Source organism: Urocitellus parryii, chromosome 4 (genome assembly GCF_045843805.1).
Source record: "Urocitellus parryii isolate mUroPar1 chromosome 4, mUroPar1.hap1, whole genome shotgun sequence".
Lineage (NCBI taxonomy): Eukaryota > Metazoa > Chordata > Mammalia > Rodentia > Sciuridae > Urocitellus > Urocitellus parryii.
This window is the reverse complement of record NC_135534.1, coordinates 199,242,504-199,314,592: the sequence shown is the minus strand read 5'-3', so window position 1 is coordinate 199,314,592 and position 72,089 is coordinate 199,242,504. Positions and strand designations below refer to the sequence as shown.

At 39.9% G+C, this 72,089-nt stretch overlaps 2 protein-coding genes and 3 pseudogenes across 2 annotated transcripts; 1 reads left to right on the top strand and 4 right to left on the bottom strand.

Moving 5' to 3' along the window:
* Window positions 1-13,921: 13,921 nt before the first annotated feature.
* Window positions 13,922-14,855, bottom strand: LOC144254347 (olfactory receptor 1J21-like; annotated as a pseudogene).
* A 9,440-nt stretch (window positions 14,856-24,295) lies between these two features.
* LOC113197839 (olfactory receptor 1J4-like) lies at window positions 24,296-25,234 on the bottom strand. The gene has a single exon (XM_026410338.2). The coding sequence runs from the start codon at window positions 25,232-25,234 to the stop codon at window positions 24,296-24,298; it is 939 nt and encodes a 312-aa protein (XP_026266123.2).
* Window positions 25,235-44,575: 19,341 nt separating this feature from the next.
* Window positions 44,576-46,109, bottom strand: LOC144254612 (olfactory receptor 1J21-like). Its single transcript, XM_077797983.1, has 2 exons — window positions 45,400-46,109; window positions 44,576-44,831 (listed from the first exon to the last, which is right to left on the bottom strand). The coding sequence occupies exons 1-2, from the start codon at window positions 46,104-46,106 to the stop codon at window positions 44,576-44,578; spliced, it is 963 nt and encodes a 320-aa protein (XP_077654109.1). The 5' UTR covers window positions 46,107-46,109.
* Window positions 46,110-49,351: 3,242 nt separating this feature from the next.
* Window positions 49,352-51,355, top strand: LOC144254611 (afadin- and alpha-actinin-binding protein pseudogene; annotated as a pseudogene).
* Window positions 51,356-53,785: 2,430 nt separating this feature from the next.
* Window positions 53,786-55,215, bottom strand: LOC113197837 (olfactory receptor 1J4-like; annotated as a pseudogene).
* Between the last annotated feature and the right edge of the window lie 16,874 nt (window positions 55,216-72,089).

The window sequence follows — 72,089 nt, the reverse complement described above, 5'->3', positions numbered from 1 at the left end:
GTTAAATGTCAACAAAATCACCTTGATATTTAAAAAGATAACCTTGATTCGAGTCACACTGTGTGAAAGGCAGCTGGACACAGCCTCATGGTTGAAGAGGGGAGCAGGGACGTGGAGTGTGAGAGTTCTGTTTTTGAACCAGCCCTAGGCAAGTGCTCTTCCACTCTGTCACATCCCCAGCCCTGACAAAAAGCCTTTGAATAAGCATGTTTCCTCTATCCTTGTGTAAAATACTCCTCCTTGATAGCCAGGAAATAACTAATGGGTTGAGAATCTCCAGCATTTGAGCAATGATTGTGTTCCCATTTATTTCATGTTTATAATATGCCATACGCTGAGTTAAATCTTTAGTCCCATCACTTTGTGCAGTTCAGGCTGCTGAGCTTCACAGAGGTTCAAGTACAACTATAAAGAGTCAAAAAGCTTCATAAAGCTACAAAGAGTCTAAAGTGGAGGTTTGAACCAAGATGTGTGTGACACCAGGGCCTAAGCACCTAATCACTATCTCATTTCCCAGAGGGGAAATATGGCATTGTTGAAAGCCAAAGTGCCCAGACAGGCCTCATTATGACATATTCATACAAGCCTGGAACATAATTTGCTCCATTTTAGTTCACAGTCCTTCCTATTCCCCTCCCCTGCCCCATTCCCCTTCCCCTACTCTACTGATCCTCCTTCTATTTAGCTATAGTTTTTTTTTCCATTAGTGTCTTATAGATATACATAAAGGTGAAATTCACTGTGGTATATTCATACATATGCCAAACATAAATTGGTCAATGTTGCCTGTAATGTGAGAGTATAATGTGCTGTTTTCCCAATATAAAATACATGCATTCACACACACACACACACACACACACACACACACACACACCCATTTCATAATTTTAGTTCCATCTTCCTCTATTCTACATTAAAATAGAATGTAAGTATGTTATATGTAAAGTGTGTTATATGTAGACACATGTAAGTAGTGACATACACACATACTCACAATCACAGATCTCTCTGACCTATTTTCATTCTAGGAAAAACAGTCAAGAGTTGTACAATTTTCACACAAATTTACACACAATAGATAAATAAAACATTGTTACATACAACACAGCCCATTAACATCATACCTAATCATCTACATAGAAAGCACATACTACATACACACATGCAGCCATGTAATCAAATATGTCAGAGATGACATGTGTGCACATGTGTGTGTGGAAGAGGAGATTTACAGCTCTCCATAGTCTATATATACTTTCAATATATAAAAAAAGAGTAGGTGTGTAAGTCACTTACTTACTAAATACATTGTATTATATAAAACAAAATAAAAAATACATGTGCATGCATATGCTCACATAAACACACATACCCAGTGCCAGGAGATGATTCTCCTTCTTCCTCTGACCTGCAACAGTCTTTGGTGAGCTCAGAAACCTTCTGTTCAAGGTGATTTCCTGAGCCCTCACTTACTGTTCAGAAGGACCAATATTCAATGAAGAAATTCTCCTGACCTAAGAATCTTTCAAATGTTGCACAGCTGTTTTCAACTTGCAGGAAAATGGCAAGAAGATCCTCATTTACCAACAAGATTGATACTCCAGGGAAAATAGCCACATGCTCTGCTTAGGGAGGGAGCCAGCATGGGCTAATTGCCCAATTTCCTGCCTTGCCCATGGGAGGGAACCTGTGAAGGGACCAGAGGGGGAGCCACAGAAGTCCCTGGAAAAGGGGTACTTGGGAAGCCTCAGGGCCCTAGTTATCTTGGCTTCTGAGGTAGCACAGCATGGAGCTGGCCTCTCCCAATCACATGCTGGTGGAGGGAAAGGCCACAGATTCCGACCCTTTAGAGAACACACTCACTGCCGTCTGGGATTGTGCAGGTCTCCCCTCTCCTCTGAGGTACTCCATGGGCAGGCACTGGGCTTATTTAGTAGAAGGTGGACTGGACCCAAGGTCATCAAGCACAGACTGACCTGACTTTGCTACCAGCTCTCCCCTGGCACACGGGGTGCTCTAGCAAGGGCTGAAGTTCCCTGAGGACCTGTTTCCTTGGACCCATAATGGAGAGGGGTAGCACCTTGCTTAGGAGGTTATCATGGGAGTTAAATGGGACACTATACATTAAAGCCCTGAACCCAGCCTAAGGGACTAACACCCTAATCAATGTGCCAAATGTGACAGTCCCCTTAATGACTGTTGCAGTTACTATAGCTGTGTAACACACTGACCCAAGACTTCATATCACTGAACAACCATTTTATAATGCTCACACGTTCTGTGGGTCAGGAACTCAGAAAAGACACAGTCTCTGATCCTCGGCTGGGAAGAACTGAAGAGGGGCTGGAGTCATCTGGAGGCACAACCAAGCAAGTGTCTGACAGTTGATTTGGGTTATTGGCTGGGACCTGAGCTGGGCTGTCAGTAAAAACACCTGGGTGTGGCCTTTCCACACTGTCTGGGCACCCACGTCATGTAGGCCTCCACAGAGGGAGCCCTTAAATGCTGGTTCATACATTCACAGCTGAATGACCCAAGAGAACTAGGCAGAAACAGAGTGGCCTTTTCTTTTGTATATAAGTAGCACTCTTGGAAATACATTTTTAATTGATTTTATTTTTTAAATACATGACAGAGGAATGCGTTACAATTCTTATTACATATAAAGAGCACAATTTTTCATATCTCTGCTTGTATATAAAGTATGTTCACACCAATTCATGTCTTCATACATGTACTTTGGATGATAATGATGTCCATCATATTCCACCATCCTTGCTAATCCCCTGCCTCCTCCCTTTCCCTCCCCCCCACCTCTTCCCTATCTAGAATTCATCTATTCCTCTTTTCCCCCTCCCTACCCCTCTATGAGTCAGACTCCTTATATCAGAGAAAACATTCAGCATTTGTTTTTTGGGGATTGGCTAGCTTCACTTAGCATTATCTTCTTCAGTGTCATCCATTTACCTGCAAATGCCATGATTTTATTCTGTTATTGCTGAGTAATATTCCATTGTGTATATATGCCACATTTTTAATCCATTCATCTACTGAGGGACATCTAGGTGGTTCCACAGTTTTTCTATTTTGAATTGTGCTGCTATAAACATTGATGTGGCTGTGTCCCTGTAGTATGCTGTTTTCAAGTCCTTTGGATATAGTCTGAGGAGAGGGATAGCTGGGTCAAATGGTGGTTCCATTCCCAGATTTCCAAGGAATCTTCATACTGCTTTCCATATTGGCTGCATCAATTTGCAGTCCCACCAGCAATGTATGAGTGTGCCTTTTTCCCCACATCCTTGACAACACTTATTGTTGTTTGTCTTCATAATAGCTGCCATTCTGGCTGGAGTGAGGTGATATCTTAGAGTAGTTTTGATTTGCATTTCTCTAATTGCTAGAGATGTTGAACATTTTTTCATATATTTGTTCATCGTTTATTGTTCATCCTCTTCTGAGAAGTGTCTGTTCAGTCGTTGGCCCATTTATTGATTGTTTTTTTTTTTATATTTAGCTTTTTGAGTTCTTTATATACCCTAGAGATTAGTGCTCTATCTGATGTGTGAGGGGTAAAAATTTGCTCCCAAGATGTAGGCTCTCTGTTCACCTCACAGATTGTTTCTTTTGTTGAGAAGATGAGTCCATCCCATTTATTGATTCTTGGTTTTAATTCTTCCTCTATAGGAGTCTTATTAAGAAAGTTGGGGCCTAATCCCACATGATGAAGATTAGGGCCTACTTTTTCTTCTAATAGACAGAGAGTCTATGGTTTAATTCCTAGGCCCTTGGTCCACTTTGAGTTGAGTTTTGTGCATGGTGAGAGACAGGGGTTTAATTTCATTTTGTTGCATATGGATTTCCAGTTTCCCCAGCATCGTTTCTTGAAGAGGCTATCTTTTCTCCAGTGCATGTTTTTGCTACCTTTGTCTAATATAAGATAATTGTAATTTTGTGGGTTAGTCTCTGTGTCCTCTATTCTGAACCTTTGGTATACGTGTGTCTCTAAATTCTTCACTAAATGCAGTACAAGGTGTCACCACACCCACTGTCTGAAATGACACATCCCTCAAAGGGATGTGAGAAGAGCGGTCTTAGAAACACCTCATGTTTTATTGTGTATAAATTTAAGGTGCACAATAGGACATCTTGATATGTATGTACATAATGAAATGAGTGCCATAGTAAACCCAATCAACACATTCATCATCTCCCATACTTATCTCTTTAGTTTATTTTTAATGAAGATATAAAAATAGTATATATATGAATATATATACATATATGTGTGTATATATATGGTATACACTATGATAAATATATAAATAAAGAATAAAAAGCTATAGAACTAAAAAATACAACTACTAGTTTATCATTAACAAACATGTAGAATATTTCATCCATCATTGACTAAATACACTTTCATCACAGCAGCACATGGATCCTTCTCTAAAATAGACCACATCTTAGGCCACAAAGCAACTCTTAGCAAGTACTAAAAAAAATAGAGATAACACCTTGTATTCTATCAGATCATAATGGAATGAAATTAGAAATCAGTGATAAAATAGAAAATAGAAGTTTCTATAACATCTGGATACTGAAAAATACCTTTTTTTGAGAGAGAGAGAGAATTTTTTTAATATTTATTTTTAGTTTTCGGCTGACACAACATCTTTGTTTGAGTGTGGTGCTGAGGATCGAACCCAGGCCACACGCATGCCAGGCAAGGGCTCTACCGCTTGAGCCACATCCCCAGCCCTGAAAAATACCTTATTGAATGACAAGTGGATAGCTGAAGGAATCAGGGATGAAATTGAAAACTCAGCCCAGGTTCCCGTCAACAGATGAATGGAAAAAGGAAATGTGGTAGATACACACAATGGAGTCTCTTCAGCCATAAAGGAGAATGCAATTATGCTATTTGCTGGTAAATGGTAAAACTGGAGGACACCTTGCTGAGTGAAAGAAGCTAGCCTTCTAACATCGGGGGCCATAGGTTTTCTCTCATATATAGAAGCTAAAGCAAAATAATGGGAAAGGGTGGGTTGCATGAAAATAGAAGGGAGTTCAGTGGAGTCAAGTGAAGAGGTTGAGGGGGACAAAGGAGGGATGGGGAAAAGGAGGAACTGGGAAATTAACTTGACCACAGTATGTTATGCTCATGTATGAACACACCACAGTGAATTCAGCTTGATATCTATAAAACACCAATTACAAAACCAAGAAGGAGAACAGGGGAGGAAGGAGAGGAGAGAAAGAGGACGTACTGGGTTCTGAAATGGAGCAAATATATTCCATGCATTTGTGATTGTCAAAGATGAACCCCACAATTATGTGTGACTATAATGTACTAATGAAAACATTTTAAAACTATCTTCATCTGAGCAGATACACGCGCCTGCAGGGAACACGGACTGGACCCACTAGGACAGGTCCGGTGGACGGCTGAGGGCAAGGCCCGTCCCCTCCCCCAGTGTCTGCAGGTAGGCGGGGGACTGGGAACAACAGCAGAGCGGCCCCAAAGCCTGCTGAGGGGCGGAACCGGCCCCTCCCCCAGTGCCTGCAAGCGAGGCGAACCTGCAAGCCACGGGCGGGCGGGTCAGGTCCAGCAACCAGCCAAGTGACAGCAGATACACGCGCCTGCAGGGAACGCGGACCGGACCCACTAGGACAGGTCCGGTGGACGGCTGAGGGCAAGGCCCGTCCCCTCCCCCAGTGTCTGCAGATAGGCGGGGGACTGGGAACAACAGCAGAGCGGGCCCAAAGCCTGCTGAGGGGTGGAACCGGCCCCTCCCCCAGTGCCTGCAAGTTAGGCGAACCTGCAAGCCACGGGCGGGCGGGTCAGGCCCAGCAACCAGCCAAGTGACAGCAGATACACGCGCCTGCAGGGAACGCGGACCGGACCCACTAGGACAGGTCCGGCGGACGGCTGAGGGCTAGGCCCGTCCCCTCCCCCAGGGTCTGCAGGTAGGCGGGGGACTGTGAACAACAGCAGAGCGGGCCCAAAGCCTGCTGAGGGGTGGAACCGGCCCCTCCCCCAGAGCCTGCAAACGAGGCAAACCTGCAACCCATCGGGAGGTTAGGCCCAGCAACCTACGGAGTGACACAGGTGCCCCTGGTGCCTGCTGAGTAGGTGGACCTTTGACCGACCAGCAAAGCAGACCTAGGGCCTGCCAGCATGGTAGATGGTTCACACTAATTGGAGGAGGATCACAACCACTACCTGCCCTGCAAGAGTGATTTTCCAACTATACAAGAGCAATATAAATAAATAGAGGGAAAATATCAAAGACACAACAATTTCACCAAGCAGAAAGAAACGCCAGCGGTATGAAACGACAAGGAAAGAAAGGACCACAGGCAATGCAGGTCAACTCAACTTTAGAAGAGGTAATAGCTGCAACAGATGGAATGTCAGATAGAGAGCTCAGGACATACATGCTTCAGATGATCTAGAGTCTCAAGGAAGACATGAGACAGCAAAATCAGACAATGAAAGATCACATCGACAAACAAATCCAGGAGGTAAAAGATCAATTTCACAGGGAGATAGAGGTAATAAAAAACAAACAAATAGAAATATTAGAAATGCAGGAAACAATAAACCAACTTAAAAACTCAATTGAGAATACTACCAGCAGAGTGGATCACTTAGAAGATAGAACATCAGACAATGAAGACAGAGTATTTCAACTTGAAAAGAACATAGATAGCTCAGCAAGTCTACTAAGAAACCATGAGCAGCACATTCAAGAGCTATGGGATAATATCAAAAGACCAAACTTAAGAGTCATTGGGATACAGGAAGGCACAGAGTTCCAAACCAAAGGATTAAGCAATCTATTCAGTGAAATAATACAAGAAAACTTCCCAGACTTGAAGAATGAGACAGAATCCCAAATCCTAGAAGCCTACAGGACGCCGAATGTGCAAAATCATAAGAGATCCACACCTAGACACATTATAATGAAGATGTCCAACATACAGAATAAGGAGAGAATTTTAAAAGCTACAAGGGAAAGGAAGCAGATTACATTTAGGGGTAAACCAATCAGGATAACAGCTGATCTCTCAACACAGACTCTAAAAGCTAGAAGATCCTGGAATAACATATTTCAAACGCTTAAAGAAAATGGATTCCAACCAAGAATCGTGTATCCGGCGAAATTAAGCTTCAGGTTAGAAGATGAAATTAAAACCTTCCATGATAAACAAAAGTTAAAAGAATTCGCAGCTAGAAAACCATCTCTTCAAAAAATCCTTGGCAAAACATTACAGGAAGAGGAAATGGAAAATAACATTGATAACCAACAATGGGAGGTAGGACAGTAAAGGGGGGAAAGTAGTCAAAGAGGATAACAAATCAGGTTTAGTAACATAAATAAACAAATATGGCTAGAAGAACAAACCATATCTCAATAATAACCCTAAATGTTAATGGCTTAAACTCACCAATTAAGAGACACAGGCTAGTAGAATGGATCACAAAACAAGACCCAACAATATGCTGTCTACAGGAGACGCATTTGATAGGAAAAGATGTACATAGACTGAAGGTGAAAGGTTGGGAAAAATCATATCACTCATATGGACCACGGAAACAAGCAGGAGTGTCCATACTCATATCTAATAAAATAGATTTCAAGCCAAAGCTAATCAAAAGGGATAAAGAAGGAAACTTCATACTGCTCAAGGGAACCATACACCAACAAGACATAACAATCATAAATATATATGCCCCAAATAATGGTGCAGCCGTGTTCATCAAGCAAACTCTTCTCAAGTTCAAGAGTCTAATAGACCACCATACAGTAATCATGGGAGACTTCAACACACCTCTTTCACCACTGGACAGATCTTCCAAACAAAAGTTAAATAAGGAAACTATAGAACTCAATAACACAATTAACAACCTAGACTTAATTGACATATATAGACTATATCACCCAACATCAAGTTGCTACACTTTTTTCTCAGCAGCACATGGAACCTTCTCAAAAATAGACCATATACTATGTCACAGGGCAACTCTTAGACAATACAAAGAGGTAGAGATAATACCATGCATCTTATCTGATCATAATGGAATGAAACTGAAAATCAATGATAAAAGAAGAAAGGAAAAATCAAGCATCACCTGGAGAATGAACAATAGGTTGCTGAGTGATCAATGGGTTTTAGAAGACATCAAGGAGGAAATTAAAAAATTCCTAGAGTTAAATGAAAACACAGACACAACATATCGGAATCTTTGGGACACATTGAAAGCAGTTCTAAGAGGAAAATTCATTGCTTGGAGTTCATTCCTCAAAAAAAGAAAAAACCAACAAATAAATGATCTCATACTTCATCTCAAAATCCTAGAAAAAGAAGAGCAAAACAATAGCAAAAGAAGTAGAAGGCAAGAAATAATTAAAATCAGAGCTGAAATTAATGAAATTGAAACAAAAGAAACAATTGAAAAAATTGACAAAACTAAAAGCTGGTTCTTTGAAAAAATAAATAAAATTTACAGACCCTTAGCCATGCTAACAAAGAGAAGAAGAGAGAGAACCCAAATTACTAGCATACGGGATGAAAAAGGCAATATCACAACAGACACTTCAGAAATACAGAAGATAATCAGAAATTACTTTGAATCCTTATACTCCAATAAAATAGAAGATAGTGAAGGCATAGATAAATTCCTTGAGTCCTATGATCTGCCCAGATTGAGCCAGGAGGATATAGACAACCTAAACAGACCAATAACAATAGAGGAAATAGAAGAAACCATCAAAAGACTACCAACTAAGAAAAGCCCAGGACCGGATGGGTATACAGCAGAGTTTTACAAAACCTTTAAAGAGGAACTAACACCAATACTTTTCAAGCTATTTCAGGAAATAGAAAAAGAGGGAGAACTTCCAAATTCATTCTACGAGGCCAACATCACCCTGATTCCGAAACCAGACAAAGACACTTCAAAGAAAGAAAACTACAGACCAATATCTCTAATGAACCTTGATGCAAAAATCCTCAATAAAATTCTGGCGAATCGGATTCAAATACATATCAAAAAAATTATACACCATGATCAAGTAGGATTCATCCCTGGTATGCAAGGTTGGTTCAATATACGGAAATCAATAAATGTTATCCACCACATCAATAGACTTAAAAATAAGAACCATATGATCATCTCGATAGATGCAGAAAAAGCATTCAACAAAGTACAGCATCCCTTTATGTTCAAAACTCTAGAAAAATTAGGGATAACTGGATCATACCTCAACATTGTGAAAGCAATCTATGATAAGCCACAGGCCAGCATCATTCTGAATGGAGAAAAATTGAAGGCATTCCCTCTAAGATCTGGTACAAGACAGGGATGCCCTCTCTCACCACTTCTGTTCAACATAGTCCTCGAAACACTGGCCAGAGCAATAAGGCAGACAAAAGAAATTAAAGGCATAAAAATAGGAAAAGAAGAACTTAAATTATCACTATTTGCAGATGATATGATTCTATACCTAGCAGACCCAAAAGGGTCTACAAAGAAGCTATTAGAGCTAATAAATGAATTCAGCAAAGTGGCAGGATATAAGATCAACACGCATAAATCAAAGGCATTCCTGTATATCAGCGACAAATCCTCCGAAACGGAAATGAGGACAACTACTCCATTCACAATATCCCCCAAAAAAATAAAATACTTGGGAATCAACCTAACAAAAGAGGTGAAAGATTTATACAATGAAAATTACAGAACCCTAAAGAAAGACATAGAAGAAGACCTTAGAAGATGGAAAGATATACCCTGCTCATGGATAGGCAGAACTAACATCATCAAAATGGCGATATTACCAAAAGTCCTATATAAGTTCAATGCAATGCCAATCAAAATCCCAACAGCATATCTTGTAGAAATCGATAAAAGAATCATGAAATTCATATGGAATAATAAAAGACCCAGAATAGCAAAAACAATACTAAGCAGGAAGTGTGAATCAGGCGGTATAGCGATACCAGACTTCAAACTATACTACAGAGCAATAGTAACAAAAACAGCATGGTACTGGTACCAAAACAGGCGGGTGGACCAATGGTACAGAATTGAGGACACAGTAACCAATCCACAAAACTACAACTATCTTATTTTTGATAAAGGGGCTAAAAGCATGCAATGGAGGAAAGATAGCATCTTCAACAAATGGTGCTGGGAAAACTGGAAATCCATTTGCACCAAAATGAATCTGAATCCCTATCTCTCCCCGTGCACAAAAGTTAACTCAAAATGGATCAAGGAGCTTGATATTAAATCAGAGACATGGCATCTGATAGAAGAAAAAGTTGGCTACGACCTACATGCTGTGGGGTCAGGCTCCAAATTCCTCAATAGGACACCCATAGCGCTAGAGTTAACAAATAGAATCAACAAATGGGACTTACTCAAACTAAAAAGTTTTTTCTCAGCAAAAGAAACAATAAGAGAGATAAACAGGGAGCCTACATCCTGGGAACAAATCTTTACTCCACACACTTCAGATAGAGCCCTAATAACCAGAATATACAAAGAACTCAAAAAATTAGACAATAAGATAACAAATAACCCAATCAATAAATGGGCCAAGGACCTGAATAGACACTTCTCAGAGGAGGACATACAATCAATCAACAAGTACATGAAAAAATGCTCACCATCGCTAGCAGTCAGAGAAATGCAAATCAAAACTACCCTAAGATACCATCTCACTCCAGTAAGATTGGCAGCCATTAGGAAGTCAAACAACAATAAGTGCTGGAGAGGATGTGGGGAAAAGGGCACTCTTGTTCATTGCTGGTGGGACTGCAAATTGGTGCAGCCAATTTGGAAAGCAGTATGGAGATTTCTTGGAAAGCTGGGAATGGAACCACCATTTGACCCAGCTATTCCCCTTCTCGGTCTATTCCCTAAAGCCCTAACAAGAGCATGCTACAGGGACACTGCTACATCGATGTTCATAGCAGCTCAATTCACGATAGCAAGACTGTGGAACCAGCCTAGATGCCCTTCAATAGATGAATGGATTAAAAAAATGTGGCATTTATATACTATGGAGTATTATTCTGCATTAAAAAATGACAAAATCATAGAATTTGGAGGAAAATGGATGGCATTAGAGCAGATTATGCTAAGTGAAGCTAGTCAATCTTTAAAAAACAAATACCAAATGACTCCTTTGATATAAGGGGAGTAAACAAGGACAGGGTAGGGACGAAGAGCTTGAGAAGAAGATTTACATTAAACAGGGATGAGAGGTGGGAGGGAAAGGGAGTGAGAAGGGAAATTGCATGGAAATGGAAGGCGATCCTCAGGGTTATACAAAATGTCATATAAGAGGAAAGGAGGGGCAAGACAAGATAATACAAATGGAAGAAATGATTTACAGTAGAAGGGGTAGAGAAAGAAAAGGGGAGGGGAGGGGAGGGGAGGGGAGGGGGGATAGTAGAGAATAGGACAGACAGCAGAATACATCAGACACTAGAAAGGCAATATGTCAAGCAATGGAAGGGAAACTGATATGATACAGCAATTTGTATATGGGGTAAAAGGGGGAGTTCATAATCCACGTGAATCAAACTGTGTAATATGATGTATTATGAACTATGTAATGTTATGAACGACCAATAAAAAAAAATAAAAAAAAATAAAACTATCTTCATCTCAAAAATTTGTTTTATGAATCCAGTTAACTTGCATTCAGATAACACTTGTGTGTCCTCACAGAAGGAGAAATTGCTGCTCAAAATTCCATTTAAATTCCTCTAAATTTGCAGTGTGGGTTCTTAACAGAATGGTAGACTGGAGAGTCGCTTTCCCTCAGGAGGTTAGATTTTAACCATCACAGGTGACACTTTGCTCCCATACAGAAAGCCACCTCATGACCTTTGCCGTTCTCAACCTATGCCTTCTTTCTGGAAAACAGGAAAGGAAATTCTAGAAAGCCTAATCCTGCTGCATGCCTGTCGACAGAGGTGGAGGTGAACCAATGATACCTATGCAGAGAAGCCCAGTCGGATTAAAAGGTAATGAATGGAAAAGAGATGGGCGGGGGCGGGGGAGAGGTATGGCAGATGAAAAGAGATGTGATAATGACAAGTGATGCCCAGGAAAGGAGGTGTCACTCTTTTCTTAAGAAAATATTATCCTTATTTTCTTTAATAATACTATTCTTAGCTGTTCTGTCGTATGTGGTGTGCAATGGAATGGAAGAAGGTGCCCAAGATTCATCTTGCCCTGATAAGGAGAACTGGACTGAAGCCACACTGCAGCAGTTACCTGAGGCTGGCAGTATGAGGTTTGGGGAGAAGACAGCAGAGCTCCCTGATGGGCTGCCCATGTCACAGGAGGCTAGGGTTACTGCTCTCGTCACATTGTGCTGCACAGTATCACATTGTGTATCCACAGATATATTTCAACTGTATATCTTTATGTTATTTTGCTTATATGTTTCAATGCTTTTATGAAGATGAAATACAGTTTTCTGTAGATTGGGGAAAACATTACAAATATTTGAAAAATAGTCCTAGGACTTAAAGGGCTCCTGCTATTTTTCTGTTGGCCTTTTGAGGCCTGATCCATTCTGTCTGGGTCTTTGTCTTGATCCTGTATGGAAAACCTTCTCATTCAGGAGAAAATAGTTGTATCCCTAGCTGCCACCACGACAAACAATGAATAAAAAAAAAGAGGACAATGAATAAGAAATTATAAAAAAACTGGGGAGACTATGAGGAAAATTGGGGAGACAGACAGAAAAAGGTTGGCCAGTGGGCATTGAAGAAAAAAAAAGTCTGGTGTTATTTGGTTGTAGGTGATTAAAGGTAAAGATAATATACTGTACATTTGAAAACAGTTACCAGAGGAGTTTTAAATGTTTTACCACAAAAAAAGAAGACAATCGAGAAAAATAAATATACTTATCTTAATTTGTACATTACACAATGTACACATTTATCAAAACATCACATGGAACTCTGTAAATACATCAATATTCTGGGCCAATAAAAACATATACTGACATAATTTTCCCAAGCTCATATATGAAAACAACATAGTGAATCCCACCACCATGTCTCTTCATAAGAATGGAACTCTAACTAGAATAAGATATATTCAGTATATTCCATGCTTGTGTAATTATATCAAAACGAATTTTGCCATCATATATAACCAAGAACCAATAAATTAAAAAAGAAAAAGAAAAAAAGAAGTGACAAGTGAAGGAAAACAATTTTTCTGATTAAGCTTACCAACAAGTAAATTCAAATTTAAATACAAAATTTAAACCATCATGAATCTATCAAAAGAAAAAGTCTTGTCATCTTGGGGGAAAAAGCTTTGCTTTGAAAACTTTGCACTATCAAAAAAATGGGGACTAAAATCTGCAATTACATTAAACTTGAAATTGTTTGATCCAGACACAGTGGTGCACACCTATAATACCAATACCTCAGGAGGCTGAGGTAAGAGATTCCAGCCTGGATAAAATGGGAAGGCATAGTTTCAAAATAAAAATAATAAAATGATCTTCAGGTATAGCTCACTGGTAGACTTGTCTCACACGTGCAAACTCCTGGGTTCAATCAGAGTACAGCAAAAGAAAATGTTGACTGGTTGATCAAATCATGTTGATCCCTTATTTTTATAAGGGATACCTTATAAAATAAGTAAATAATTTAAAGAATAAGGAATAAGAAGAAGACAGGAATACAAGCATGTTGCAAAAGCCTTTTCAAAGTCTCTCAAGATCAAGACAAAGAAAACCTATATCCAAGGTGAAACATAATCTGAAAAATGGTGCCATATTGAGATTGACCAAAAACATCAAGTCAAAGAGGAAAAGATGTATGTGCAGGACTGAGGTCTCATTTCCAGTTATAGGAAATGCAAAGCACATCATGCTGAAAATGTTTCTCTCCTCAGGACATTTCTCAGAGCTCCTTTCATATCCCAATTCCTCAAACTGTAGATAAAGGGATTCAGCATGAGGGTGTCCATAGTGTACAACAGAGACACAATGACATCCTTGTCATTAGAGTTATTGGATGAGGGGACAAAGTAGAGTGCAATAATTGCTCCATAGTACAGAGAAACCACAGAGAGGTGGGAGCCACACGTGGACAAGGCTTTGCAGATGCCCTTGATGGAGGGTCTTCTCAGGACACTGGCCCCAATGTGGCCATAAGAGACCAGAATACATATGAATGGCAGGGTAACAACTGCTAATCCTACAGTGAGGATGACCAGCTGATTGATGGTGGTGTCAGAGCTGGACAGCTTCACTAAGGCAGAGAGGTCACAGAAGAAGTGGTGAAGGGTGTTGCCTCTAAGGAAAGAGAGACGGGCTAGGAGGAGGGTGTGCAAAAGGGCAATGGCAAAGGACAAGACCAAGGACACAACCACTAAGGGGAAATAGAGGCTCTTTCTCATCATTCTGGTGTAGTGAAGCTGACAGGCCACATACCTGTCATAGGCCATTGAGGTCAGGAAGGAAGCTGTCAAGATCCACAAAAATTAAGAAAAAATATGCCTGGGGAATGCACCCAGCATAGGAGATGGATTGAGTCTGCATCAGCATGTTCATGAGCATCTTTGGAGCCGTGACCGAGGAGAAAGAGATGTCAGTGAGGGCCAAGTGGCTGAGGAAGAAGTACATGGGGGTGTGGAGGAGAGAGTCCAGCCTGATGAGCAGGATGATGAGCAGGTTCCCCAGCACCGTGGTCAGGTACATGCCCAGGAACAGGGCGTAGTTCATGCCTTGCTGCTCTGGCTGGATGGGGAGCCCCAGGAGGAGGAACTCGGACACACTGCTCTGATTATCCCTCCTCATGTTCTTCAATTTCTCTTTTGCTGGAGACGAAAAAAAGACACAGAAATGTTAAAGAAGGAGACGTCCTTGAGACTATTACAAAATAAAAATCATGGTTTTGTACTAGTCAGTAGGTGTTTTTTAACTGGAACATCTCAAGCTTTTTGCCACACTAATATGCTAGGGAAAGTCTGGACAAAGCTAGCTATTTGTCTACCTAGGAACCAACACAGTATATTTTGGAGAAACCATGAAACATGAATGATCATCAGATGAGACAAGGTGCCAATTTGAGAAACCCAGAAGTTATAATGCAAATCTAGATTACGGAATTAGGGCTTGTATATTCACAATTTTGGTAAAATGTCATATTACATGAGACTAGGATTCTGAGGAAGCGATTTCTTATGTATTCTTCAAAAGGAGTCCTGGATATAAAAATCTGTGAAATGAAGATTGAAATGTGTGAAGTCTAGTTAGATGTTAGGAGAGGACAGGAAATTGAATAGCATAATGAGGGACAGAGAAATTGAATAGCATGATCATCCTGGGAAGGACATGGAGTTGGAGAATTATTGAGGAGCCTGAGTATGTAAGACCTTTTCTGACACAATAGAATTGAAAGTTTCAATTCTATTCTCAAAATAAAAGTATAACCAAGAGAAGACTGAGCCAACATATGACTGAAAGTTTTAAGTAACTTCCTGTCTAACTACAGGAGCAGATTTCAGCAAGGCAAGAGAGTCAGCAGGATACAAATAGGAGGTTATGGCAGCAGATTAGATACAAATAGTACTTGTCACACTTGGATTGTGGCAGAGGAGATGAATAAAATTACAGATATTTGGTATAAAATTTGGAATAAATCCCAAAAATACATAATGGAGTTTAAACAAAAGGAGGCATTTTGTCTCATATCTTCTCAAAATTAGACATAGAATCCATTTGAGAAAATAATTCAACATGGAAATGAGGTTTTTCCCTATCCTCTCAAAATTCAGAGAGATACTCAGTTCAATATGAGTTTCTGTACATGGAGCTATTTATCACAGTATGGGGTGAGTGTGGTAGGATCTAGGGATCAATAGCACATGAGAGAAACAAACATACACACACAAACACACATAATCAAAATTTTAATATAAATTCTACTTCAGCTCTGACAAAGTTCCTTAGATGGTGAGCAGAGGTACCTTCAGCTATGAGCCATTAGAAGGTTCTTCCATTTTTCTCTAGCAGGCACAAAATGCAGTGAAACAGGTTGTTAAACTCTATAAATCTCAAAGAGTTCCACTGTGACAGGAAGGAGAAGGAGACTTATAAGTTTAGAAATATTCAAGATGCATATCTGGAAACATTTTTTTCACAGATCCAGAGAAATCAGAGTGAATTCTAAGTTGTCAAACTTGGAGATGCCCTGGGAGTCAATCACATTATCCCCAGGTCAACTAAACACAAAGAGGATATAATTGCTTCTTTGCCTTTGGCCCCCTTGGGAGAAGAACTACTTGTTGAAGCAGCAAAAGAAACTCACTCTTGGAGGAATAATGATAATGTGACTCACAAAGCTTCTTACCTTCTGTTTAATTGGGAAAATGTGACTCAGAATCCATAATAAACCAAGCTTGAACTTGAATTTGATAACAAAGTTCTTTGCTTCTGACCCTATGCTAAATCAAGAACACTAGAAACACTCTAATCCCATCACTCACTGAATAAGAGTCAGGAACTTATAATTCATCATCATTCCTGGACCCAAGGAATGCAATACAGTTCCTACAAATCTTGGTCTCTTACCCAAAAGCTGAGTTGTCAACATTCTGCTGATGCAAGTTACTTGCAAAATCATAAAATAGCCACTCAATGTATGATTTCACTCAACCCCCCACAAAAATGACTCCAAATCCATGGAATGCATCTGCAACTCCATTTCTTAATTGCTTCGCAAACAATGAACATCTTGTGCTCATTATCCAAGGTGAAGATGTATGAGTATTTGTTATTAATTAGTTTAGCTTTAAAAGGGCTAGAGTTGTGGCTCAGAGGTAGAGCACTTGCCATGAGGCTCTGGATTCAATCCTCAGCACCACATAAAAATAAAATAAAGATATTATTATAACTAAAAAATAAATATTAAAACAAAGAACAAATTAAAAATAAGTTAGTTCAGCTTATGTTAGAAATAAACCCTTACATGGAAGTGCTATTTGAATAAAGAAATCCTATAAGAAATTTAGACCTCTGCAATAGTTCTGGGTCCTATGGGTCAAGGTTGACCATCTGTTGCCTGAATGATAATGATCCATTGGACCTACCTGTTTCCTAAAAGTCAAAGGTTGACAATACTTCCTTCCTTCTCACTCCAGAACTTCATTGTCCCCTACCTTCCCCTGCATTCATAAAGATATACAACAGAAAAGCAATGACTCTGCATAATTTTTCATCTGATTAAACAATGTGAGGAAAAAGAGCTCTTTCAACTAACAACTGACATTACTGCTTCCCCTGATTCTGGATACCTAGAGGATCTTCATCTGTATCATCTTTCACACTAACTTTATCCCATCTTTCTCATTCCCATTACTATGCCCCATTTAACAGCTTATTATTTAATAATAAACTACACTACCATATGTGTGCAGAAAAAATTGAAAAGCAGCCACATAAGATTGAAAAGGATTTCTGGCAAAAGATCAAGTGGGATGATAAGCACTTAAGTAGATGGTCAGCCTTGCTGGGTGCAGTGGCTCACAACCATAATCCCAGAAACTTTGGAGGCTGTGGAAGGATATTTAAATGTACAAGGCCAGCCTGGGCAACTCAGCCAGATACTGTCTCAAAATAGAAATATAAAAAGTCCAGGGACTTAGCTCAGTGGTAAAGCACCCCTGTGTTCAATTCCCAGTATGATCAAAAAAAATTGTCGACCTCAATAATAATCAGAAAGTTAAATTAAATCCTCAATAAATCCAATTTATATCAAGAGTTTGAAAAAGTTAAGTTGGAGGATACTCTGATGAAATGGTGTATAACTGGAAATATTAGTCACATGTAATAGAGAATTTTTGTAACATGATTTACAGTTTAAAATGTGCATTGCCATAGACCATCCAATTTTACTGGCAGTTTTATAATCAAAATATGATCTGCGTATGTCCTACTGGAGTTGTAAATAAACAGGTTCATAGCAATATTGTTCATGATGATAGCAGGAAAAATAATTACAAAAAGAGTTGAGGTATTTTTACATAAGGAATATTGTGGAAATTTTACCCCACATAATATATGAATTAAAGAAAGTAATAGGAGGAAAAATGATACCAACTCTATAATAGAACAGAGAAATAAAGAAGTATATGTATGTGCATATTTAATTTGGGTGGGTAAGAAAATGCCAAATCACTGGGGTCCATTAGTTTGGATGTTGGGAAAGATATTTTCATTTGGTTTATTTTCATTTGGTTTATTTTGGGGCCCTGAAATCTGCATCATTGGTCTATGTGTCCTCAGGTTCAATTTTTGGTAGGTTGTACATAGCCAGAATTTTCTCCATTTCTTCTAAATTTCACAATTGTTCCATAATAGCCCCTAGTGATCCTTTGTGTTTCTGTGGTATCTGTTGTAGTATTTCCTTTATCATCTCTGATTTTATTTATTTGGGGTCCTCTATTTGTTTCTTGATTAGTCTAGCTGAGGTTTTGTCAATTTTGTCTATCTTTTCAAAATATGAACTCTTCATTTATGGTAATATTTTGTATTTTTTTATTCTCTATTTTCTTTATTTCAGCACTGATCTTTATTAGATATTTCCTTCTTCCAACTTGGAATTTGGTTCGTTCTTGCTTTTCTTGTTCTTTGAGTTCTATTACCAGGTTGTTTCTTTAAGTTTTTCTTTTTTAGTTTTTAGTCAGCTGTTTGACCACCGTGACCAAAAGCCCTGACAAGAACAATTTGGAGGAGGAAAAGTTAATTTGGCACTCATGATTTCAGGGGCCTCCGTCATAGACAGCCATGCCCATCGCTCTGGGCCCAAGGTAAGGTAGAACATCATGCCAGAAGAATGTGGTGGATGAGAGCAGCTCAGGACAAGGCACCCAGGAAGCAGAGAGAGAGAGTAAGCTCAGCTCACCAGGGACAAAATATACCCCAAAGGCATGCTCCAGCCTGCCTAAGGTGATTACCCAGTTAATTCATTCAAATGGACTAATGCACTGATTATATATAAGACTCTCAGAACCCAATACTTTCACCTCTAAACTTTATTTCATTGTCTCTCACATGAGCCTTTGGTGGAAATCTCATATTTAAACCACAACTCTGCCACTGGTTCCCAAAAGTTCATGCACATCTCACAGTGCAAAATACATTTAGTCTATTTCCAAGAGTCCCAATAGTCTTAACAGTTTTATCATTTCCCAAAACTCTAACTCCAAAGTCTCCTCTGAGACTCAAGGCAAACTCTCAATGTGAGCCCCTGTAATAATCAAAAACAATCCAATATATAAAGGAAAGGTGTGAATATTTCCATTCCAAAAGGATTACTTAGGGGCATAGCAAGAAGGAATGGGACCAAAGAAAGATCAAAAAACAACTGAAAAAATAAGTTCTGTAGCTCCATGTTCAACATCTGACATTGTTCTCTCCAAAGAGCCTGGGCAGCTCTGCCCCTATGACTTTACTGATGCAGCTCACATGCCTCTCTCTTGGCTTTCTGTGCTCAATTTCCTTCAGCTTTTCTCAGCAGATGTCCCACATTACTGGCATTTCTTAATCTCAGAGGTCTCTAGTGCTGCTTTGGCTCCCTTCTCACATTGCCATGTATCACCCTATCAAGGAAAACCCACAGGAAATCACAAACCATGTGATTGTCTCCAAGGTCTGCCACAATCTCCATCAGTAGCCAAGCCTCCAGGGACCACAGCTAAAGCAGCCCTCTGAATGCCCGGGTGACTGAGCACGGTGAAACAACATCTTGGGCTCCATCGTACAACCCTGTACCCCAATGGTCTCTCCTCAAAAGAATTTTTACTTTTACACTCTTGAGCCTAAGATGGGGTTGTGAAGAGCAGTGACAAAGAATGGGAGAGCAGTGACTGAGTTTGGGGATCTCTGATGACTTCATGGCTGTGGCACACCTGCTGCCTGGGAATGTTTCTGTACAAGGGCACAGGATGCCTAGCTGCTATGTTAATGCCCCAGCTGAGGAGGCTCAGTGCAAGCGTCTTATCAGCTTCCAACTTGACCCCAGGCACATAGCTCCCAGGGATAGAGAAGTAACTGTGACTGAGGCAGCATCCAGCCAGTGCCCAAACACTCACCAGCTGTGGCCACAGGTCAGGCTGGATGCTGTTGCTCTCTATGCTGCCTTTGACCCAGGCAACTTTCCATCTTGACCAACCTCTCAATGGTCACAATGGAGGACCTTCCCTTTAAGCTTCCTGGGAATCAGGCAACTTCTTATCCTGGCCTTCCACCAACTACTGCCACAATTGGGGAACCATCCCCATGTGCTGCTGGAGTCCCAGGCAGCTTCCCCCTGGGACATACCCAACAAAAATTGATCCCCATCAAGACCTCACTGGCAGCAGAGGTCTCGATGGGGGTCAAAGCTACCCTCCCACTTGGATCTGAGCTCTCGCTTCCTGCCACAGTGAATTGCAGGCATCTGCTCCTTCTCTGCCTGGCTCCCATGGAGGCTGTGTGGAGCTGGGTTAGGCTCACACTTCCTGGGGCAGGTCTGCTTCTCCCACTCCCCTTTTTAAACTAGTAGTGATTCCTCTACAAGATCTTTCTAGAGGGATGCTTAAGAAGTCTCACTGCAGGAGTGCTCCGTCTGGTTTAGTTTGTTGCTATCTGGAGGTGGGAAGATGCAGTGTGGATTCAAAGGGTGACTGGTCACCCCAAAATGGTTGTGGACCTCAGCCCGGCTTTCCAGTCACACTTTGGTTTTAAACTGTTTGACTTACTTTGAGGACACCACTGGTCCTGTCATGTTTTAATTTGGTCTTGTTTTCCCCAAATGTTGTTACGGGAGTGAGCTTATGTGGTTTTCTGATCCCTCCCATCTTTACTCTCCCTGGTCCAGGTTCAGGGTTAGCCAACTCTGTGCTTGTTTTCTGCTGCAGTAACTGACCTTCTAGTCTCTCCAGATCTCAGACTTTATAATACTGGGTCTTAGAGCATTTATTCTGTCACCCACCTCTCAGATCAGCTGTTCCTTCACTGCCTCCTTTCTGTGTTGTGAGGAGATCAAGAACCACTTCCTAGTTGTGTTCCACCATCTTCTAATCCTGACAAGTGACTTTTACAAACTATTAAGACTGTATTCTCGTGTGTGTCTGGTCACTAAACGTTCTGTGAGCTTAGTCATCAACTAGTGATTTAATAAAAATTTCCTAGTTTCCTGGATCCAAAAAGAAGAAAAGAGCTCTCCTGTTCCTTGCAGATTCTCTGTCTTGGGGTACTCTTTCCATGCTTATCTAGGTAGCTATGACTCTACCTTATTCTTGCTGCTTGCATGCATAATAGAGATTGGCCAGAGCTGAAACACAGGGTCTCCTCCGATCATTCTAAGCATGTGTTTATCCCTGAGCATACACATGAACTTCCAGACCCCTGAAATGTGCAGAGATTTTCACAGCCCTTACCCCCCATATACTTCCATCCTCAGACTCTTCCCCTGTGGCAAAACAATCTTGAAAAATAAGAACAAATTTGAAGGCCTCACACTTCCTGATTTCTAAACATGCTACAAAACTGTGGTCATAAAAATGATGGCACAAGGACAGATATGTAGATTGAGCTGCTGGACTTAAGAGTCCAGAAATAAACCATACATGTGTGTACAACTGATTTTCAATAGGGTGCCAAGACCATTCAATGGAGAAAGAATAGTTTCTTCAACACATGGTGCTGGTATAACATATCCACAGAGGAAAAAAAATAAAATTGAATCTTATTTCACACCACATGCCAATTTAACTCAAAATAATCCAAATATGTAAATATAAGAAATGAAACCATAAAACTTTTAGAAAACATGGAATAAATCTTCTTTCCTTGGATTTGTTCATGGTTTAGAACATGACATGACACACAAAGTATAAACCACAAAAATTAAAAATTGGACTTTATAAAAATTTTAAACTTTTTTTAAAAAATTGTAGTTGTAGACAGAATGCCTTTATTTTGTTGTGGTGCTGAGGATCGAACTCTGTGCCTCACACATGCTAGGCAAGCGCTCTGCCATTGAGCTAAAGCTGCAGCCCCATAAACATTTTAATATAAAAGGACAGTATCATGAAAGTGGAAACAAATCACAGATGGAAGAAAATAATGTGTCTTATGAATATCTAGTATCCAGAATATATAAAGAACACTTATAGTTCAACAACAAAAGACAAAGAAAAATTATTTTAATGGTTAAAGAAAATGAATAGGCATTATTCCAACAAAAATATAAAAATGTTCAACAAGGACATAGAAGATTCTCAGCATCATTAGTCATTAGGAAAAAGCAAGTCAAAATTACAGTGAAATACCACTTCATATCTCCTAAAATGGAAATAAAAATAAACCAAAAAAAGTTTTAAAAAACACAAGATTGGCAAAGATACAGAAACACTGGAGCATTTAAACATTGTGGGTTGGAATACAAATTGCTCCATTCGCTGTTGAATAGCTTATTCCTCAATAATTAAATAAAAGCAATTCTGCCCCTAGATATATATCCAACAGAATTTAAAAAGTTTTTAAATGAAAACTTGCACCCTGATGTTTATAGAAGCTTTATTAACAATAGCCAAGGGGTAGAAATAATGAAATGTCCATGAATGGATGTATGGATAAATAAACTGTGGTATATCCATACAATGGAATAGTATTCACCCCAAAATAGGAATGAAGTACTGACACATGCTGCAGCATGGATGGACCTTGCAAACATTATGTGAAAAGAAGTCAGACACAAAGGTCACATATTTTAAAATTCAATTTATGTGAAATATCCTGAATAAGCAAATCCATGAAGCCACTGGAGTTTAGAATTTCCTAAGGACTGAGATGATTGCCTAATGGACATGCAGTTTTCTTTGGGAATGTGAGAACGAGAGACTGGTGATGACTGAACATTATGAACATACTAACTGCCACCAAATTATACATTTCAAATGGTGAAAATGGCAAATTTTATGTCATGTTTAGTATTCCTCAATGGAAATGTTTTAAATAGAAAGCAAGTAGCAATTTTTAGATATGCCACAGATTAGTGAAATAATAATAAGTGTGATTAATAGTTCATAAGAGGGAAATAGAGAAAATATGAAACAAATGCCCCAAATAGAACAGCATACTATAGAAAAGCAAATCCAACTGTATCATGGTTACATTAAATATAAATACTATCAATTGAATTCCCCAAAAAGTAATTGTCAATGTACATAAAAAGAGCAAAGCTCAGCTTTACACTGTTTACGATGGACACATCACAAAGAAAAAGATGTAGAAAAGTTTCAAGTAAAAAGATGGAAAAGAAACCCCAGGCAATCATTAACCTTGAAAGAGCTGGTACATGTAAACTAAAATGAGAAGCAGATGAGATGTTAGGTAGGGGTCATCTATAAAGACGAAGTGAAACATCTTCTAATTACAAATGCTATGGTTGCTGCTGAATGAATAATGAATGTCTACAGCATCTGCCAACATCCATGGGGTAATTATTCCCATGATGGCCGCTTTTAAGCTACCAAAATAATGTGAAGTGTGGAGCTGGGAAGAAACATGCACAATCAGCTTTAACCAGGTCCAAATCTGCTTGAGCCCAACACTGCTGGAAACAGCCAGTGCACCAGGAGTAGATCATAATGCTAAAACTATGTGTCCTCAGTGACATAGTATTAAATCTAAAGAAGCCAAACGAGACAAACCCAAAAGTCAAAACGGACAAATTCACAATCAAAATGGTGCCAGATGTTTTGTGTAAGATTTTGCGTACATCTTATGAGATGATGAATAAGCAAAGAGTAATTAAGGGTAGAGGGGTCCTAGCAACCCAAGTACCAAACTGGATCTGGCTGATATATTAAGAACACTGCAGGCTGGGGCTAGAGCTTCACGGTAGAGGGCTTTCCTCGCATCAGTCAAACCCTAGGTGTGATCACCAGCACTGAATAATAATAAAATAATATGAACTATTTTAAGTCGACATGGAGTTGAAAGCTGGGCACTGCAGCACCTGCATGTAATCCCTGCTACTTGGGAGACTGAGGCAGGAAGATAGCAAGAAAAGGCCTGGCTGAGTAACTTAGTGAGACCTTGTCTCAAAATTAAAAAATAAAAAGAACTACGAATGTATCCCCAGTACACCACCCTCCCCCTAAAAATATATGGAATTGTCAATGATAGCAGAATTCTAAGACATATCTCTCTGTGCTTCTGACTGAAGTGAGTGGATTTCGTGACTGTCACTTAAAGAAGTTAGCCCTATTGACAAATATTTCCAGGGCCTGTTTTATGTCCCTGTTCCTCAGGCTGTAGATGAAGGGGTTCAACATGGGTGTCACTACTGTATAGATGATAGAAGAGATAATGTCCTTGTCACTGGAGTTCTGTGACGAAGAGAAAAAATAAACACCTGCAAGTGTCCCATAGTATAAAGACACTACAAAGAGATGGGAGCCACAGGTGGAAAAAGTCTTCAAGAATCTCTTGGTGGAGGGGACCCTCAGGACAGTCATCCCTATTCGGACGTAAGAGCCCAGGATGCTACTCAAAGGCAGGATGAAAAGCATTCCTCCCTCCGTGAAGATGACCAGCTCATTGAGGGAGATGTCTGAGCAGCTCAGCTTCAGGAGGGCGGTAAGGTCACAGAAGAAGTGGGGGATGGTCTGGTTAGCACAGAAGGACAGCTGGACCAAGAGGAGGGTGTGCAACAGGGCATGGACGCAAGAGAAGAACCAGGACCCGGCCACCAACGACATGCACAGCTCCTCCCTCATGACAGCAGCGTAGTGCAGTGGGTGACAGATGGCCACATACCTGTCATAGGCCATCACTGCAAGAAGGAGATTGTCCAGACAGCCAAAAAGAACAAAAAAGTACATCTGAGAAATGCACCCCTCATAGGGGATAGATTGTTGCTGGGTCTGCACATTCTCCAGCATTTGGGGAACCGTGATAGAGGAAAGGGAAATGTCAGAGAGGGCCAGGTGGCTGAGGAAGAAGTACATGGGGGTGTGCAGGCGAGAGTCCAGCCTGATGAGCAGGATGATGAGCAGGTTCCCCAGCACCGTGGTCAGGTACATGCCCAGGAACAGGGTGAAGACCATGCCCTGCTGCTCTGGTCGAATAGGGAGCCCCAGGAGGAGGAACTCGGCCATGCTGCTCTGGTTCTCGGTCCTCATGCTCTTCTTGACTCTCTTGGGAAGTGGACAATGTGGGGAATGCCTGTGAACATGACCATCACATTACAGTAATGCCTAGTTAGTAGGAGAATTCTTAAATCTAGCTGTACTTCTGTTTGTTTCTCGTACTTACTGATTCATGGATCAAAAGTCTGTCCATTCTAGCTCCAATGGTACATCAAGCCCTCACTGTTTTAGTCAAGTTTTTCATCACTGTGACCAAAAAAAAAAAAAACAACAAGAACTTAGAGAAGGAAAAGTGTATTTGGGCTCATGGTTTCAGAAGTTTGGTCCATGGTTGGTGGACCCCATAGCTCTGGGCCCAGGTGAGGCAGAACATCGTGGAAGAAGGGTGCAGAAAGTAGCTCAGGATGTGACAGGCAAGAAGCGGAGAGAGCTCCACTCACAACAGACAAAAGTGTAAAGCCCCAAGTCACTCCTCAGGGACCCACTCCCTCCATTCACACCCCACCTGCCTACAATTACCACCCAGTTTATCCGTATCAGTAGATGAGTCCACTGATGAGGTCACCGCTCTTGTAAGTAATGAGCCACCTCTGAACATTCTTGCATTGCCTCAGATAGGAGCTTTGGAGTGGGGGATACTTCATATCTAAACCTTAACACTCATACTAGTGAGGAATCTGAATTACAGACACCTGAAGTTACTTCCCAAGATCACAAAAATGTACAGGAACCAGCTGAGGAGAGGGCCAAGTATGGCTTCCTTCATTTCACAGGCTTATAATGCAATTGCTGCTCTTACTCGTTACATAAGAGTTGCCCAGTGGTGGAAACGCACAGGAACCTCCTGCCCAATGCAGAGACATGACTGTCGAAAGACAATTAAGGAAATATTTGAGTCCATAGGAATCAAACAGAAGCCCCTAAAATACAAATGTGAAACACACACACACACACACACACACCCCTACACATCACGCAAACATGCACACACTTTAATTGCTGACTTGTGATTTCTTACTATCTGTAACCTACAGTGATCCTAAAGAAAGGGCAGTAGCTGTGTGTAACTGAAACATAAAAACAAACTCACAAATAACACATAAGTTTTGATTCACATCACACAAATAAACTATCAAAACTGCACACAAACACTTGCATAGTCTTAATACAAACATAATACAATGAGCAAGACAAAAAAAAATCACAAATTGGGGGTATAAACCCACACTCTGAGTACAGGCTCACACAGTTGGACACATGCTAGACAAAAAAAAAAAAACACTAGATCAAACACATCACATAAAAATCAAACAAGAGCATACAATGACATATATCTGCCTTTTCCCTGTTAGGCAGTAAACATACACAGTCACACACCTACACCCACCCCTTGCAGAATGAAGTTCCCAGCCCCACCACTATGACCAAATAGAAGGAGGTGGTCAGTCAGTGAGGCACTTGAGCCCTTTCACTCACAGGCACCAGCATGTAAACACTAGCTACAAATAAAACAAACAGTAAACACACACACACACACATATACACACACACACACACACGCGCAAATACATGTAATCTCAAACACATATAATCATACACATATAACTCATAGACAAAAATGCAAGATCACACACACCTGCATCACTGAGTAGAGATTGCTGGTTATGAGCAAATAGAGAAGACTTCTGCTCTCAATGGCAGAATACATCTAACTTTTTCAGACTCTCCAATCTCATCTGCTTATCTATGATTCTTGTCCATATATGAAAATGTGGGACTTACAGGAAGAGAGTGTGGCAAATATTTGAGATCAAAGAGCCTGCTTGAGAGATCCCAAAACACATACACAGATGACTTACCTTGCTTAATGTGAGCCTGCTTAAAATTGTTATGTCCTGGGTCTTAGAAGAAAAGGCTGGAAATCAATTCTATATCACACCAACACACACACAAACACAACAGACACATACACACAAAGTTTGCCAAGACAAGGTAGATATGCCTGTACTGGATAAGCAAAGAGAGACCATACAAAAATACATCTGGAATGACGTGGAACACATATGCAGACCCCTAGACTCAGAGGCACACTTTGCCCAATTAGAATTCCCAGTTCCCTCTGACCTCTGCCAGCTCTTGGTGAACTCTGGCACCTGCTAATCCAGTTTTCCAGGTCCTCAGCTTCTGTTGAGGACATCAAGAAAAAAAAAGTTAGGAGAAGACCTTCTGTGAGCCCAGGGCTTCAGGCCTTTCTATGGCTGTCCTTGGCTTCAGGACAATAGGCAGGACACACCATTTATCAACCTCATAGAGGACTCAGAAAAATCCCTAAACTCCTGGTTAAGGAGAGAATCAAAGTAGATTAATTGCCTCCAATTGCTACAAGGCCTTGGGGAGGTGCCTGTGCAGGAGAGATTGAGCTGCTCACCTGAGAGTCACCTAAGTGTGTGTCTAGATATCAGAGACACTGTGTTAGTCAGCTTTCCACTCCTTTATCAAAAGAGTTTATTTTCTCTCCCAGTTTGGTCCATGATCCCTTGTCCACATTGTTTTGGACCTGTATCAAGGCAGTACATCATGTACCTCATTGCAGGCATGCATAGCAGAGCAAAACCTGCTCACCCCTTTGCCAGGAAGAGAGAGGACTTGGAGTCTCACTATCCCCTTTAAGAGCACATCCCCAGTGACCTAGCAATCTCCCCAAAAGCCCTACATCTTAAGGGTTCCATTGCCTCCCAATGCCACCACCCTGGGACCAAGCATTTAACACATGGGCCTTTGGGGGTCACCTGAGCTCCTCTTTGTCTGTTCATAGTTCTAGCCAGAAAGAAAGAGTGTCTAGGGGCTGGGGTTGTGACTCAGCAGTAGAGCGCTTGCCTCAAACATGCAAGGCCCTGGGCTCGATCCTCAGCACCACATAAATAAATAAAATAAAATAAAGTTATTGTGTCTATCTACAATTACAAAAGATAAATATTTTAAAAAGAAAGAAAGAAAGAGTGTCTAAGTTATCCCCCAACACTGATATAACCAATGCCTGGAGTCAGCTTCTCTAAGCAGCACATTATGTTCCAGGTATAGAAATTCTGATTTCTGCAAACTCCTTGCTACTATGAGAGCACAAATCCAGCTTTAACGTACACCCTACAGGTCTCTTCTTTTTTTTAGGAGAGACTATGGGATATAGAGATGTGTCTTTTCCAAGAGATTATAGAGGGAAAACACTGAGCCTTTGGACTCAATCCTCAAAGAGAACTGGATCTGAGCTGTGTTACTCACTGATTTTCTTTTTTTAACCCTGACTATGCAAGGTAACCTTTCCTTCTTACTTCATAAATTGTAAAATGCAGATAATAATCACATTGTCATCAAAAAGTTATTAAGATTAAATGAAATAGTTCATGCTTCAGCACATGAGAAATTTACAATAAATACCATTTATCCCTCCCATTATTTCTTTTTTAATTTTTTAATTTGTTTTAATTAGTTATAATGACAGTAGAATGCATTTATACACTTTGTTACATCATACACAGATGGTATATAATTTCTCATTTTCTGAGTGTATGTGTGTTGAGAGCCACAGCCGAAGGGGCCCCAGCAAACTTTCAAACTGCCAGCTGATGATTGGCTCACAGCGGCCCCAGCAACATCTAGCTGATTGGCTCCCCTGCGGTGATGCTCATTGGGCTGTTTCCCTGCCCTTTCAGACCACGGAGCTTCTCATTGGGGGACTTTTTTGGCTCCGCCCACACGACCCAGCCAATCGGCCTCAAGAGCAGGAGGATTGTGGGAGGTGGAGAGGCTTGTGGTTGTGGGAGAGGCTTGTGGGAAGTCGGTGGTGGCAGTTGGGCTCTGAAGGTTTTCCTGAGGAGCTATTTTGTTTGGCCTGTGTGGTTCTAAAAATAAAGTTCGTTTCTTTTGACAAGTGGCTCCTGAATTGTGCCCAGCCAGACTGCGGCATACATGTTGTAGAATCATATTGGTCATGCAGTCACATATATACATACAGTAATAATGTCTGTTTCATTCTACTATCTTTCCTATCCCACATCCCCTCTCCTCCCCTCCCTTCACTTCCCTCTACCTAATCTAAGGTAATGCTATTCTTCTCTAGTGCCCCCCACCTTATTGAGAATTGGCATCTGTATATTAGAGAAAACATCTGGCCTTTGGCATTTGGGGATTGGCTTATTTCACTTAGCATGATATTTTCCAAGTCTATCCATTTCCTGGCAAATGCCATAATATCACTCTTCCTTAAAGCTGAATAATATTCCATTGAGTAGTCCATATTCTACATTTTCTTTATCCATTCATCTGTTGAAGGACACCTAGGTGGGTTCCATAGTTTAGCTATTGTGAATTGAGCTGCTATGAACATTGACGTGGATGCATTACTGTAGTATGCTGATTTTAAGTCCTTTGGGTATAAACAAAGGAGTGGGAACATATTTCTAAAATCATTTATGTTAATACAGGTTTGATATGAATGAGTTACTGAATTGATCATAAATTCTTCAGAGCTAATAAGAATCTCTCTTTTTTAAGAAAGACCTAACCTATCCCTACAGAACAAAATTTTGTCATTCAAATTTCAGCAGATCAGTCAACTCCCCTTTACTCCTCCTTTCTTTCATAAACGCTAATCAACACCTCCATCGGCTGAGTGACTACCTGGACTTCTCTCAGAATTTTCAGGAAATGGCCATTTTCATAGAATCTTTTTCAACGTTCTCCTCCACATTTTGCCCAGTCCCCGGCCCTCAGTTCCAGATTTTGCCACATACAACATTGCCTACAATCCAAGGCATATTTACTTCCCCCAAAACCTATAAGCACCTCTCAGACAGAGGTTCTGTAGCTTGCTTGTCCTTCTGCCCTCCCCTGGCAGCCTGACATGGGTCCAGACACAGGCAGAAAGCCCCCAGCAGACTCTCCCAAGGCCAGTGCTTAGCTCTCAGGGGTTTTATTTTACTATCTTTAACTTCTGATTCAGAAAAAAAAAATGAACTAATATGAGTTAAAGATTCTCCTAGAGGAGATTCTGTACTGCTTTATTTACATAGAACCAGACTAATTCATTAAGGATAAACTAATCAAATAACCAGTCCTACAACTGGTCAACTAAAAATGCCATGAGGTAAATAAAGTGAGAAATTAACTAGGAATTAATAATGATATGATTTTCTATTCATTGCTAAATTTAAATATTGAGTGAATATCTTACTTGAGAAGTTGACAAAAGCATCTTAATATATCATTAAAATATTTTTTAAAAGACTTGAGTAAGAATGCAGATGAAATCCATTGTAAAGCGGAAAAGCTGCCATTCCAACCACCAAAACACTTCTAATTGATTATGAAATATAATTTTCATAAAAATAAATGCAAATACAAGAAATCTAAAGCATTCCATGACTCCTGGCTTTCAAACCTTCAAGCATTCTTTACAAGACTGCCATATAGACTCAACAGATGTATTTTTAAAAAGTGTTTTTAAGATCTTCAAAAAGACTAAAACTAGAATATTCAACACTTCTATAAGCTAATTCACTTTTTAAAGGAAGTAATTTTGTAAATCAGAACTTTCTTCACAGTTCAAGAGAATGACATCAGCAAGGCAGTAGAATACAAGGTTCTAGCCCTCAAAGCCCCACAGAAACACTGATTTGGGGCTGGGGATATAGTCAGTTGGTAGAGTGCTTGCCTCACATGCATAAGGCCCTGGGTTCACTCCCCAGCACCAAAAAGAAGAAAGAAAAAAGAAAGAAACCCTGATTTTATCAACCACCCACGGACAAGAATACTTTTATGGAAACCCTGGAGTCCAACTGAAGGATTCCAGATCTCCACTAGAGAAAAAAATCAAAATCAAAATATAGAGGCACTGAAGAGGGTAAGAAGACGTTTCCACTTACCCAGGGCATCCCTCCCCCACAGTGGCACAGTTCAGAGCCCAGAGAAATCTTTTGGCTCGGGGTTTCTCTCAAGTGAGAGCAGAGTGCGTGCCTGGCTTTGCCAAAGCCATGTGGGATGCTGTCCAGAGGCCGCTCCTGTCTTGCTCCACCCAGAACACCAAGGGGATCAGCAGGATGAGTAGATTGGGATGGCTAGAATCAGGGAAAATCGGAAAGGCCCACGGCAACCAGAACAACTGAAGAACAACTGCCCACAGATCCCGATTACTGGCTCCTGAACTTCACCAAGAGCCCCACCCACAAGCCCTGCAGGATACCCCCACCTGCAGACCCCCAAGCAACCCCAGCACCAAGCACTGCTCCCCCAACCTAAGTGGTGCCTCAGGGTCCTCTACAGATGGCAAACACTCAACTGCACAGACAGCAGACAGGTTGACTCTGATAAATAGAGAAAAGACACAACTTGCACACTTCAGGGCACTGCCCTAGGGAAAATAAGGGGGACTCGCCACACCTGATCTGTTTTCCTGAGATTCACAGAAAGCATCCAATCCTAAAACAGTCCACAAGGGAACGAAGCAGTGGAGCGGACATAGGAATAGACAAGTTTTTATAGATACCCAGATCTCTTGCCAGGTTGTAGTACAATTTTATCTATCAATGTAAAATATAAATTTTTTTTTTAAAAAATGTCATTCCGCTGCCTTCATACCTGTAATGATTCTGACTGGGAGTTAGCAAGCAAGATCAACATTCTTTTCTGTGTATATAATGAGTTTTTTGTTTCTGGGCACTTGAGATTTTATCTTTAGATCTCAGCATCTTTGGTATTATGTGTACTTGAGCTTCTTGAACCTGTGAGTTCATCTTTACTGATAAATATGTAAATTTTCAGCCTTACTTATTCAGATATCTTGTTCTGATCCCAAATTCTCTATTCTAATCCTTGAACTCCAGTTAGACATAAGTTAGATGATTGGTATTTACCACGGGTCATTAAGGGCCATGTTCATTCTTGCACGATTATTTCCGTTAATTTTCCTCTGAGTCACGTTTCATGTGTTCTATTATTGACTTCTAGAATTTCTTTCTCTTTTGCAGATTCCATTCTCTTTTTAGTTCCTCCATTTGGGCACTTATAATGCTCATTTTTTTCCTTTAAATCATTAAATATATTGGTGATGGCTGTTTTCCAATTTTCAGGTACTAATTGTAACACCTGTGTAATCTCTGCATCTTTTTCTGAATAATTTGATTCTTCATTAAAGTCACATTTTCCCATGGCTTTTTGTGTCTGTTTCTTTTCATTGATATCATAGATGATACAATGACAAAATACTGGACTTTATTGTTTTCCTTAAGAATGTTGAATTTTATTATGGAATGTAGTTAACTTACTAGAGGTTCAGCTTGATCTTCAAGCTTAGTTTTAGGTTTTGCTAGATAAGATCCAGAGTAGCCCAATTCTACAGAACTATTTTTAATTAGTGTATTATAGTTATATATAATTTGTGGTTTGTTTTGATATAATTACACATGCATGAAAGTTAATTTGCTCCACTTCACTGCCAAATTCTTCCTCTTTCTCTCCCTTCCTCTGTCCACTATTCCCCTTCCCCTACTCACCTGGTCTTTCTTCTATTTAATCATAGTTTTATTTTTAATTAGAAAATTATAGAAGCTGCGGAAGATGGCGACGAAGGGAGTGCATCACCCCAGTGTGCCGCGTCACTGTGCGGGAGAAAGACCAGGTGAAACAGCTGAAGGCTATCTTGTTGGGAATTTCCAGTGAAATTGGGGTGCTCCAGAATCTAGTGGACGGATTTCCATCGTGTGAGGTTCGGCTGCGGGGGCTCGGTTGCGGGCGATTTCTCAGCACGGAGGGTTGCATTGCCTGATCGGTGGACCGCCCCGCAGCTGGAGTCTGAAGCAGCGAGGTGCCGGAGCGGGGGTGCAGCGATGCGGATTCTGGGGGCTCCTGTCAGTGGTGCAATGGCCGTGCTGAGTGCTGAGTTCTGGCTTTGAGACAGAGGAGAGAAGCGGTCCAGTTCAATTCTCGACACCGGTCTGACCACAGAGGAGGACAGCAGCCACCATCTTGGAGACCTGATGTAATCATCCCTGTTTTCTACTGATCTCAGCTCATTCAGCTATGGAACAGGTGATTTCAGGCTGGTATTTGCTTGTAGACAGATCGCTCAGGCTCGGGGCTGGAGAACCTGTGGAGAATACTCCTGGGGGCGCGCTCCTGCCAAGGCGTACACTGGGCTCTGAGCGGCCGGATTCTGGTTCCCGGGGCTGCTTTGGCCCAGGGCTGGGGAACCTGTGGAGACTGCGTGTTGAGGCCAGCTCCAAGTGGAGTGTGCGCTGAGTTCGGGGTGGCTGGGTTCTGACTCCCGGAACAGTTTTGGCCTGGGGCTGGGGAGCCCGAGGGGACTGTGTCTTTGAGCCTGCTCCCAGCGGAGCGTGCACCGAGCTCAGAGAGCTTGGAGCGGCTGGGCTCTGGCTCCCTCCCGGAGCTGCTTTGGCCCAGGGCTGGGGAACCTGCGGTGACTGCTTCTCGGTCAGGGTCCTGCTGGGTGCTGTGGGGGCCAGGGGGTCAGAGTGGAGCTGCTGCCTGCGCCCAGAGCTGGCCAAGTGACCCGCCAGCGTGGTATCACGACACCCCAACTGCAGCTGGGGCCGAAGAGAGTAGCCGCCCACACCTGGATCAGGACCAGCGACCTGATGGTGCGGCAGCCAAGTCACTCCATTTGGAGTAGGGGCTGTGCAGAGCCGCTGTCTGAGCCTACAAGGTAGGCAGACCTGCGACCCACAGGCAGGACAGGCCCGGTAGCCTGCCAGCGTGGTGGACACGTAGCACTGAGGCAGTCACATCACACTGGTTGGAGTGGGGGTGGAGCAGAGCCGCCGCCCATGTCCGGAAAAGGCTCAGCGACCCATTGGAGAGGCAGTCAGTTACCCCCATTGGGAGTGGGGGCTGAGCAGAACTGCCGCCAGAGCCCGCAAGGTAGGCAGACCTGCGACCCACCGGCGGACCAGGCCTAGAGGCCTGCCAGCTTGGTAGACACGTCACACCAATTGGAGTAGGGGCCGAGCAGAGCCACCGCCCACATCTGGATCAGAACCAAGGACCCAAGGGCATGGTAGTTACGTCACCACAATTGGAGTGGGGGCAGAGCAGAGCCGCCACCCGCGCGCGCAGGGTGGGCAGACCTGCGACCGACCAGCGTGGTAGACAGATCACCCTAATAAGAGGAGGAGCACAGCCACTACCCGCCCTGCAAGGGAGACTTCCCAACTATACAAGAGCAATATAAATAAATAGGGGGAAAATTTCAAAAACACAACAGTTTCACCAAGCAGAAAGAAATGCGAGCAGTATGAAAAGACAAGGAAAGAAAGGACCACAAGCAATGCAGGTCAACTCAACTTTAGAAGAGGTAATAGCTGCAACAGATGAATGTCAGATAAAGAGTTCAGGATATACATGCTTCAGATGATCTGGAGTCTCAAGGAAGACATGAGACAGCAAAATCAGACAATGAAAGATCACTTTGACAAGGAACTACATAAACAAATCCAGGAAGTAAAAGATCAATTTCACAGGGAGTTAGAGGTAATAAAAAACAAACAAATAGAAATCCTAGAAATGCAGGAAACAATAAACCAACTTAAAAACTCAATTGAGAATACTACCAGCAGAGTAGATCACTTAGAAGATAGAACATCAGACAAGGAAGACAACGTATTTCAACTTGAAAAGAACATAGACAGCTCAGCAAGTCTGCTAAGAATCCATGAGCAGAACATCCAAGAATTATGGGATAATATTAAAAGACCAAACTTAAGAGTCATTGGGATACAGGAAGGCACAGAGCTCCAAACCAAAGGAATAAACAATCTATTCAATGAAATAATACGAGAAAACTTTCCAGACTTGAAGAATGAGACAGAATCCCAAATCCTAGAAGCCTACAGGATGCCGAATGTGCAAAATCATAAGAGATCCACACCTAGACACATTATAATAAAGATGTCGAACATACAGAATAAGGAGATAATTTTAAAAGCTACAAGAGAAAGGAAGCAGATTACATTTAGGGGTAAACCAATCAGGATAACAGCTGATCTCTCAACACAGACTCTGAAAGCTAGAAGATCCTGGAGTAACACTGAAAGAAAATGGGTTCCAACCAAGAATCGTGTATCCGGCAAAATTAAGCTTCAGGATGGAAGATGAAATTAAAACCTTCCATGATAAACAAAAGTTAAAAGAATTCGCAGCTAGAAAACCATCTCTTCAAAAAATCCTTGGCAAAACATTACAGGAAGAGGAAGTGGAAAATAACATTGAAAACCAACAATGGGAGGTAGGACAGTAAAGGGGGAAAGTAATCAAAGAGGAAAACAAATCAGGTTTAGTAAAATTAATAAACAAATATGGCTGGAAGAACAAACCATATCTCAATAATAACCCTAAATGTTAATGGCTTAAACTCACCAATTAAGAGACACAGGCTAGTTGAATGGATCACAAAACAAGACCCAACAATATGCTGCCTACAGGAGACGCATTTGATAGGAAAAGATATACATAGACTGAAGGTGAAAGGTTGGGAAAAATCATATCACTCATATGGACCGCGGAAACAAGCAGGAGTGTCCATACTCATATCTAATAAAATAGATTTCAAGCCAAAGTTAATCAAAAGGGTTAAAGAAGGACACTTCATACTGCTCAAGGGAACCATACACCAACAAGACATAACAATCATAAATATATATGCCCCAAACAATGGTACTGCTATGTTCATCAAGCAAACTCTTCTCAAGTTCAAGAGTCTAATAGACCACCATACAATAATTATGGGAGACTTCAACACACCTCTCTCACCACTGGACAGTAACCAAGGACAGGGTAGGGACGAAGAGCTTGAGAAGAAGATTAACATTAAACAGGGATGAGAGGTGGGAGGGAAAGGGAGTGAGTAGGGAAATCACATGGAAATGGAAGGTGATCCTCAGGGTTATACAAAATTACATATAAGAGGAAAGGAGGGGTAAGAGAAGAATAATACAAGTGGAAGAAATGATTTACAGTACAGGGGGTAGAGAGAGAAAAGGGGAGGGGAGGGGAGGGGAGGGGAGGGGAGATAGTAGAGAATAGAATAGAAAGCAGAATACATCAGACACTAGAATGGCAATATGTAAATCAATGGAAGTGTAACTGATGTGATACAATAATCTGTATACTGGGTAAAATTGGGAGTTCATAACCCACTTGAATCAAACTGTGAAATATGATGTATTAAGAACTATGTAATGTTTTGAACGACCAACAATAAAAAATAAATAAATAAATAATTATAGATATACATAAAGGTGAAAATCACTGTGGTATATATCCACACACACACACACACACACACACACACACACACACACACACATATTGTAATATTTGGTCAGAATCATTTCACTATTCCATCCTTTTCCAATCCCTCTACCCTCCCCCTAAATTCTTTCATATATTCCACTGATCTCACTAATGTTTTCTTGGGATTTCTCCCTCCCTTTTTCCCCTTATTTTGGTCTACTCTTCACATATGAAAAAAAATTCAAAACATTTGAAATTCTGGATCTGGCTTATTTCACCTAGTGTGATAGTCTTCAGTTCCATCATTGACCAGCAAATGCAATAATTTCATTCTTCTTTATGGCTGAGTAAAGCACCCTTGTGTATATGTACTACATTTTTTTAATCATTCATCTGTTGATAGGCACCTGTTCTGGTTCCATAACTTGGCTATTGTGAATTGTGCTCCTGTAAACACTGATGAGAATGTATCATTATAGTTTGCCAATTTTAGATATTTGGGATATATACCAAGGCTTGGAATAGCTGAGTCATATGGTGGTTCCATCCCTAGTTTTTTGAGGAATCTCATACTGCTTTCCAGAATGGCTGTACTAGTTTGCAGTGCTACCAGCAACGTCTGAGTGTACATTTTTCCCCTCATCCTTACCAATATTTATTATTGTTTGTGTTCTTGATTATTGCCATTCATTGTAATGAGCTGAAATCTTAGTGTAGTTTTGGTTTACATTTCCCGGGTTTCTAGAGATGTTGAACATCTTTTCATCTATTTTTTGGCCATTTGTAATCCTTCTTTCTATCCAGTTCCTTTGTCCATTTTTTAATTTTAATGTGGTATTTTGGATGCTTTTTGTGTTCTTTATATATTCTGCATATTAATTAATCTCCTGAGGAACAGGTGGCAAAGATCTTCCTCCCTTTCTGTAGGCTCTCTCTTCATGTTCTTAATTGTTTCCCTTGTTATGCAGAATCTTTGTGTGTGTGTGTGTGTGTGTATGTGTGTGTGGTAATTTTTTTTTTGAGATGGTGTCTTGCTATGTTGCCCAAGCTGTTCTTGAACTTGTGAGTTCAAGCAGTCTTATCTCCATTTCCCAAATATCTGGAACTACATGTGTGAGCCACTGTACCTGGTTAATAGTGTAATTTTTTTTGCATTTTTAATTTTAATTTGTTATATATGACAGAAGAATTCATTACGATTCATATTACACATATAGAGCACAATTTTTCATATCTCTGGTTGTAGACACAGTAGAGTCACACCATTCATGTCTTCATACATGTACTTAGGGTAATGATGTCCATCTCATTCCACCATCTTTCCTACCCCCATCCCCCCTCCCTTCCCCTCCCTCCCCTTTGTCCTAACTAGAGTTCTTCTAATCCTCCCATGCCCCCCAACCATATTATGAATCAGCATCCTTAAATCAGAGAAAACATTCAGCATCTTTTATTTGAAGATGGCCCACTTATTGATTGTTTGTCTTATATTTTAGAAGTCTTGTTAAGGAAGCTAATGCCTATGCCAATATTTTAGAGTGTTGAACACATATTTTCTTCCAGCAGTTTCAGTTTGGGGTCTAATTCCTAAGTCTTTGATTCACTTTGGGTTGACTTTTGTGCAAGGTGAGACATGGGGGTGAAGTTTTATTCTTCTACATATGCATATATAGTTCTCTTTGTTTAAAAGGCTACCTTTTAACAATGTATGATTTGTATGTATGTATGATTTGGCACCTTTATTTAATATCTGATGACTGTATCTATTTGGATTTGCCTCTGTGCCTTCTATTCTATTCCATTGGTCTTCATGTCTGTTTTGATGCCACTACCATGCTGGTTTTGTTACTATAGCTCTGTAGTACTATTTGAGGTCTGGTGTTATGATGCCTCCCACATTGCTCTTCTTGCTCAGGAGTAATTTGGCTATTCTGGGCCTATTGTTTTTCCAACTGAATTTTAAAACTGTTTTTTCTGGTTCTGTGAATGATGTCATTGATTTTGATGGGGATTTCATTGAATCTTTTGGTAACACTTTTAATAGTTTGGCAACTTTGATAACATTGATTCCGCCTATCCAAGAACATGGAAATCCTTTCCATTTTCTAAGGTCTTATTCAATTTCTTTGTTCAGTGTTCAGTTTTCATGGTAGAGGTCTTTTACCTCCTTGGCTAGATTTTTTCCCAAGTATTTTTTGGAGATTATTGTAAATTGGATAGTGTTCTTAGTTTCTTTTTCAGCTGAATCACTATGGAAATATAGCAAAGTGATTGACTTATATATGTTGATCTTGTATCCTGCTATTTCACCAAATTAATTTATCAGCTCTGGAAGTCTTCCGGTAAGATAATTATAAGATCACATCAGCAAAGAGAAAATTTGGCTTCTTCTTTTCCTATTTATGCCCCTTTAATTTCCTTCTCTTCCCTCATTGCTTTGACTAGAGTTACAAGGACCATACTAAGTTGGAGTAGTGAGAATGGGCATTCTTGCCTTGTGCCTGATTTTTAGATGAAATGCTTTCCATTTTTCTCTGCTCAGCATGATGTTGCTTGAGTTTGTAATATATAGCTTTTACAATTTTGAGATAAGTTTCTTCTATTCCTACTTTCTCTAATGTTTAAAACATTAATATACTTTGTCAATGTTTTTTCTGCTTCTATTGAGATGAACATGTGATTCTTGCTCTGTTTATGTGGTGAATTACATTTATTGATATAGGCATGTTGAACCAACCTTGCATGCCTGGAATGAGACCGATTTTATCAATTTTGTCATTGGTCTATATACTATCTTCTTTATGTGCTTTTGTATATTGTTTGCCAATATTTTAGCTAAAGATTTTTTGTATCTATGTTCATCAGGGATATCAGTCTGAAGTTTATTTTCCTTGATGTGTCTTTGTCTGATTTTGGTATTGGGAGAATATTGGATTCATAGAATGTTCTTGGAAATTTTTTTCCTTTTTTCTATTTCATGAAATAATTTGAGGAGGATTGGCACTAGTTCTTCTTTATACGTCTGATATAATTCAACTGAGAATCCATCGGGTCCTGGGTTTTTCCTTGTTGGAAGACTTTTAATAGCTGCTTCAATTTCATTATTTGATATTGATATGTTTATATTTTATATATCCTCATGGTTCAATTTGGGTAGGTCATATGTCTCTTGGAACGGGTCAATATCTTCAAGATTTTCTAGCTTGTTGAAGTATAAATTTTCAAAATGGTTTGCAATGATTCTCTGTATTTCAGAAGAACCTGTAGCAATAGTTCCATTTTCATTGTATTTTTATATGCTAAGATTTGCCCTGCACCCTAAAATATGATCTATTTTAAAGAAGGTTTCATGTGCCACTGAGAAGAAAGTGAATTCCATTGTCAAAGGATGAAATACTCTATAAATATCTGTCAGGTCCACTAGCTTAATAGTATTTTTCAGTTCTTAAGATTCTTGCATTGTTATAGTATAGTTTTCACAAGTTAACTAATATTGATATATTATAATTAATGAAAGTCCATAGTTTACATTAGGGTTAATGTTTCTTGTATAGTTGTGGTTTCTTTGGTTTTTATTTTTGGTTTAAACAAAATATGGAGACATATTTAAAAAATTACAGCATTATACAAATAATTTTTCTGTCCCAAAAATCCCCTTTACTATACCTACTCATCACTCTAGCTTACCACAAACCCTTAGCAACCACTGATTATTTTCCTATCTCTGTACTTTTGCATTTTTGAGGATGTCGTATAGTTGGAATCAAATAGTATATAGTAGCCTTTTCAGATTGGCTTCTTAGTGTAACTATTTTTTAGAAGAGTTTGGCAGTGATAGTTATATTGGATATACACATGCCCAATAATCCAGTGATTCTTATGTTTTAGTCAGCTTTTGACCAAAAGACCTGACAAGAAGAACTGTGTGGAGGAAAAGTTTAATTTGACTCATGGTTTCAGAGGTTCAGTCAATGGTCAATGATGCATAGCTTTGGACCCAAAGTAAGGCAGAACATCATGGTGGAAAGACATGACAGATCCACTCCAGACATGGCAAACGAACAGCAGAGAGAGAGCTCTGCTCACCAGGAAAAAATATATACCCCCAAGAAATGTTCTTCCAGCCACATCCTACCTGCCTCCAGTTACCACCCAACTATCCACTCAAGTGTGTTAATCAACGGTTATAGTTCTCATAATCTAATCATTTCACCTCTGAACATCTTGTATTGTCTCACATGAACTTTTGAGGGATTCCACATATCTAAACCATACTATGTCAACATACAGCTTATAAAATGTATTTCATATGCACATTCACAAGAATGCTATATAGCTCTGTTGTTCATAGTAGTAAAATGCTGGGGGTGGAGGAGTGGTCACTGAATATCAAGCAGATAAGTGTGTTATATTGTCAGATTGGAAGTTGAAAATACATAGATGAATTTTATATGGACAATAGAAGACAATAAAAGCAAAATATAGTAGAATAAATACAGTCCAATTTCTTTTATGTGTAGTTCTGCAATGGACACAATTGAGAGATTACTACCAAAGTGTTAAAATTCCAATAAGTGTAAAGGAATAATTTAAAATAGTCAAGGTACTGGGTACCTTCAAAGGGAATGCAGATACAATTGAGGAGGGTTTATAAGATTTTCAATGATATTGTTAACTTTCTATCATTTAAGCTTAGAGATAATTAAAGAAATTTTTAATATTATTATTTTAAATTTAAATGTTCATATGTCACATTTGAATACATATACATATATATGCACAGTACAACATTATGTATCCACATTTATATTTCAACTGCGTATATTTATACTGTTTAGTGTGTATATTTCAGTATTTTTATAAAGATGAAAATACAATTTCCAGTAAAATGGGAAAAATATCACTGAGGTTTGAGAAATATGTTCACAAGATTTACAGTTAAGCTTCTGTTTGTTACTTAAGACCCATATCCATTCTGTGTTGGCCATTGTCCTGGTCCTTTATGGAAAGCCATTTTATTTTTACTTGTGACCAGGCCTACCAATTTTAAGGGGAAAAAGTTGTATTCCTAGTTGTAATTACTAAAACAAAAATAAAATGTGGACAATTAATAAAAAATTATAAACAACTAGGGAGAATATGAGGAAAGGAAGGATGCAGAACAGTTGATCAATAAGCACAAAGTTAGATGGAAGAAATAAGTCTGGTGAGTGGGGTAATTAAAGTTAATGGTAATTCCTATATACACAAAAAATTACAAAAAGAGATTTTGAATGTTCTCACCACAAAATAAATTATATAATTGAGAAAGCAATTATGCTTACCTTAATTTTTACATTATTCAATGTACCCATATATCAAAACACCACATGAAAACTCATAAATACACAAAATATTATGAGTCAATTAAATAAATGTATTTTAAAAGTTACAAAGGAAAACAGGTTTCCTAATTAAGCTTACCAGCAAATAAATTCAAAATTTATCATACAGTTAAAACAAAAATAAAAATCGTGAATTTATCAAAATAAAATTTCTTGTTATCTTGAGAGAGGAATAAGCTTTACTTTGACAGTTTGCAGTATCAAAAAAAAAAAAGACTAAAATCTGCAACTACATTAAACTTTAAACTGTTTGAGCCAGACAGAGTGGGGCACACCTGTAATCCCAATCTCTGGGATGCTGAGGCAAGAGATTCCAAGCTGGAGGCCAGTCTGGGTAATTTAATAAGACACAGTCTCAAAATAAAAAATAAAATGAGCTTCAGGGATAGCTCGATGGTCCAACACTTGCATGTGTAAGCTTGGATTCAATCCTAAATATTTTTAAAACTTTTTAACTTTCTGATGGACAGGAATACCCTTATGAATACAAAAAAAAAACAGGAAAATACAGTAGCACAGATATGTTTTCAAAAACTTCCCAAGAAAATGGATATACGTATGTGGAAAATGAAATTAGATCCCTTACATTCAACTCACAAAATGTCAACTCAAAGTGAATCAAGTATTCAAATATGAGACAAGAAACGTCACAATTATTGGGGGGGTGGGGGGAGGCGGGAAGAAGCTCAACATTCCAACATAGTGGTACTATGACTCCTTTAACATGACCCCTAAGGCTGAAGAAATTTAAAAAAAAAAAAGAACAAATAAGTGGAAAAGAATTAAAAGGCTTCTGCACAGCAAATAGAGCATTAAGAGAGAGCCTATAAAATGGAAGAAAATCTTGGCCAGGTACTACTCTAACAGAAAATTAATACCTAGACTATACACAGAATGAAAAAAAATGAAACACCCAAAAGAAACAAATAACCTAATTAACAAATGGGGGGAAATAACTAAAAAGATAAATACAAATGGTCACCAAATATATGAAAAAAATGTTTAACATCCCAAGTTATCAGGAAAATGCAAACCAAAACTACACTGAGATTTTATCTCACTCCAGTCAAAATGTCAATTATCAAATACAAATAATAAGTTAGAAAGGATGTGCAGGGAAAATGTACACTCATGCACTGTTGATGGGACTGTAAATTAGTGTAACCACTCTGGAAAGCAGTATGGAGTTTTCTCAAAAAACTATAGATGAAACCACTGTATAAACCAGCGATTCCATTCCTTGGTATTTGTACAAATGAATTAAAATCAGAATATTATAGTGACACAGGCACATCAATGTTTAGAGCAGCACAATTCACAATAGCCAAGCTATAGAAAAAGTCCAGGTGCCCCAAAACAGACAAATGGTAAAGGAAATGTGGCATATAGAGAGAACAGAGTGTTACTCAGCCAAAAATAATAAAATTATGGCATTTGCTGGTAAAAAAAAATGGATGAAATTAGAGAATATCAGTAAGTGAAATAAGCCAGACTCAGAAAGTCGACAGCCAAATGTTTTCTCTCATTTGCAGAAGGTAGAATAAGCAGGAAATATGGGGGAATATCATGAAAATAGAATGGAAATCAATGGAGAATAGACAGGGACAGAGCAGGAGAGATGAGGGACGGGAAAATGGAGGAACAGTGAAATGCAATTGACCGAATTATGTACACAATGTACCTACGTGAAAATAGCAAAGTCATTTTCACCTTTATGTATATCTCTAAAGCAACAATTACGGAAACAAATTTAAAGAGGTCAGTCCCAAGAAACCAAAGGTCAAATGTCCTCTCTGATATGTGGATGCTAACCCCTAACAAGGGACCGTAAGGAGGAGAAAAACAGAAGTTCAGTGGATTAGACAAAGGGGAATGAAGGGAAGGGAGTGGGGATGGAAATAGGAAAGACAGTAGAACAAATCCAACGTAACTTTTATATACTCATGATGAATGCACAACCTGTATAACTCCACATCATGTTCAACCACAAGAACAGGATCAGAATTGAAATGGGTTGCACCCCATGTATGTATAATATGTCAAAATACACCCTACTGTCATGTATATCTAAAAACAACAAAAAATAATTAATTAATTTTAAAAGGAAGTCCTGGGCATGGTTGCACACGCCTGTAATCCCAGCAGCTAGGGAGGCTGAGACAGGAGGATTGTGAGTTCAAAGGCAGCCTCAGCAAGAACGGAGGCAGTAAACGACTCAGTGTAGACCCTGTCTCTAAATAAAATACAAAAAGTAGGGCTGGGGATGTGGCTCAGTGGTTGAGTGCTCCTAAGTTTAATGCCCAGTACCCCCAAAAAAAGGAAGAAAGAAAAAGAAACAATGAATAAATGGAAGAAAAAACAGTAGAATAAAAGGAGGGCAAGAGCGGGAGGAGGAGGGAAGAGAAGAGGAAGTGCTGAGACCTAAAATGGAGCGAATTATATTCCAGAATGCTTCCAGAATTATGTCAAATTAAACCCCAATATTATGTATAACTATAATACACTAATAAAAATCCCAAAATTCTCAGGACCAAGACAATCAAACACAGAGGAAAACTATATCCAAGGTGAAATACAGGCAGAAGACAATGAGTGCCATATCAAGATTCACTAAAAGCACCAGTTCAGATAGGAAAGGATTCCTGTGCAGGACTGAGGTCTCATTTCCAGTTAACAGGAAACAATGCCATCACACTGACAATGCTCTTCTGCTGAGAATAATTCTCAGAGCCCCTTTGATATCCCAATTCCTCAGAGTGTAGATGAAGGGATTCAGCATGGGGGTGATCAGAGTGTAAAACACAGACACAATGACATCCTCGTCACTAGAGTTATTGGATGAGGGGACAAAGTAGAGTGCAATAATGGCTCCATAGTACAGAGAAACCACAGAGAGGTGGGAGCCACATGTGGAAAAGGCTTTGCAGATGCCCTTGATGGAGGGTCTTCTCAGGATGTAAGGGTCCAGCGAAGGTCAGAGGAAGAGACCACCAAGAGACCAACTCATGCAACCGCAGAAGGGGGTTTATTGAGAATCCAGCGTGCTGGGGCTCCGTGCTCACTCAACAAGGGAGAGCGGCCCAGAGCCCTGAGCAGGGGTTGAGCAGTGCTTAAGTACACTTTTTGGGGAGGGCAGGAACTTTACATACGTCATGGTCCCCTTTAACAAATCATCATACACCTCGGGAAAATCAAACAATTCCTGAACATGATTAGTACATTCATTGGCGGGAACAGGTCGGGCGGGGGTGATAGGTCAATCCTAAGGAGGGGATACATTAAAACCGATTGGTTTGGGCCCTGAATGCCTACGTGCCAAGCTGCACAGGGTCCTAGGTTATTAAACAACTAAATGGTCAGGGGGAATATCTACTGGGCAGTCCCGGGAATTGTCCTAACAGCTACAGGAATTTCAGGTTTTTGGGTGTAGCATAGGAACTTAACAATACCTGGTCCTTTACATTTTAACTCAGGCTCTGCAGCTTAGAAACTTTACAATACCCGGTCGTTTACACTTTAACTTCAATTTCTTTTACTCTTACAAGGACACTGGCCCCAATGTGGCCATAAGAGACCAGAATACATATGAATGGCAGGGTAACAATTGCTAATCCTACAGTGAGGATGACCAGCTGATTGATGGTGGCGTCAGAGCTGGACAGCTTCACTAAGGCAGAGAGGTCACAGAAGAAGTGGTGAACAGTGTTGCCTCTAAGGAAAGAGAGACAGGCTAGGAGGAGGGTGTGCACAAGGGCAATGGCAAAGGACAAGACCCAGGACACAACCACTAGCAGTAAACAGAGGCTCTGGCTTATGATGGTGGTGTAGTGCAGGGGGTGACAGATGGCCACATACCTGTCATAGGCCATTGAGGTCATAAGGAAGCTGTCAAGACCCCCAAACAATAAGGAAAAAAATTCCTGGGAAATGCACCCAGCATAGGAGATGGATTGAGTGTGTGTCAGCATGTTCATGAGCATCTTTGGAGCCGTGACTGAGGAGAAAGAGATGTCGGTGAGGGCTAAGTGGCTGAGGAAGAAGTACATGGGGGTGTGCAGGCGAGAGTCCAGCCTGATGAGCAGGATGATGAGCAGGTTCCCCAGCACCGTGGTCAGGTACATGCCCAGGAACAGGGCGTAGTACATGCCTTGCTGCTGTGGCTGGATGGGGAGCCCCAGGAGGAGGAACTTGGACACACTGCTCTGATTATCCCTCCTCATGCTCTTCAAGTTCTCTTTTGCTGGAGATGAAAAAGAGATGGAAATGGAAAAGAATGAGAATTTACTGAGTCTATTACAAAATAAAATCAAGGTTTCAAACCATGTACGTGCATTTTAATCTGAATATCTCAGGCTTTTTGCCATACAAATGCACTGGGGATGGTCTGGACAAAGTTTATTATTTGCTCACCTAGGAACCAACACATTATCTTTTGAAGAAACCATGAAACATGAAGAATCATCAGATGAGACCAGGCTCCAACTTGAGAAGTCCAGGGTTTATGATACGAACTTGAGATCAGGGAATTAATAAGCACATATTCACAATTCTAATAGACTGTCACAATACAAGAGACTAGAGTACTGAGGTCCAGTTTATTTTTTATGTTTTATTTGTTCTTTTTAGATATCTATGACAGCAGAATGTACTCAGACATAAACATATATGTGGGAATATAACTTATTCTAATTAGAATCCCATTCTTGTGGTTTACATGATGTGGAGTTTCACTGTAGGAAAGTGATGTCCAGTTCATTCTACTTTCTTTCCTATTCCCATCCCCCTCCCCTTTCTTCATCCCCCTTTGTCTAATCCACTGTGGGGTTCAGTTTCTTATGTGCTCTGAACATAAAAGTCTGTCATGAAGACTAAAATACAAGCACTCCTCTTAAGTTGCTGGAGAGGTCGGGGCTAGGGCACTGGAGGATCAGAGAAATTGAAGAGCATATCATCCTGCAAAGGGCATGGAGCGGAAGAATTTTTGAGGAGCCCGAGTACATCAGGCCTCTGACACATGGAAAGTTTCAATTCTATTCTCAAAGCCAAAGTATAACCAAGAAAATGCTTCAGTAAACATGTGACTGAAAGTTTAAATATCTTGAGTTTTCTGGGTAGAGAATCAGACTAGAAAGGTAAGAGTGTCAGCAACAATCTGACTAGGAAGTCATGGCAACAATTTAGACACAAAATAATATCATTTTACAACTGGATTAAGGCAATGGAGATGAATAAAATTAGAAACATTTGGTGTAAAATTTGAAAGAAATACTAACAAGACTTAGTATGGATTAAAGATAAACAAAATGAGGCATATTTTTCTAACATCTCAAAATTAGATCAGTTTGAGAAAATAATTCAACATGGAAATTTGGGTTTATCCAACTCTCTCAAAATTGGATAGACACTCAGTTCAAGATAAATCATTTTACATGGAGCTATTTGTCATATTGTGTGGCATGAAGTACCACACTGCACACACACATACACAAACATAAACTTATATTTAATGTAATTTCTGCTCCTGCTCTAACAAGGCCCCTTAGATGATAAGCTCAAGTACCTTCAGCTACAAGCCTTGGGAAGGTCCTTCTATTTCTCTCTAGAAGGTGCAAAATATGTGAAACAGGTAGTAACTCTGTAGGTCTCAAAGTTCCACTGTGACAGGCAGAAGACTCAGCAGTTAAGAACCATCCAAGATAGATATACCAATATATGTTTATTCACAGCTCTCAAGAAGTCACAGTGAGTTCTAAGTTGACAAACCAGGGAGATGCCCTGGGGGTCAATCACACTATTCCCAGGTCAACTAAAGACAAACAGGATATAAATTGGCTCCCTTGGGAGAAGAGCTTTTTGATGAAGCAGGCATAGGAGAATTCACCCTTGAAGGAATAATGATGATAACCATCAGGAACTTGATGATCCACAAAGCTTTTTGCCTTCTGTTTACATTGCAATAATGTGACTCAGAATCCATAATAAACCAAGCTTGAACTTGAGTTTGATAACAACAGTTTTTTGCTTCTGACCCCAGGCTAAATCAAGAACACTGGAAACATTCTAATCCCATCACAAGAGAGTGATGGAGTTTATAACTGGTCGTCATTCCTGGACCCAGAGAATGCAACACAGTTTCTATAAATCTTAGTCTTTTGCCTAAAAGCTGAGCTGTCAGCATCTGCTGATGCAAGTTATTCACAAAATCACGAAATAACCATTCAAAGTATGATTTCCACTCAACCCCTTTAAAAAAAACGATGCCAAATCCATTGCATACATCTTCATCTCCCTTTCTTCAATACCTGGTAGTCAATGAATATCATGTGCTCAATTATTCAAGGTGAAGATCTGTGAATATTTATCAATGTTATTAATTGGTTCAATTAAAAATCAATCTGTATATGAAGCTGCTATTGAGTGAAGAAATCCTACAATAAGTTTAGACTTCCCGAATGATTCTGGGTCCGATGGGTCATGGTTAACCATCTGTTTCCTTGATGATAGTGCTGCAGGGAACCTGCCTGTTTCCTACAAGTCAAGGATTGACAAATCCTACCTTCTCAAGCCAGAACTTCATTGTCACTTCCCCCATCCTTGCATTCATGGAGTTAAAAAATGTCAATGACCCCCCCATGATTCCTCAACTGATGAAACAATATGAGAAAACATATCACAATTGAGAAAACAATTAACAACTGACATTACTACTTCCCCAGATCTGGATACCTAGAGGATCTTCATCTCTATCATCTTCCACACAACGTTTATCCCATCTTTCTCATTCCCATTCATATCTTGCCCCTTTATTATTTAATAGTAAATTAGATCCATGTATCCATACAGAAAAGCTGAAAAGCAGGCAAATAAGATTAACAAGGCTTTCAGACAAAAGAACCTCAAATGAGCTAATAACCACATAAGAAGATGGTAAGATGGTCAACCTCAGGAACAAGCAGAGAGAAACTAAAACCTCAAAACATCTATTTATATCAAGAGATTGAAAAAATAATTTGAGAGTGTTCTTTGCTGATGATGCTGTGTCTGAAATCTTAGTCACTTGCAATATGGAAATATTGTGACATTATGTTTAGTTGAAATTGAACCCCAATTCCAATGTAAGATTTATAGCCCAAAGATGACTTGTATATGTTCTACTGGAGACATAAATAAGAAGTTTCATAACAACATTGTGATAGCAGAAAAATGGAAAATTATTTCAGCAAGTTGTGGTGTTTGGGGTTTGTTTGGTTGGTTGGGGTTTTTGTTTGGTTTTGTTTGCTTTCGTACCAGGGATTGAACCCAAGGGCGCTTTATCACTGAGCATCATCCCCAGTCCTTTTAATATTTTATTTTGAGAAAGGGTTTCAGTAAGTTGCTGAAAGTTCTAAGAAGTCATGATATTTTTACATAAAGAATATTGTAGAAATATTATGCCATAAAATACCCGCCGCGCCTGTGCCGGCCCGCGGGGCTGCGGGAGCCGCTCTTGGACACCGCGAGCGGTGACTCCCCGCCGCTCCCGGGGGCTGTGACGGAGATGCCTACTTAGAAGAGTGACAGCAGCTGGTCTACATGTTTCAGTGCTAAACTGGTTCCTCAGGTATCCTGGCTCTGGAAATTGCTATGGGAGATTGGATGACTATTACAGATCCAGGTCTGTCTGCAGAAAGTAAAAATATCTCTCAATATACCTCAGAAACAAAGATGTCTCCATCAAGTCTATATTCACAGCAAGTGCTATGTTCTTCAATACCTTTATCAAAAAATGTGCACAGCTTTTTCAGTGCCTTCTGCACAGAAGAGAATATTGAACAAAGTATTTCATATCTTGATCAGGAATTGACCACTTTTGGTTTTCCTTCATTATATGAAGAATCCAAAAGTAAAGACACAAAAAGAGAATTAAATATAGTTGCTGTTTTGAATTGTATGAATGAGCTACTTGTACTTCAGCAGAAGAACCTTCTAGCTCAGGAAAATGTGGAAACAAAGAATCTGAAACTGGGAAGTGATATGGACCATCTGCAGAACTACTATGCAAAACTTAAGGAACAACTGGAAACCTCCAGGAGGGAAATGATTGGGCTTCAGGAGAGAGACAGACAATTGCAATGCAAAAACAGGAATTTGCATCAGCTCCTGAAAAATGAAAAAGATGAGGTACAAAAATTACAAAATATCATTGCAAGCCAAGCTACTCAGTATAATCATGATATGAAGAGAAAAGAACGTGAATATAATAAGCTAAAGGAACGTCTGCATCAACTTGTTATGAACAAGAAGGATAAAAAAATAACCATGGACGTTTTAAATTATGTGGGGAGAGCTGATGGAAAAAAAGGCTCCTGGAGGACTGGTAAAACAGAAGCCAGGAATGAAGATGAAATGTACAAAATTCTCTTGAATGATTATGAATATCGTCAGAAACAAATCCTAATGGAAAATGCTGAACTTAAGAAGGTTCTTCAGCAAATGAAAAAGGAAATGATTTCTCTTCTTTCTCCCCAAAAGAAGAAACCTAGAGAAAGAGCAGATGATAGTACAGGAACTGTTATCTCTGATGTTGAAGAAGATGCTGGAGAACTAACCAGAGAGAGTATGTGGGACCTATCTTGTGAAACTGTGAGAGAGCAGCTTACAAACAGCATCAGAAAACAGTGGAGAATTTTGAAAAGTCATGTAGAAAAATTTGATAATCAAGTTTCAAAGGTACATTTAGAAGGTTTTAATGATGAAGATGTGATATCACGACAAGACCATGAATAAGAAACTGAGAAACTGGAGTTAGAAATTCAGCAATGTAAAGAAATGATTAAAACACAGCAGCAACTTTTACAGCAGCAGCTCGCTACTGCATGTGATACCACTTCACTATTACGAGACTGTTATTTGTTGGAAGAAAAGGAACACCTCAAAGAAGAATGGTCCCTTTTTAAAGAGCAAAAAAAGAATTTTGAGAAAGAAAGACGAAACTTTACAGAAGCTGCTATTCGCTTAGGATTGGAGAGAAAGGCTTTTGAAGAAGAAAGAGCCAGTTGGTTAAAACAGCAGTTTTTAAATATGACTACATTTGACCACCAGAACTCAGAAAATGTGAAACTTTTCAGTGCCTTCTCAGGAAGTTCTGATCGGGACAATCTTATAGTGCACTCAAGGACACAGCAGAAGAAGCCTCACAGTGTGTCTAATGGGTCTCCAGTTTGCATTTCTAAACTGACTAAATCTCTTCCTGCTTCACCTTCTACTTCAGACTTTTGTCCAACACGTTCCTGTGTATCTGAACATAGTTCAATCAATGTACTGAATATAACTCCTGAAGAAACTACACCAAATCAGGTTGGAAGAGAATGTACAAATCAGAAATGGAGCATAGCATCAAGACCTGGGTCACAGGAAGGTTGCTACAGTGGATGCTCCTTGACCTATACAAATTCTCATGTGGAAAAAGATGACTTACCCTAGATGTGTGGATGGGATTTTTTTTTTTCATTAACATGTTCATCAGATTTCACATCTAAGTTGAAACAGGGTATGCCATAAAGTCAGTCATCTCTAATAAAAAAAAAGAAAAAGAAAGAAATATTATGCCATAAAATAGATAAATTTAAAAATATAATATCAAAAGAAAAAACAAGACTCCAATAATATAGCAAAACACAGAAATAAAGAATTATATGCCTATGCATTTCTTAACTGAACGTCTGTGTCTGGCACTTCCTCAAGAAAATATATACATTGAAGCCCTAACTCACTGTTGTCTATATTCAGAAATGAGATCTCTAATACAGTAATATTAAATGAATCACAAGGATGGGGCCCTGGGCAAAAAACAAACCACCAGAATCTTTAACACCAAATACAAAATAGTTATCTCCTCCTAAGAGGAGACAGGAGAGTAACATGGGTAACTCTAAGATAGATTCAAATGATGTCTAATTAGTAATAAATACTTGTTAATGGAAGTACAACATACTTCCATTAACAACACTAAATAGAGAGTATCAACAATACACTAAATGCACAATTTGGTGAATAATCTCAAAAGAAACACACCTATGAAGCTGTCCGTCAGATAAAGAAATAAACCTTAGTAGTGCCCCTCCCAGTCTCTTCATTTAAGTTTTAAATTGTGAAATTTTATTCTAAATAAAGAAGAGTATCATATCACATTGAGAATTCTTTTAAACTTGGTATCAGTACCTTGAGTAAGAAAATAACACACTATTAATCTAATCTATGTAAAATCACTTCTCTTCAAAAAGAAAAGCCTTTTTAAAATTTGTTTTCTTAGTTATACATAGCAATAGAATGTATTTTGACATATCATACATACTTGGAGTATAACTTTCCATTCTTGTGGTTGTACACAATGTAGAGTTACACTGGTCATGTATTTACATATGAACATAGGAATGTTATGTCCAATTCTTTCTACTGTCTTTCTTATGCCCCTCCCACTTTCCTTCCTCCCTGCCTCCAACTATTATGAATCAGCATTCACATGTCAGAGAGAACATTCGGCTTTCATTTTTCAGGGATTGGCTATTTCCCTGAGCATAATATTCTCCAGCTCCATCCATTTACCTTCAAATGCCATAACTTCATTCTTCTTTATGATGAAGTAATATTGCATGTGTTTATGTACCACACTTTCTTGCTCCACTCATTTGTTGAAGAGTACCTAGAATATCTTAACTATTGTGAATTGAGCTGTTATGAACATTGATGTGACAGTGTTGCTATAGCATGCTGATTTTAAGTGCTTCGGGTATATGCTGAGGAGTGGGATAACTGGGTCAAACGGTGGTTCCATTCCAAGTTTTCTGAGGAATCTCCATATTGCTTTCCAGAGTGGTTGCACCAATTTGCAATCCTCATCAACATTTATTGTTACTTGTATTCTTCATAATTGCCATTCTGACTAAAGTGAGATAAAAATCTCAGTGTAGTTTTAATTTGCATTTCTATAATTGCTAGTGATGTTGAACATTTTTCATATATTTATTGATCATTAGTATTTAAGAAGAGACATATTGCTAATGTAATCTTTCATAAAAAATAGGAAGTTCATGTATTTTTACATCATAAGTCATTCATCTCTCTTCATATTGATGAGGTAGCATATTTACAAGTATGACTCTTACACTTGACAGAAGTGAGGGTTATAAGAGAATGGCATGAACAAGAGATCTGCCTAAAGCTAAGAATTTGAGGACCATCATGGAGTGTCTATGAGCCTGTGTGTTTTGAAGACAGAGAGTTCTAGATGATGGGAAAAGAACACAATCCCAGTAGGTGACAGAAAGGGGAGGACCATTGATATCAGGGAAATTTGGATCAAACCAGTGGTAAGAGCAATAATTGTATCAGTTGACCTTTGTGCTTAATAATCCTAAGATTCAGTACTTTAACCATATGTTGGTATGATGATTCTACGAGATGGAAATTTAGCCTGGACTGGCTCAGCCAGAAGGTGCATCTGGTCTTGGCTAGGTTCAGCTGATCTCAACAGGGACTCATTCAAGCCCCCACTGTCACTGACCAGGTCACCTGGAAGCTGGCAGTTAGCAGGGGCACCTTTGTTCTCCAAGTGCCCTCTCATCTCTGTGAAGCCTAGCGTAGGCTGGCTTACCTGGTGGTCTCTGGTTCCAAGAGCAGCAGGAATAAACTCTGCCTCACCTTGGAAATATTATAGCATCATTACTACAAAGCTAAAGTCACAATAAGTCACAAGATCTGCTCAGATTCAAGAGGTAGGGAAATAAATTCCACAATGGAAAGGAAAGGATGCAAAGTACTGTGACCACTTTTGCAGTCTACTACAGCCACCTGCACAAATTTTCAAGGAATTATCTCAAGAAGCATCTCTAGGAGAATTAAGAACATGAGTGGGTAAACATCACTTGGTAACTGTAACCCCTTTTCTATAGAATATCCTCAGAGCCAATTGCATTTCTTTATTCCTCAGGCTATAGACAAGGGATTCAACATAGGTGTCACCACTGTATACATAACTGAAGCAATGACATCCTTGACTTGGGAATTGTTTGAGGAAGGAAAGAAATAAATAATTGCAAGGGTCCCATAGTACAAAAACACCAAGAAGAAGTGGACAGAACTTTGCAGATCTTCTTAGTGGAGGGGACCCTTAGGACAGTGGCCCCAATGCAGACATAAGAGCCCAAAATAGCACTCAAAGGCAGGAGCATTAACACTCCCCCCTCAGCGAGGATAACTAGCTCATTGAGGGAGTCATCTGAGCAGGTCAGCTTCAGGAGTTCAGTGAGTTCACAGAAGTAGTGGGGGATGGTGTTGTCAGCACAGAAGGACAGGTGGGACAGGAGGAGGGTATGCAAGAGGGCATGTACACAAGAGAAGAACCAGGACCCAGCCGCCAGTAAGACACACGGCTCCTTCCTCATGATGATGGCGTAGTGGAGGGGGTGGCAAATGGCCACATACCTGTCATAGGCCATCACTGCAAGAAGAAAATTGTCAACACATACAAAAAGTAAGAAAAAATACATCTGAGAAATGCATTCCTCATAGGGGATGGATAAGTGCTGAGTCTGCATGTTCCTGAGCATCTTAGGGACAGTGACAGATGATAAAGAGACATCAGAAAAGGCCAAGTGGCTGAGGAAGAAGTACATGGGGGTGTAGAGGCAAGAGTCCAGCCTGATGAGCAGGATGATGAGCAGGTTCCCCAGCACCGTGGTCAAGTACATGCCCAGGAACAGGGTGAAGAAGATGCCCCACTGCCTTGGCCAGTTGGGGAGCCCCAGGAGGAGGAACTCGGACACAACTGCTTTGGTTCGTGGTGTTTTTCTCTTTCTTGGGGACAGAAGGAGAAAAGTGAGTAGGAAGTGTGAGAGATGATATGTGGTGGTTTTCCTCACCAGATGTGCATCATAGCCACATGCTGTTTTCTCTGGGGACTGCGTTAAAATTCAGGAAAACCTCACACTTTGCTGTCTGACTCTCCAGTCTGCCTCATTCTGGAAACAGGTCATCAGATTTTCAATGCAAACAAGGTTTCCTTCAAGGGAGACAGTGTAAATTTATTCATTTACTCAACCACATCCCACACACTATTTTTGGAACTGGGAATCTCACATAAAATTAGATTCCCTAAGTCTCTTCCCTCTTATAGCCCACACATTATAAGCATTTTATAGACAACTGAGCGAGACCTATGGCTTCATGGCCAGGAGACTTGAGGTGGATCTCTAACTCAGCAGTCCCTCACCTGAGTGGCCTTGGCAGCTGTCTCAGGATGTTCCGACGCCCCCCTTCTATAACATGATAATACTATTATTACCTGGTCATGGGGTTCTGGAGGAAATAAACAAGCTGATACATGTAGTAAGCTTAGATCAGAGCCCCACACACTGAAACATGTACCAGGGCCAGCCAGCTGCCCTGGCAGTATGAGTCCAACAGATAATTCTGATATCAAACTGCAGGAACCCAAAAGAAAAGTTATGAGGTCATCTGACCAGACAGTTATGGGCCTAGGGGAAAAAAGGTTTAAATCCTAGAAAATTTCACACCCTGAGAATCTGCAGAGGCCCAGATCCTGGATCCTGAGGATCAATTCCTTAATAGCAGTAACATTAGAAACATCATTTGTTCCTCACCCAACTCCTCTCTCTTGTCCTCTCTTTTCTCTCTCTTCCTCTGTCTCTGTCTGCAATATGGGGACGCACAGAGAGACGCATGAAAATTTTCCCCATCCAATTCCAGAGACCTAAAGATTCCCTGATGTTCTGGCATTGGGATGTCTGTTTACCTAAAATTCATAGTTATCTAATTCTGACCAATTCCTAGTATTTACCTAGCATTGATAATAACTGACAAGCTCTTATGAGAAGAAAGGTATTAATAACTTTAAACTGTTAAATTTAGGTACCAGCAAAGTAAATCTCAGGATAGTTAAGTAATAGATTCAAAGTCACCAAGGTTATAATGAATATAGTCACAGTTCCAATCTTTGCCATTGTTCTCAGATCCCCTACTCCACTGGGTCTTCATCCTCATTCATTTTGTTATAAAATCCTGGACACCGTTAGGAATTGCTTCAGGAGTTCAAAACTATTCCAAGCCACCTGCTTGATTATCTACCAGCACTCACACATATGATGACACTACATCGTGTTAGGTGCTTTGAAATCTGGACACATTTAAGAGTGGAAAAGAAGCTGTAAAATAATTGTACCAGTACAACAGGTCCACACCAAAGCTTTCCTGGGCAAATCAGACTGTACAGCCTCTTGCTTATATCAGACATTAAAATTTGCAAAGGGCTCTTATGTGCATTTAATTCCATTATCAGCAAACATTTACTGAGTGCTTATGAAGCAGGCATTCCATTTTTTCATGTTCCATGTTTCATGGGAAACAGAGATATGAATCACACTTCAAAGGCATACTCAATGGCCCTGGTAACCGGGGCAGGAGAAGAGGAGGATTTGATCATGGAGGCATGAGCAGAGGTGGGCAGGGAGGAGGATGAGGTGGAATGGGCAGTACTGAAGAATGAGGCGGCTTCAATAAGGCTGGTGGACCCATGGATGAAGGACCAGATCTTGATCAAGGCCCCCCAGTAGATCCTGATGAAGACTCTGACAACAGTGAGTTTATTTGCAAGGATTAAATGACAATGTGACTCTTGATGATCTGGCAGACTTCTTTAAGCAGTGTGGGGTTGTTAAGATGAACAAGAGAACTGGGCAACCCATGATCCACATCACCTGGACAAGGAAACAGGAAAGCCCAAAGGTGACACCACAGTGTCCTATGAAGACGTCCAACATCCAGGGGAGACCATCACTCCAAGGCACCGGCACCTGACAGAAGAGCTTCTTCAAAGAGCAGAGAGGAGCTCAGGCTCCTCAATCAGTGGGAAGGTCCAGAAGGAAGAAGTGACAAACCTCTGATGGGGACCTGACTACCCACTGCTATTCACTGGACCAGACTTCTCCTTGGAACTCAGGCATCTCTAGAAGAAAATCCAAAAGTTAAATGTCGATTAAATCCTCAAGTTCAATGGCTGGATCAGCAAAAAGATAAACTTGATTCAAGCCACACTGTGCAAAAACGACAGCTGGACACAGCCTCATGAACGAAGAGTGGAAGTTGTCAGGAAGAATTTGACAAAGGTTTGTTGGGGAGTTGTTTTTATTGTTTGTTTGTTTGTGCAGTATTGAAGATTGAGTCCCAGCCTTAGACAAGTGTTTAACCACTGAGTTACACCCCAGTCCTAATACAGTGACTTTATATGAGCCTGTGTCCTATATCCTTGCACAAAATACTCTCCCTTGGACAGCCCAAAACTAACAAATTGGAAAGCTCACGCATTGAGCAATGATCATGTTCCCATTTATTGCATGCTTACAATATGCCACGTGTTGATTTAGATCTTTAGTCTCAACTAAATTTCAGTCTGATGAGCTTCACAGAGGTCAGATCCAAGTTCAACCAGCACACGAGCCCTTGATCACTATGGCATTCCCAGTAGTGGAATATGGCATTGTTGCTGGCCAGTGAAGAAAAGAGCCCACACAGTACACTGAGCTCTTCAATCACACAGGGAAATTCTGCCCACTTACCTTCAGGAGGGTCTTGCTGGGAGCTGCCTGTTTTGTTAGAAATAAGAGATGAGATGTGAGAAGGGAATTCAGCTATTTATCCTACATTCAAACACATGAATGTGCACACACACATTGCCAGGTCATAATTTTTATTTTCTCTTTTCATCTATTCCAGATTAAATACTGTGTGTGTTATATGTAAAAACATGCATGTTGTTACACACACAGAGGATCATAGACCACTCTAACCTATGCTCATTCTAAATAAAAAGTCACATTTTCACACAAATTTGCACACAACTAATAAATAAAACACTGCTCCACACAACACAGCACACGAATATCACACCGAGTCATCCACATAAAAAGCACATACAGGGGGCTGGGGTTGTGGCTCAGTGGTAAAGTGCTCACCTAGCATGCACGAGGCACTGGGCTCGATCCTCAGCACCACAAAAATATAAAATAAAGATACTTATTAAATAAATAAATAAATAAAAAGCACATACTATGTACATGTGTGCAATCATGTCATCAAATACAACACACAAACAACATACATGCACACACACACTCATACACATACCTCACTGAAAAGAGATTATTTATAGCTCTATCTATGTGAAAAGAGTAGGAGTGTAAGTCAGTTACCTATAAATACACTGTATTATACAAGCAAAACAAAAATACACACTCATACATACATATGCTCACATACACACACCCATCCAGTTCCAAGTGATGATTCTCCTTCTTCCTCTGACCTGCAACAGTCTTTGGTGAGCTCAGAAACCTGCTGATCAAGGTGACTTCCTGAGCCCTCACTTACTGTTCAGAAGGACCAGAATCCAAGGATCCTCCTGACCTAAGGTCTTTTGAACATTGCACATCTGTTTTGGAACAGCAGGAAAATGGCAAGAAGATCTTCATTTACCAACAAGATTAATACCCCAGGGAGAGTGCCACATGCTTCTGCTTAGGGAGGGAGCCAGCATGGGCTAATTGCCCAATTTCCTGCCTTGCCCATGGGAGGGAACCTGTGAAGGCACCAGAGGGGGAGTCACAGAAGTCCCTGGAAAAGGGGTACTTGGGAAGCCTCAGTGGCCCTAGTTATCTTGGCTTCTGAGGCAGCACAGCATGGAGCTGGCCTCTCCCAATCACATGCTGGTGGAGGGAAAGGCCACAGTCCGACCCTTTAGAGAACACACTCACTGCCATCTGGGATTGTGCAGGTCTCCCCTCTCCTCTGAGGTACTCCATGGGCAGGCACTGGGCTTGTTTAGTAGAAGGTGGACTGGACCCAAGGTCATCAAGCACAGACTGACCTGACTTTGCTACCAGCTCTCCCCTGGCACACGGGGTGCTCTAGCAAGGGCTGAAGTTCCCTGAGGACCTGTTTCCTTGGACCCATGATGGAGAGGGGTAGCACCTTGCTCAGGAGGTTATCATCGGAGTTAAATGGAACACTATACAATAAAGCCCTGAACCCAGCCTAAGGGACTGACACCCTAATCAATGTGCCAAATGAGACAGTCCCCGTAGTGACGGTTCCAGTTACTATAGCTGTGTAACACACTGACCCAAGACTTCATATCACTGAACAACCATTTTATAAAGCTCACACGTTCTGTGGGTCAGGAATTCAGAAAAGACACAGTCTCTGGTCCATAGTATGTAGGGCCCCAGCTGGGAAGAACTGAAGAGGGGGTGTTACTCGCTGGCTCAGGCTGGAATGATGTGGAGGCACAATCAAGCAAGTGTCTGACAGTTGATTTGGGTTATTGGCTGGGACAGAGCTGGGCTTTCAGTCAAAACACTATATATATATATATATATATATAAATGATTGTCATAGTAAGGCCAATCAACATATTCATCATCTCCCATATTTATCTTTTTATTTTTAATAAACACATAAAGTAGGATATGTATTTATAAATGCATATGGTAAGCACCATGATGTTTTGAAATATGTATACAGCAGAATGGATATGTTGAACAAATATATATATATATATACACACACACACACACACACACACACACATACATATATGGGGTTAAGATCTCTTGAAATGCACTCTTTTAAGAAAATTTCCAGGTACAACATATTATTAACTGTTGTCCTCATGCTATACATTGGATCTCTAAGCTAATTCATCCTATATAACTGCCACATTTTATCTTTTGACTACACAATCCAATTCCATATCTACACTCTCCTCTGGTAACCACAAATCTCTTTCTGATTCTACATATTCAACATTTTTTAGGTTACATATATAATAAAGATCATGTAGTCTTTTTCATTCCGTGTCTTGTTTATTTCACTTAGCATAGTGCTAAGTTGTTACAAATGGCCAAATCACCTACTTGAAGGCAGAATGGTATGTCATTGTATGTGCATAGCATAATTTATTCATCCATTCGTCATTCACAGACTGATTGATTCCATGTCTTGGCCACTGTGAATAATCATGTAGGAAGTAAGGGAAAAGATATCACTATAAAGTGCTGACTTCATTTGCTCTGGCTATACGCCCAGACGAGGGATGTTAGATCACATGAAAGTTCTGTTCTTAATTTTGTTAGGAATCTCCATTCTGTTTTCCGTAATGATTGAGGCTTCTTACATTCACACCAACAGTGAGCCAGGGTTTCCTTTTACCCAAATTCTAGAAAAATGCTTGTTATTTCTTGCCTTTTTAATGATAGCCATCTTAACAGGTGTGAAGTGGCATCTCACTGTGGTTTGGATTTGCACTTTCCTGATGATTAGTGATATTGAACTGCTTCGGGGTATCTGTGGGCATTATGAAATGGTTGTTCAATGTCACAAATTTGGTCATCTGAATGTCTTCTTTCAAAAAATGTCTGTTCAGGATCTCTGCCTGTATTCTAATCAAATAGTTTGTGGTTTGTTTTCTTTTCACTATTGAGTTACATGAGTTCTTTATATACTTTGAATAATAATCTTTTATTAGAAACATGGCTTGCAAATATTTTCTCTGATTACATAATGTGCCTTTGATTTTCATGTCTCCTTTTAAGAAGTGTCTGTTCAGGTTATTTGCCCACTTTTATAATTGGGTTATTTCTTTTTAAAAAATATTTATTTTTTAGTTATAGGCAGACACAGTATCTTTATTTTATTTTTATGTGGTGTCGAGAATCAAACCCAGTGGCTCACGCATGGTAGGCGAGCTCTCTACCTCTGAGCCACAACCCCAGCCCTATAATTCAGTTATTTCTTGCTATTGAGTTACCTTTTATTTTCTTTATTGTTTCCTTTGCTGCACAGAAACTTTGATTCATTCATGTAATCCCATCTGTTTAATTCTTCATTTTTTTGTTTTGTTTGTTTTTGTGGGGTTTTTTGTTTTGTTTGTTTTGTTTGGGTTTTGGTGGTGCTGGGGATTGAACCCAGGACCTTGTGCATGAGAGGCAGCACTCTACCAACCGAGCTTTATCCCCACCCCTTATTTTTGTTTTGTGTCCTTTTAGAGTTATACGTAAAACATCATTGATAAGACCAATGTTGATGAGCTTATTCTATGTATTTTCTCCTATTAGCTCTCTAGTGATAGGTCTTGTTATTCTCTTTGTCTGTACATCTTTTTATGTCAGTACCATACTGTTTTGATTACTATACTTTGTAATATAGTTTGAAATCAGGTCATGTGATGTTTGATTGCTTTGGCTATTCAGAATCTTCCATGTTCCATATAAATGTTAGGGTGATTTATTTGTGTGAAAAAATTCCACAAGAATTGAGTAGGGATTGTATTAAATCTGTAGATTGCGTTGGGTGTCCTAGACACTTAAACTATTTTAACATTTTAATTCCTTCAATCCATGAACATATCTTTCCATTTACTTGTGTCTTCCTCAATTTCATATGATTTTTATCCATCATTGAATTAGTGTGGTATTCTCCTGGGCAGGGAAGCAATCCAGGTGACTGACCTCCTCCTAGACTCAGGACCCTGGCTAAGACACTGCATAGGCAGGGACATAAGCCTGAGACCCTTCAGTCTTATAAAGCACTGTCTCTAGTTCCGCCCAACCAGGGAGCACAAATGGCAATCCTATATAGCTTCTGTGCCTAGTCTTGGTTTCTCCCTAGGAAGAAGGCAGGTCAGCTGAGCCATGAAGAACTAATCTGGACTCATTAGTGAATTTCTACACCTGCTAAAGTTTGCCTGTAAAAACAGAAAAAAAAGTGGCCTTTTTTTTTTCAAACACACAAACCCCAAGGCAAAGACACAAGGATCATAAAGAGCCTTTTTTATTTAAAACACACAAACCCCAAGGCAAAGACACAAGGATCATAAAGAATCAAGTAAATTTGATAGCACCAAAGAATATTAATAAGGCTCCAATAATAGACCCTATAGTAATGGGGTCATTATAATTAAATTGTCAAAAGTAAAAGAGAGAACTTGGACTAATTAGTAACATGAAACATTCAAGTATAAAACTCATGATAAGAGTACATAGTTGTTTTTGTCCACTTTTCTGCTACTGTGACTAAAAGATCTTACCAGAACCACCTTAGAGGAGGAAAGGTTGTTTTGAGGGCTCATGGTTTCAGAGGACTCAGTCCATAGACAGCAGGCTCCATTCCTCGGGGCTCAAGTGAGGCAGGACCTCATGGTGGAAGAGTGTGGTGGAGGAAAGCAGCTCACATGATGATCAGAAAGCAGAGAGAGAGGTCTCCACTTGCCAGATAGAAATATATACTCCAAAGCCACAGCCCCAATGTCCCACCTCCTCCAGCCACCCCGTACCTGCCTTCAATTACCACTCAATTAATTCCACCAGGTGATTAATTGACTGATCGGTAAAGGCTCTTATAACCCAATCATTTCTCCTCTGAACCTTCTTGCATTGTCTCACACATGAGCTTTTAGAGAACACCTCACATTCAAACCACAATAGTCAAATTCAGAATTTTCAAATACAGTGTAATGGTAGAAAGTAAATCGATCAAAAACAAATATACTAAGGAGGGATCTCAGCAAACTACAGAATAGGAGTTCCCCAAATTCACTCCCTCAAATAAATGCAAATAGCAACTCTCCATAGACAAAAATAATACATTCCAGAACTTGAGAATGAGGCTGAGATACTCCCTGAACCACAAAACTGGAAAATATATGATAGAACAGTAAGAAGAACAGCATTGGCCCTCCCGCAAGCCAGCACAGTGCCACACAGGGAATTCCTCTGAACTCAAAGGGTTTCTACCATTGCAAAAGTGACCTGAAGGTGGACATCCAGCTTCCCTGTCATTCAAGGACTTTTTTACTAGAAGCAAATCTGGCTATCCCATGGGGAACTTGGGGAGGGAGGACCAACGGGGGTAGACCATGGTGTCAATTAAGAACAAGGAATGGGGTAGGAGGGCCCATCAAAAAGCACGTGGTAGCTCTATACTCTGATCAAAGGCCTCACCCCAGAGAAATCATCCAGCAGCTTCACATAGAAGGAAACCTGGACAATGAGTCTTCCAGACTTGAATCCTTGACTGGCTTCCTGCAGCTTCTGGTACTTTTGTTGGGTCTTCCCCAGGCTGATTCCAATCAGCTGCTACAGGAGCCACAGAAGCCCAGGGATTCCAGGCTGGATGGCACTGTCCACCGCAGCCTTGAGCTTAGGGCACCCTCTAGGGGAAAAACGAGTGAAATCTCCACAAACTTTGGAGTTCTGTGAACAGCAGTGTTCTAACACTGGCTCCTTTCCTGCCACAACACACAGTGGCAAGGCAAGAATGGGAATTCCTGTCAGATTGTCGTCACTTTTCTGTAAATCTAAAACCATTCTAAAATTTTAAAAATTTGTTAAAAATAACAATTCAAACACACTTTCTATAAAAGTTGATAAGCCAATTCTAAAATTTAAATGGGAAGTACCTAGAAGGGTGAGAACACTCCTAAAGAGAAATCACAAATTGGAACACGTACATTACCAGATTCCTAGACGTACAGTGACGCGACAGTAAAAGAGCAGTGTGGCATTTCTATTAGAAGACCCCAATAGATCAACGGAACAAAGAAAGAACCCAGATTTAGTTTGACAGACATTCAATCATTTGAATTTTGGCCAGGTGCCAATATAAGTTAATGGGAGTGGAGGGTTCTTTCAATATATATGCTGGAACAACTGGATATGCATGTAGGAAACATAAATCTTGACTCCATACTACACACCAAACAGAGTGGCTCATGGACCTACATGGGAGGGCTTAGCATATAAAATTTATTGACGGAAACAGGAAAAAAAAGAAGAAGGTAATTGCAGCCTTAAGTTGAGTTACATTTTCTTGGTCAGGAAGCAAATAAGGTCTAAATGTAAAATAAGAATTATTAAATTGGATTTTAACAAAATTTAAAAGCTCCGTTTCTCAGAAGATAACACTGAGAGAAAAGGGGGAAACATTCTTAATAAATAAATCTGACAAAGATGTACTCAGAACTCAAAAAGACTCTTGCAAATCAATAAACAAGGCATACTACTCTATTTTGAAGGGTGGGCAAAAAAAAAACTAAACAGATGTTTTACAAAAAAAAATAAAAATACAGTAGTCCTCCCTTATCCACAGCTTGGCTTTCCAGGTTTAGTTAACTACAGTCATGATTTGAAATATTTATTGAAAAATTCCAGAAATAGATAATTCACAAGTTTTTTTTCTGTTTGTTTTTTGTTGTTGTTTGTTTGTTTGTTTGTTTGTTTGTTTTTTGGATTTGGTTTTGGTTTTGTTTTTTGTACCAGGAATTGAACTCAGGGCTGCTTAACCACTGAGCCACATTTCCAAACCTTTTTATGTTTTTATTTTGAGTCAGGTCTTCCCTGAGTAGTTTAGGGATTTGCTAAATTGCTGAGGCTGGCTTTGATCCTCCTGCCTGAGCCTTCCAAACTGCTAAGATCACAGGCATGCGCCACCACACCCAGCTAATTCACAAGTTTTAAATCGCATGCTACTCCGAGTAGTGGGATGAAATCCTCTACTGTCCTGCTTCATCCTGTCTGGGACGTGAATCATCCCTTTGTCCAGTGCATCTGCACCACACATGCCGCCCACCAATCAGTCATTTAGCAGCCATTTCAGTTATCAGACTGACTGTCATGATGTTGCACAATTTGTGTTCCAGACATTCCCATTTTACTTAACGGTGAACCCAAAATGCAAGGGTAGTTACGCTGGCAATTTGGAGATGCCAAAGAGAAGCCAGAGAGTGTTCCTTTCTGGAAAGGAAGTTCCCCAATAGAACTTCTTTTCATAAAAGGTAAAACTTCTCTATTTAACAACAACAACAAAAAAAGAAAAATTGTACATTCGGGTTGCTAAGATCAACAATAAAAAGCCTCCCATCCATGAAATTGTGAGAAAAAGAAATGAGTGCTAGTTTTGCTAGGACTAACTGCAAAAGTTATGGCTGACATGTGTGATCAGCGCTTAGCTAAGGTGGAAAAGGCATTGAGCTTGTGAAGGGAAGACATGAACAGAAAACAGGTTCCAACCAAGAGCAATGTGTTGCTCCAGAAAGCACTGAGCCCATGAAGACTCAACAAGAGATGCCCCGAACGGAGTGGCACCAAACAATTTGGTAAGGGATGGTTGCCCAGATTCAGAGCTGGGTTTGGACTGAAAGTGTAAAAATGACCAGAGAAACTGCATTCTGCCACATTTCCAGCAGAGTTGAAGAAGGTGATGAAGGAGAAAGGATACCATCTTCAGGAAGACTTCAACTGTGGTGAAAACAGGCTCTCAAAAGCAAATGCTCAAAAGAACTGACTTTCATAAAATGCAAAGGCAGCCCCTGGGCATGACACAGGACAGTTTGGGAAGGGTTCAGCACTATCTGCTGTGTCAGGCCTCTGCATGAGGCCTTGGAACACATTCCCCAAGGGAAAAGGAAGGCCACTGAGTCATCACGGTTTCACTTCCCACAGTTCCAGTTGCACACAGTCAACCATAGGCTGAAAATATTATATGGAAAATTCCAGAAATAAACAATTCATGACTTCTAAATTGCATGTAGTTGTAAGTAGTGTGATGAAATCTCATGCTGTCCTGCTCGATCCTGTCCAAGACATGAATCATCCCTCTGTCCAGCATATCAACACATGAATACACATCTCACCATGAGTCACTCAGTAGCCCTCCTGGTTGTAAGAGGACCTGCTCTTGGTATCTCAACTTGTATTCCAGTAATCTACATTTTAGTTAAGAATGGCCCCAAAGTGCAAGAGTAGTGACCCTAGCAATTTGGATATGCCAAAGAGAAGCTCTAAAATGCTTCTTTTAAGTGGAAACTTGAAAGTTCTCAACTTTATCATAGGTATGTGTGTATAGGAGAAAACATAGTATGCATCGGGTTCCTTACTATCTGAAGTTTCAGGCATCTATCAGAGGTCTTGAAATGCATCCCTTGGGGATAAGCAGGAACTATTTAATATTTAAATCATTGTACCATATGTAAATTAAACTTCAATTTTAAAAGAAGTTCAGTAACTTGGAGAAGATAATCCAAGGTTTGGGGGATTATTTGGTACTGGTGAAAAAATATATTTACAATGGGCAAGAGGCATTGGTGGTACAGTGGTTGGTATAGTTGCCTTCTAGATTAATACCAGGCAAACAGGAGCTTCACCTGTATAAGAGGGAGAGAATAAGAGAAAATTTTGAAAGTTCTGAGTGGTGCAGAGGTGGAAACAAGAGGACCATAGATGGTGCTATCTATCACCTCGAAAAATTATCTTCAGGTATTGTGGACATTAATCCTTTAGCAGAGTATCTGACAAAGATCTTTTTTTTTTTTTTTTTTTTTTTTTTTTTTTTTTTTTGCTATTCTGCGGGCTCTTTCTTCATGTTTGTTTCCTTTGCTGTGCAGAGGATTTTTAATTTGATTCCCTCACACTTATTGATTGTTGGTTTTATTTCTTGAGTTTTAGGGATCTCATTAAGAAATCAGTTCCTGTGCCAATATGTTAGAGTGCTGACCCTGTGTTATCTCTTCTAACAGTTCCAGAATTTCTGGTTTAATTCCTATAATTTGAATTGACTTTTATGCAGAATGAAAAATAGGAATCTAGTCTCATCCTTCTACTTATTGATATCCAGTTTTCCCTGCACCATTTATTTAAAAGACTAAATAATTGGGCAAAAGAACTAAACAGAATTTCTCAAAAGAAAAAAATCAGATGGCTAACAAATACATTTAAAAATGTTCAACATCCTAGTAATCAGAGAAATGCAACCAAAACTCCATGGGTACTTTTTTCTCACTCCAGTTAGAATAGCAATCAAGAATATTGATAATAATAAAAACTAGTAAGGATGTGAGAAAAAGGGTACACTCAGATATTGTTGGTGGGACTCTAGAAAGCAGTATGGAGATTCTTCAAAAGACTAGGAATAGAACCCAGCTATCACATTTCTTGGTATTTATTTTAAAAAAAACTAAAATCAACAACATATTATAGTAATACAGCCACTTCTATGTTTATAGCAGCATGATTCACTGGTTCCAAGTTTTGGAACAAGTCCAGGTACCTGTCAATAGATGAATAGATTAGGAAAATGTGGTACACATAGAGAATGGAGTTTTACTTCACAATAAAGAATGAAATCATGGCATTTGCTGGTAAATGGATGGAACCAGAGAACATCTTGCTGAGTGAAATAAGCCAGACTCAGAAAGTCAAGGGTCAAATGTTTTCTTCTCTCATACGTGGAGGCTAGAGCAAAATAAGGGGAAGGTGGGGGTAGAGCAGATCCCATAAAAATAGAAGCAAAATTAGTATTCAGAAGAAGAGGATTCAGAGGGAGGGAGGAAAGAAAGAAAAAGGAGGAACTGGGGAATAAACATGAGCACATTAGATTGTGTTCACATAGGAATATACCACAGTGAATTCCACCTTTATGTCTATAAAGCACCAATTACAAAAACAGTAATTAAATAGAAGGAAGATCAGTAGAGAGGAAGAAGAACAGGAGGAAGAAGAAGAAGTAAAGGGGCCAGAGCAAATTGTATTCCGGGTGTGTATGATTATGTCAAAATGAACCCTACTATTAGATATCACTCTAAAGAAGGAGAAATTGCTGTTTGAAACTCCATTTAAACTCCTCTAAACTTGCAGTGTGGGTTCTTAAGAGAATGATGGGCTAGAGAGTGACTACCTCATGAGGCTAAGTTTTAACGATCACAGGTGACACTTTGCTCTCATACGTAAAGCAATCTCATTACCTTTGCCTTTCTCAACACAAACCTTCTTTCTGCAAAACAAGGAAAGTTCTAGAAAGCCTAATCCTGCTGCATGTCTCTAGAGGGTGAAATAGAAAAGGAGTAGAAGGGAGCTGTGGCAGACGAAAAGAATCCTAGAATGGGAAAGGATGCCCAGAGAAGGAGCTGTCATTCTTCTCTTTTTTTTTTAATTTGTTAATTTATTCTGATTTGTTATACATGACAGCCGAAGGCATTTCAATTCATATTACACATTTAGAGCACAATTTTTCATATCGCTGGTTGTTCACAAAGTAGAGTCACACCATTTGTGTCTTCAGACATGTATTTTGGGTAATGACGTCCATCTCATTCCACTGTCTTTCCTACCCCCCTGCCCCCTCCCTTCCCCTCCCACCCCTCTGCCCTATCTAAAGTTCCTCCATTCCTCCCATGCTTCCCACCCACCCCTGTAATGGATCAGCATCCACATATCAGAGGAATCATTCGGCATTTGGTTGTGGGGGGACTGGCTAACTTCACTTAGCATTTTCTTCTCCAGCTCCATCCATTTACCTGCAAATGCCATGATTTTATTCTCTTTTAATGCTGAGTAACATTCCATTGTGTATATATACCACAGTTTCTTTATCCATTCATCTACTGAAGGGCATATAGTTTGCTTCCATAGTTTATCTATTGTGAATTGTGCTGCTATAAACATTGATGTGGCTGTATCCTACAGTATGCTGTTTTTTTAAGTCCTTTGGGTATAAACTGAGAGAGGGATAGCTGGGTCAAATGGTGGTTCCATCCCAAGTTTTCCAAGGAATCTCCATACTGCTTTCCAGATTGGCTGCACCAATTTGCAGTCCCACCAACAATGTATGAGTGTGCCTTTTTCCCCACATCCTCACCAACACTTATTGTTGTTTGTATTCTTTATAGCTGCCATTCTGACTGCAGTGAGATGAAACCTTAAAGTAGTTTTGATTTGCATTTCTCTAATTGCTACAGATGTTGAACAAATTTTCATATATTTATTGATTGATTGTATATCATCGTCTGAGAAGTGTCTCTCCGGTTCCTTGGCCCATTTATTGATTGGGTTATTTGTTTTTGTTTTTTTTTTTTTTTGGTGTTGAGTTTTTTGAGTTCTTTATATATCCTAGAGATTAGTGCTCTATATGAAGTCTGTGTGGTAAAAAATTTGCTCTCATTCTGTAGGCTCTCTCATCACCTCATTGATTGTTTCTTTAGCAAGAAGAAGCTTTTTCAGTTTGAATCCATCCCATTTATTGATTCTTGATTTTATTTCTTGCACTCTAAGAGTCTTGTTAAGGAAGTAAAGGGCCTCATCCGACATGATGAAGATTTGGGCCTACTTTGGGACTTGTCATTCTTAAGAAAATTTCTTAAAGTATACTAGTCTTAACTGTTTCTGTCCTATGTGGTGCTGAGTCTTGGCAATAGAAGAGGCCCAGGATTCATCTTTCCCTGATTCATCTTTCTCCTCCTCCTGATAAGGAGAACTGAACGGAAGCCACACTGCAGCAGTTACCTGAGATCAGATCTATGAGGTTTGGAGAGAAGACAGCCTGCCCACATCACAGGAGGTTAGAGTTATTGCTTTGCTCACATTGTACTGTGCTGCTTGTCATGCAGATTCTCTGCAGCACTAACATAATGACTGGTTTATGCTCCTGCAAACCAGGTCAACATCCTGATGTGACAGCAAGTTCCTGGGTAAGAAGCATATACACTACTGTGGTCTGCCTGGCATATTAGAGTCTAGTTTGCTCTTTTAACCACAGCAGATAGCAATATGTCTGGGAAATGATACAGGCAGGTATTCAAGGAATCACAATGATGTCCAAGTAGGGAATATTGGCATGATATGGCTGTCAAGTATCACAGATGATTTATTTCTCCCTGGGACTTCCAAAAAAATTAAATATGAGAAGACTTTGGGTTACTTCAACTGAACGGCATCTGGGAATTACTTATGCTCACCTTGCAATCTCTTAAGGAGCACCATACATTTTGGTGCACACAGTTTTCTGAATGAGGTTTGTGCCACAAATGTACATGGCAGCAGCTCTTGTGATCACACACCCAACATGGGTCATTGTATTAAAGGCACTTAGGAGGTTGGGAACTTAATTTGGTATCTTGAGTCAAGTAGTAATGGCGTTCCAGGAGAGTCACTATTGTGGTCACTAGAGGGAGTCCTCTTCCAGGAAACTGGTTAAATTGAGCATTTGGCTCAGAAATAGGATGAAGCAGTGTTTTGATGGATCATACATTTTATGAAACTGACTCAGCATCTTGCTTGTAAGTAATTCAAGGTGAGAAACACACAAGCCCACTGAGGAAGGAACAATCGCTGCGTTGATAGCAATAGCTTCTGATACATTCAAACAGCAGTGGCCAGTCGTGCTGCAGGCTCAGGCAAGAAGAGGCAGGAACACTTGAGACACCCTAGGCTGTGGCATATGGCAAGATGACTGATGGGCATGGTATTTACAGCTATTACAGCTATTCCCCCGGAGCCACAGCATCACAGTGGGTAGAAGCTGTAGCTGTGACAGAGTGGGTAGAGTTTTGATCAGTTCAGGATCAACCTTGGATCTCTCCAAGGGAGACAGATGAGCAGTGCTCCACAGTGATACCTGCAGCCTGAGTCAGTATCAAACATATCCCTCCGTTGATGGAGTTTATACTAGACAGAATCTAGTTGACTCAGCAATGGCTTCTGGCATTTATGCCAGTTATTAGAAATGTATGAGAAAGTGGCATTTTTGTTAGGAAGGTTAGGGAATTGACATAATTGTAATCACTTATGTGTTCTCTCTGCCACTGGCATATGGTGAAATAAGAAATTTGTAGACTGAGTCCATTTTCTACTCCTGTAACAGAATACCACAGGTGAGTAATTTATAAAGAACAGAAATCTATTTCTCACAGTTCTTAAGGCTGGGAAATCCAAGATCATGGCACCAGCAACTGGACAGGGGCTTGCTGTGAAATAACATGTCAGAGATCATCCAATAGTCTGCTCAGGTCACTCTTCCCCTCCTTATGAAGCCACTAGTCCCATCATGGGGGCCCCACCCCCACTGCCTCCTCTAACCCTAATTATGTTCCTAAGGGCCCACCTCCAAATACCATCAGCAGATGAATTTGGGGGTCAAATTTCCAACACATCAACTTCTACAAGACACATTTACACCATAGCATATAAACTGAGTTATCAATGGAAATGAAACATAAGTATAAAATGGTTGTCAAAATAAAAAGCTATTTTGAAAGCCAAACTAAAATTTCCAATGAATATAATACTCATGAATACTTACTGGCCACAGAAAATTTAACTTTAAAAAAGTAAAATATGCAGCCGGACACTGTGGTGCATGCCTGTAATCCCAGCAGCTTGGGAGGCTGAGGCAGGAGGATCATGAGTTCAAAGCCAGCCTCAGTAATGGCAAGGCACTAAGCAACTCAGTGAGACCCTTTCTCTAAATAAAACACAAAATAGGGCTGGCTGTGTGATGCAGTGGTTGAGTGCCCCTGAATTCAATCCCTGGTTCTAAAAGTAAATAAATAAATTTAAAAAGAGAAGTCAGAAGTATTTTTTAAAGTGAAATATGCAACTGAATGCCTCTATGGAGGCTCATTAAAAGTGTTAGTGATAATGTGTAAAAAGCGGGCAGAGAGAATAATTCAAAGAAAAGAGGTATAATAGGAATCTTGGAAGAGAGGTTGGGACCAGGGCTGGAGGGTGTGGAAAGAAAAAAAAGTACAAAGTTTCAATAACACAGGAGAAATAGGCCTAGTGACTGCAGCTAATAATAATGTGTGTGTGTATGTGTCTGTGTTTATGTATGTATGTGTATATATATATATATATATATATATATATATATATAACATATAACAATATATGTACATATTTCAAAACATCTAAAAGAGATAAATGTTTCAAATGTTCTCACCATGAGGAAATGATAAATATTTGAGGTGAAGGTATATTAATTATCCTGATTTGATCATTCCACAATCAATCAAGGTATTACATTGTACCTCATAAATATATACAACTATCATTTGTCAACTAAAATAAAAAAAAATATAAAATCATTGTTTTGGGATGCCCAATGAACATATGGAAAAGAATTACTGACAAAAATTGGAGGCAAACTGAAAGGAAAGAATATAAAATTGGACTACAGTTTTTTCTTCAGTCTCAAGAAAACCTGAGAATTTGAATCTCAGTTTTGCTTCTTGCAATCGTAATTCAAAGACTGTATAGGAGTACGCCAGATCTACCATAAGTTAGGACCCTACCGTCTCCTACTGACCTGTTTGCTGCTATACCATT

Bases quoted from the DNA above. Each gene is read 5' to 3' on its own strand.
- LOC113197839 (XM_026410338.2), bottom strand. From the start codon at position 25,234: ATGAGGACCGAGAACCAGAGCAGCATGGCCGAGTTCCTCCTCCTGGGG.
- LOC144254612 (XM_077797983.1), bottom strand. From the start codon at position 46,106: ATGAGGAGGGATAATCAGAGCAGTGTGTCCAAGTTCCTCCTCCTGGGG. The intron at 44,832-45,399 runs GTAAACGACCGG...CATCCTGAGAAG, and splicing joins AAAGAAATTGAAGTTAAAGT to ACCCTCCATCAAGGGCATCT.